Raw genomic sequence first — 71,304 nt, 5'->3', positions numbered from 1 at the left:
TCCTCTGCGCCAGTCCCCACCCCTCCCCTGGCCGGTCCTGTCTGTGCACGGCCGGCCAGGCAGCTCCCGGGGACCCAGGGGCAGAGGCTGGGGACCCAGGCAGGCCCTGGCACCGCGTGTCACGCACTGTGCTTCTCCTCCTCCCGTGTGAATTCATCCAGGAAACCTGCGCCCGCAGCAAGCCTTCCGTTGCACACTGGCCGCCTGCTCCTTGTGAGTTCTATTTCGGAACCGAGATTCCCCGCGCACAAATATTGGCGAACGATCAGCAAACGTCAGAGATCGTGTTTAAGGCCACGGTTTCCTTAGAAATGCTTAAAGACAAAATACGGTCTGAAGCAGGAATCGGTGGGCACTTGGCTGGAGGTGTATCGGGCAGCGATGATCTTTGCCTGTCTGGAGAGCATCTCGCATAATCTTCGCTTCAAAAATATTCTGAGTTTTGCTTTGCAGTTCAGGGTAACACCGACGGGAAGCCCTTGAAAAGAACTACCAAGCTGGCAAAAGAACAACGCGATATAACCGTGTGAACGAGGGTGCAGAATCTGTGTAGTAAAATGTAAAACAGAGTATTTCGCCAGTAGCTAATAATGCATTAACATTTATTCTCTTATTCCTCCCAAGGGACTCAGTATAATCAATTTCAGGTAATATTTATTAGGTTCATGTCCTGTATATCAACCACTCAATTGGGTTTTGTAAACTTTTTACAGAGGGGAAAAATAGAATATTTTATTCGATGGTACTCAAAATAGTAAAATATTGTTTAACTGAATTTCAAAGGCAGAGCGGGTGTTGGGGATAAGAAATACATCTTTACATTCTTACCTTAGGGTACCATGTTCCTGCATTATTGAGATCCAGACCCTTTAATTATAAACACTATATCGAGTCAGGCAGTTAGGGGGGCATAATACTCAGACGAACATGGCTAATGTCAGTGTTATTAACATGGTCACTCGGAAACTAATTGTAGAACGCAGTTAGGGTGTCAGACATATTGTGCACTAATGCTACGCAATGAAAGATTAATAATAGCAAAAAAGAAAGGGGAATCCGGGGCTGCCAAACTTCGCAGCCCGGCTGCCAAGACGGCGGGGGCTCTGGAAGAGGAGGGGCGGCCAGGCAGAGATGGCTTACAAAGAGAAATCCTAATTTGTTTCTCTGTTTTTTCCAGCATTATGGACATGCTTTTCTGTTCAGTTTAAATTGATTTTTCAATTTGATCCCAAGCCAGACTATATGTGACCTGATGAAGTCTCAGGCCTCCCGAGCCCAGATCTTAATCTCTTGTCTGAAATAGTTAGCATAGTCTGTGTCTCCTGCATGGAAGCCGAATGGACTCACTGACTCCTCTGACCACGGCTTTAAACAAACCAATTAGGTGTCCTCTGCGTCTGAACTATGGTGTCAAGGAGCAGAGGAACAACAGCCATGTCCCTCCCAGTGCCCCAGGCAGCGAGCAGGACCTCCTCGGGGCAGGATCCCCTGTCTCTGCCCGCAGCCTGGCCGCTAGTAAGGAGAGCCGAGGGCGCTGGGCAGTCCTCCGGACCCCGTGCCCTGTGCCCCGACCTTTGCGTGTAAACAAGCCAGGGGCTGATCAGTGATCAGTGATCACGGTGGTGGGTGGGGGGGAGCGGGGGTGTGGTTCTGTTCTCTCGAGTTCAGTAGCTTGAAGGTGAACCTGTACGGTAGATGTTGTCTTCTCTTGAGATCACTGTGGATGGAAATGTACGGGACTTGAGGCATTTAATAGGAAAAAATACTGGGTAAACTTGATTCAGTCTTAGGTCAGTGTAGATAATGAGCAAGTCTCATGTAGCCTGGACTGTCGCTTGAACTCGTTCCCTCCCAAGCCCACAACGAGGTGTTCTGGCCTTGGTTTTGCCAGGGGCTTGGTCTGCCCCTCGCACACGCTTCAGGTCCCCTCCTTTACAAAGGTACACTCTCTCGATCTGTTCCAAGGTGTTTTGCTTCAGCTTGTCCTTACCTCTCATCTCCTAGTTTTCTCTCCTTTTTCCCTCTTGACTCTCCTTGGTAGGAGAAATGAGTGAAGAATGGGAACGGGCAGAAAGCCATCTGCAAAGGCTCTCGCTAATCTGTACGGGGCCGGATGAGGCAGAACGCCGGCCCCACGAGTGACTCTCAGGGTTGCCTACAACCATCGAGCATCGAGGGACACGCTGAAGTCTCCGGCATCCTGCAGGACGGCGTGAGGAGAGCTAATTTCTCTTTCCCCCGAGAACATGCGCAGAATGACCGAGATACTGAAAAACAGAAACACAAAGGTCATCTTCTGTGAGGTGGGGAGGCCCCTGTGACCCTGAGCAGTAATAAGCGAGGAAGGGCTGCCGATGCTCGGGGGCTAACACGGGGTCGGTGCGGGCAGCCCTGAGGGGGCACGTACACCCGCAGCCCGCCCCCTCCCCCCCGCCCCAGCCGGAGAAGGGCCGCTCACCTGCAGGGCAATGAGCTCGGAACAAGCAGGAGCGGGTGGAGGGCGGAGCTGGTCTTGACGAAGGTGGGCTCGAAGAGTCAGGGAAGGTGCGGCTGAACACGGCGAAACGCAGGCAGACTCGGCTGGCAGTGAGCGGTCTGTGGATGAGTCAGAGTAGGAGGCGCCCTAGGTCCTGGGCGGCCCATTAGCTTCTGCGAGAAGCAAGAGCTGAAATAACACACTCACACACACACAGCCTTGTGCCACAAGAGCGCAGCCCCAGCCCGTCGCCCACGTACGTTTTCTGCAAATTTCCGGCTTAGAAACAAGGAGGTGGCGGTGGTTCTAGAAAAAAAGGCTCTGAGAAAAAGGCAGAAATAAAAGGAAAACATGGCAAGTGAAGAATATTTATCAGAAAATGCTGTCATAATTGGTCTTGCCAATGGGTTTTTGGGTAGGACACCAAAAGCATGGACAACAAAATGCCAAATGAATAAGTGGTCTTACCTTAAACAAAAATCTCTGCACAGCAAAAGAAATAGTCAACAAAATGAATAGACAACCCACAGAATAGGAGAAAATATTTGCAAACCATGTTTCTGATAAGGAAACGTATAATACATAAGGAAAGGTATAAGGACTCCTATAACTCAAGAAACCGAAACAAAACCCAGAAAACAAAATTGAAAACAAAACCAAATAACCCAATTAAAAATGGACAAAGGATTGGAATAGATGTTCTCCGAAGAAGACATCCAGATGGCCAACAGACACACGAAAAGATGCTCAACCTCACTCATCAGCAGGGAAATGCAAATCAAAACCACGATGAGATATCACCTCACACCTGTCAGAATGGTTATTAGAAAAAAAGATTAGACATAATAGGTGTTGGCAAAGAGGTGGGGCAAAGGGAATCCTTGAGCACTGTTGGTAGAAATGCGAATTTGTGCAGCCACTGTGGAAAACAGTATGGCGATTCCTCAAAAAATGAAAAATAAAGCTACCCAGCAATTCCACTTTTGGGAATTTATCCAAAGGAGTTGAAACAAAGATCTTGAAGAGATACCGGCACTCCTAGTTCATGGCAACATGATCCACCCTAGGCACGACATGGAAACATGTCCACTGACGTAGAACACGAATAAATGGGCAAACGTGGAAGACGCTGTGCTAAGCGAAATAAGCCAGACACAGAAAGACAGAGACTGTATGACCTTACTTCTCTGGGAATCTAAAATGGTCAGATTCATAAAAGCAGAGAGCAGAGCTGTGTGTTCGGGGGGCTGGGGGAAAGGGGTGGGGAGGTAACGGTCAAAGGGTGTAGACTTCCATTTCTGGAGGATGAATACATTCCAGAGATCTAGCATACGTAGTGCCTATAGCTAGCAATACTGTATGATAGACTTAACTTTTGCTGGGAGGGTAGATCTTAAGTGTTCTTAACCACACACACACACACACACACACACACACACACATAATAATAATCAGTGGAAGAAACTTTGGGAATGGATGGGTATGTCTGTGGCCTTGAGTGATGACGGTTTCACGGATGGATACTTAGTCTCACACTCATTGAGTTGCACACATTAAATACCTACAGCTTTTTACATGTCAATCATACCTCAATAAAGTAAAAAAAAAAGTCATAGAGCAGATGGAAATTGTGACAAAGTATATTTTTATGGCTTAAAAACAGATACGTATTTCCTGAAGCAATCACTTTCACAAAACAAGAGGTCGAAGAGGAGACAGTGGGTCTAAGAGCAAGTATAATAAGGCAAAGAAGGAGATAACGCACAATTTGTTAGAGCTCGTGAAGGAGGTGGGAAAGTAAAAACATCACAAAAACCAAGGCCACATTGGAAGGAGCGTAAATTAGGCTGGATACTACTGAGTTCTAGAAAGGACACGCAGAGCAGAAGCAGGAAGGTAAGCGAGAGCAAGTGAAAATGAAGATGATGTTAAAGGGAAGAGACAGAAATTAGAGCTGTAGCAATATGGGAAATAAGGTATAAAATATGCGTAACTAATTTTGATGAAAAAGATAATAAGTTATATTGTAAAATAGAATTATTTTTTCCCCCTAGAATAAAAAGAAACCTTGAAGTTTTAGATTGTCCCAGTATAAAACAGCATAGAGCAATCAAGACAGGAACCTACTCCAATAATGTTATTGGATTTCAAAGACAAAGAAATAGTGCCTGGGCTTCCAGAACAAAAAACCCACAAAATACCCACCTGGAAAAATTGTGTGACTAGTGTCAGACGTCTCTGAGACAACTGTGCACTGGAACAGAGCTGGGCCATCACTATGATGCCCTCAAAAGAAGAAAAATGGGAATCGGTAATTTTGTACACAGGCGAACTATGAGTCGAGTGTGAAGACAATAAAGACAAATACTTTGAATTTGCGATAACTAAATTAATACATTTTCGTAACCCATTTTAAAGTTAGCTGTGATGAACTCCGGCCAAGAGAGAGACAAATGAAGAAACTATCTGCGAAAGACAGACATTGGGTGCAAAGTTCATCTAACTGGAAGATTAAAAGATGGGGCATGGCTGGGTAGGAGACGGAAGGCAAATGTTATAAAATCTAAAAATGCAGACATCACAGAGCAAAATTTGAGAGTAGAGGAGGAAGGGAAGGTGGGAGGTGGTATCGGAACTTTGGTTCCATGGTCTTTTATAAGAACATAAAAGTCATGCAAGCACAGATGTATCTGAGCTGTTGACTGACCTTCCCTGAAGTTGAGCAGTGTCCAACATGAACACGTGTACGTGTAAATTCCATTTCAAGACAACAGGGTAAATACTAGAAAAAAATAATAAAGTACAATCAGCTTTAAGTGGATGGTGACGTGCCGTGAAGGCACCAAAAAGTAAAAATACCCTAATTTCATTCTTGCTTATGGTAGGACCCAATAAAAACTCCCTAAAAGCAACAAGTATATAAGTTTTTTTGTTAAAAATGCTAAAAATGCAAGTCTTTCTGCGTATGGAAACACACAGAAAGCAAAGCAAACACTGAACATATAGTGAGAGGAATAGGCACTAAAAACAGAAAGCACATCCTGAAATGTGATAAGGAAGCTAAGACCATGTATATCTCTTGCATCTATATTTGTAAATGGACTAAATGAAAATATTAAAAGAAAAAGGATTTGTTTTGACATCACAGAGCAGAAGTCAGTTATATGGTGCATACACTGAAACAAAGTAAGTCAGAAAAGTTGAAGTTAAAAAGACAGGCGGGGCGCCTGGGTGGCTCAGTAGGTTAAGCGACTGACTTCGGCTAAGGTCATGATCTCGTGGTCTGTGAGTTCGAGCCCCGCGTCGGGCTCTGTGCTGACATCTCAGAGCCTGGAGCCCGCTTCCGATTCTGTGTCTCCCTCTCTCTCTGCCCCTACCCTGCTTGCACTCTGTCTCTCTCTCAAAATAAATAAATAAATAAACATTGAAAAAAATAAAAGAAAAAAAAGGAGACAGGCAAAGGTCTACCAAGCAAATAGACACAAAGAGAGAACACGAGGAGCATTTTCATAGCAAACAAGGTGAATTTCAACCCAAACGTATTAAAGGAGACAGAGAAAGACACTTTGTAATAATAGCAATTGTGATCAAAGGATCTCATAATTTATGAATATCTAGATATTTTATACCATTCACCAAAATTTAGTAAACACGGGTGCAAGAAACCCCAGGGGGAATATGCAGAAACTTGCTGGTAACAGGTGTTATCTCTGGTCTCTCAACCCCGGACAAATACAGCAGGATCGCAAAGACATAGGTGATGCCTGCCAAGCACATGGTGGCAGATCTGAGTGCTACTCACCTAATGCTACGGTCTGAAAATAGGCTCACAACTTCTTTACGTAGGTAAGGACTAATGCGGCACATGTAAAAACTGACCACGGGGAACAAAATCTCATAAAAACAAAAGCAATAGTTCAGATTATGTTCTCTGATCATAATGCAATAAAGCTAAAAATTAAGCCTAAAATCATAAAACAAACATTAACCACAAGGTCATAAGACAGTAACCAGGCAAAGGAAAGTCTCGCTCCCTGGAAGATTAAGAATAAAACAACCGAGGTAACGGAGGGCCTAAAAGCCAAAATCTCAGAATCTCTCAGAAATCACTGTCATAAAAAAGGGTATGTTGGAAGGGATGGGCCACAGTAGTGCTCAGAGGAAAATTCACAGCCTTAAATAATTATCCCGCCCTCATAAATAAGAAATAAAATCAATGAATCACCCAACGTGAAAAGTTAGAAATTGAATAATCGAATGAACCTTAGGGATCTGCATGGAGTTGTGCAGCTGGTTCCGGGGCCTGCGGGAAATGGCTGAGTTTTCCGGGGGGTGCAAATTACTGACGCTGAGCCCAGAAGATATAGAAAATGTAAATGGACCAATTAATAGAGAAACCAGAGAAATAGGGCAAGTATGCCAAGCCTGGCTTCACAAGCAACTGTGTTGAATCTTTAAGAAAGAGACGTTGGCAAGGACACAGTTGTGTCCATGTGGGAACAGACTTCCGAATTCTTTTGATGGATTAAAAACTGATAGCAAAATCAGACAAAATTAGCAGGAAAAAAGAGAACTGCAGCTCTAAACTCACTTGAAAGAGAACACCTTTCCTGAGCAAAGCACTAGGGAATACAGTGTGTAATGTAGTGAAAGAATCATATAACTTCTGCAAATGGCAATTTATTTTGGGAATCTAAAATGCAATACCCACAACTCACTGTTAATATATTTTTTAAGAGTGTTCACTATATGAACAAAAATTTACATAGATATTGAAAAGAACTAGGTGTGATTAAAAGACACTTTCACGAATCTGTGTCTTTTTTATTATGCGATCAGATACGTATTTCCGTGGTGTCGGAACACGTCCGTTCAACCACGTGACATGGTGTGTGGTGGGAAAACATGGGAGCGTCCCATTCAAGGCAGGAGAAAATCAACCCGACAACCGTTAACATGGCTGCTGTGTGACACCCTACAGGAGATGCGGCTTCAACAGTCAGATGAGAGCCGGACACGTGCCCTAAAAATTAGAAAGAGCGAAAATTATCACTATTTTCAGAAATACGATTATTTACTTAATAAATACAAACGAACAGACTGAAAAGCCCTTACAAATGAGAGGATTTTGTGAGGTGGCTGGCAGTATGTAAATGCATAGAAATTAATACTCCTCACATATACCGAAAATGTCCAGTTACAATTACTGGAGAAAAGAGCCCATCTGCAACCGCGACAGTTAAAAAATCCCAAGAGACACACTTCACAAAGAACGCTCACGTTGGGTCTGTCCGGAAATTTAAAACAAAGTGTGGGATCCAGAGGAAAATCTGAACGATAGAAAAGCATGCCTTCGGCTAGGAACACATGGCCCGATAAGTGAAATCTAGCACCCCTAGACTTCAGGCTGTAGAGTTGCGTGGTACTTGAATAACACTGGGCGATAGACGGTATCGGAAGGAAAGACACTAGCACAGAGAAGAGTCCGGAAATAGTCTCACATGTACATTGCAGTTTATTAATTGATAAAGATAGACTGCCCGAAACAGGACACTGGAACACTGGGTAACACTCTTTTTTAAAATAGAACCCTTATCTCATACCTTCATTAAAAATAAATACCACTTGCATCAAAAATGAACACAAAACTATATAAAAATGTTCCACCTAAAATTAGTGTTTCTCCCCCTGAATCTTGGGATGGGGAAGGTCTTTCTAGGTGTAAAACCAAACCCACAAGGCATAAAATATAGATTAAGTAACTCAACTACATTGAAATCAAACAGTTTTTAATGACAAATATGACACAACAAAATCAAAAGACAAAGGACAAGTCAGGGAAAATATGTATAATGTATATCGTAGACACAAGGCTAATTTTCTTAGTTTGTGAAGATCACCTACAAATAAACTAGAAAGTATTTAGCAGCCCCAAAGAAAAATGTACATGAACAGTTTATAGATAAGGAAATACAAATGGATCTTAGGCATTTTAAAAGATACCCACCCTCACTGGTAACCAGAGAAATGCATGAAAGTCATCCTGAGATTTTCCCCACCTGTCACATACACAAAGACCAAAACTTTGGTCACACAACGGTTTGCCAAGAATACAGGGACACAGGAGGCCTTGTGTGTTGCTAGTCATAGGGTAACTAGTGTCCGTGGCAGCGATTTGGTAATGTCTAATAAAATTACAAATCTGCATCGTCTTTGACCTAGCTTGTCCACGGACAGGAAGTATCACATACGTGCATTTAAACATGTGTGAAATAGTGTACGTGGACATTCATTACACTGTTTTTAATAGCAAAAGATTCAAACAATCTAAAAAATCCACAAAGAAGGGACCAAGTAAATAATTCACGGTATATGTATTTTCTGGAACGCTCTCTGGATGTGTTGAAAATATGAAGCCGTTCTGCATACATTCGTGTGTAAAGATCTCCAAGAAAACAAACGACCCCCCCCCCCCCCCCCCCCCCCCCGCCAAACACATGGCACGGGAGGCTAATGGTTTCAGTAGTAAATCCTGTTCACACATTTTGTTGGTAGTGTTCTCCAGAAGCTGGCAGTGGTGGTTACTTCCAGAGAGGGCTCTGGGGGGCCGGGGACAAGACCTACGTTTTGCCCAGACCTGGTATCATCTGGTGCTGTGCGCTCTATGACCTTGCCGATAAAAAGAAGTAACATTTTTGGTTGCTGTGGAAGGGGAGCAGTGGATTGGAATTGCACAGCCTCCCGCCCCATCTGTGAGCGAGGAGGAACCTGGGGACGATGGAGAGGCTTCCACTCACGTTGGGGGTGCTCGGTGGTGACGAGGTTTGAGACCACCACTCAAATAAGAGCCTTCCTCAAAAGTCCCTTAAGCCTGGCTGAGCAGAAAGTGGACCGATTGTGGGGCGTAATCGTCTCTGACCATCCACATGCCGCTGGCCGCTGATTTGTTGCTGTAGCCACTTCTGCCGAGGTTTGAGTCGGGGCCGGGAGCCCCCCGCCCCCAACGACCCCAACACGATCCACAGATTATTTTCCCGGAGCGGTCTTGGAAATGAGGGACTTCTGGTGCTAGGTGTCCTCACTTCCCTTTTAAAATAAAGGCTGTAGGTCTGGTTAGCTTTGCGGGGTGGCCTGTCACTGGCAACCCTCTTTGCATTCTTTTAGGGGACAGTCAATTCCTGGCCACGGCACATTACTTCTAGTTAACTGAATGTCATTGGGTCGAGATGGTCTCAGGACCTTTCCTGACCGTGGGGAGCATTTTTCCTGCAAAGACACCTTCAAGAGGCCGATCGGGGTGACGCCTTGCAACCTGCTTGGTTGAGAAACACTTCCATTTGGAGTTCTGGGACACCGGTCGTAGACTCTGGCCGTGGGAGGGGGCCAGACGCACTGACACCCACACCGTCAGCGGCGTCGACAACATCTGGTCCTTTAGAGGCAGGCTCAGCCGGGGACATTTGGTGTTGCTGATGTCAAGTGGCATAGCTGTTATGATTGAACAAAAACCAAAGAGAAAGGAAGGACAGTCAATATGTACTAAATTCATGCTATGTTAGACATGCACTATCTGAGCAATCTAGCAGCACGTCGGTTTTAGCTTTCACATAATTCACACGTTACACGTAAAGACACTGGGCACAGAGGGGTGGGCAATGTGGGGTTAGGCCGTGGCAGAGCTGGGACGTGGACCCGCTGCTGCCACGGAGCCCACGGTTTGGGGCCACCTATCGCAGCAGCCCTGGAACAAGAGTGAGCTTCTTGAGGGGAGCGCGGCAGTTCAAGTCCCTCGGTTCTCACCACGTGACCCCCGCCCCGTCTCAGGCACCGGCTCGCCCCCCTCAGCACCAGGCAGGGCTTCCAGTGAGGAGACAGGTCATCGGCAGTAAGTGGCTACCGGCCCTCAGCTCCATCTTGAACGTGGTGCTTGGCAACTTCGGCAAAAAGAGTTTAAAAAGATGCTGCGAGGCTTTCTGCTGATTATCGATGCGCCACAGAGGCGGGCTGGACCTTCCAGGAGCGGTTATGATAACTCGGAGAAAATACTGCCGCGTCCTGACCCATCTGGGCTGAGTCTTCGGAATATGATACAATTCTTTGATTCTGCTGTCCTGTGGTTAGTTGAGAGGGGCGGATGGGGCTTCTGAGCGGATCTCTGGGTGGCGGGCAGTGGCGTTTCCGGAGCCCTGCTGACTGTGTAGATGAGGCGGGGGGCCTGCACTCGGGACAGGGTCTGTGTTTAAACAGACGTCCTTCGGTTCCGAGATGTGTGGTTTGCGGAAGAGGGACGTGGGACCAATGGCTTCTCTGAGGGTCTCCAGCCGCAGTCTACGGGAGGGAACGGAGGTGAGCGTGTCCATTTGTGGAACGTATGCCTTCAGGAAGGATGGGGACGGAGGGGCTGTGATGCAGTGACTCGGGGCAGTATGTGGGTGTCTCACTCGAGGCCTGTGTGTGTGCACTTTGGACACGCATAGACATCTCCGTAGCGCAGGCCCAGACATAAGCGAAGGGACTTCAGTTTCTTCGGTGGGAACAAAGGCCATTTTGGGCACAGAGCGTTATTAGATCCTAGGGAGGTGGTGGATGGTTTCTGAGAGTGGATTTGAGCTTTCCCCGTGGCATCCGATCTGTGTAACTGAAAAATGTATGTTACATCTGACATCTCAGACCTTTGTGGCACTTGCAATGTTATTTTGAACCCACCCTCTCTGATTACAATATTTTTAGTGAACGATCATGAGAACTCAGGCAGCAACAAAATACTAAACTAACATCCCATTTTCTTTTCTTTCTGGCTTTTCAGCCCCTCTTGCCCCTCCTCCTCCCCCAGCATACCTAAATTTGGCTGGAGGCCATCTGGACATCTGAGGGGCTTGTCTGAGGATTTAGATGGAGATCAGGCTGGGGTGGGGTCCATCTGCTGGGTGTCAGCTTGCGTGAGAGAATCAGGACTCCGGACACCCAAGTTTTGTCCAAGAACCTGACTTTTGTCCTGTGGTCTCCTGTCCAAGCCGCCCTGCCTACCAGCCAGCACCGAGGGGCCTGATGGCGCTGCCCTGGCTGAGAATGGCCCATCTGGGCACAGCATAGGCACCCAAGGCTCTCACGAGGAGTTTCTGGAACCAAGCATAGTGGAGATTGGGCAGCAGAGCCAGAGAGGTCTGCCATCTGACCGTCACTGCGGCCCTGCTGTCTCTTCCCTCCCTGGTGTGTGCAAATGTGGATACGGTCTCTCTTGAGCTAAGCGGTGGGGAGCCTGGGGCTCGTGTGAGGCTGCACGGGAAACTGGTGGTGTTGGCTACATTGGCTGCTGGATGCAGAGTGAGTGGGGGCCACGGAACACGGAGGCACCGCGGCTTCTCTCTGTGGTTTGGTCCCGAGTCTGCGGCTCGCCGCGGAGATGCAGACCGAGGTCGGGGCGCCCGCTGAGCCCCCACTGGCACTTGGCACCTGGAGCGTTTTTGCTCCTTCCGGTGGTGCAGGGCCTCGCTTCTAGGAGGAGCCCTGTTCCTCTTCCTTTGTCCCATTCATTGAACGCATTGCCTATTTCTCTTACTCCCCATACTTCACTCTGAATCTCGACGGTCTACCATTTGGGAAAAAATGCCCCGGAGCGAACTGATGCTTGTCGTGTGTTTCTCGTGTGTGTGAGAGGCCGTGGTCCTTTTCCCTGCATCCCCGAGGATGTGCCCCTCACAGGGGTTGCCCAGCACGTGCTTGCCCCTCCTGACTCGCCCTGAAGATGTGTCTGTGAGCAGTAGCTTCAAAATCCTCCTGAGTTTACTGTGAAGATGAAAGCATTCAGCGGCAGGTGCATGGAACCAAGTGATTGACGCTTCTTGTCTCTTTTCATTCTTCCAACAACACTGTCGGGTCGGTTCTGTTGCCCCCATTTTACAGGTGCAGGGATGGACATCAGAGGTAGTGTGCTCATAATCAGCCTTCGGGAGAGGCCAGATTCACGATGCCCGCCTCGGTGCGCAGCTGGCTGGGTCCGCCGTCGCCTGCTTTCCGGGACACTGTTGACCATGTGGGCCCGTAGTGCAGGGCGCTTGTACCGGGGCTTTGAAGCAGGACTGTGAATGTGATGGTGTGGACGGAGCCGGGGTCTGGGAGTGCCCTGCAGGGCGACCACAGTCCGGGACCCTTTCCAGCAGCTCGGGGTTCCCACTCTCTCCAGAGATGACTCATCTAAAGGCAGGCATTTGAAGTCTTTAGAAGTCCTGTTTTCAGAAGTTTCTTTTCACTTGGACGGGAGCGTTGGTTGAGGGTCCCGGTGGGAAGCCCCCAGCCCCTGCCCAGGGATCACGTGTCAGCCGTAGCCCCTGCTTCAGGAGAAGGTCACCGGCATGAGCTGCTTCCTTTACCTTGTTTCTTGCGCTCGTGGAGGGCGGTGGTGCCGGGCCTCCCTTCCGGGGATGGCGGGCCTCGCTTCTGGTGATTCTGGGCCTCACTTCCTGTGGCCGCGGCCTTGCTTCCGGTGGCGCCGGGCCTCGCTTCCTGTGGCCGCAGCCTCGGTTCCGGTGATGTTGGGCCTCGCTTCCGGTGGCGCCGGGCCTCGCTTCTGGAGGTGTGTGTGTGACCCCGGAGCATCAGGCGTGGCGCCGTGCGGCACGCAGGTCATTTTTGCCGAGCCCGCGGGCTCTGGTTCCCGTACAACGGACGGCGCCACGTTGACTTGTGGGACTTTCCCGTACCGGATCCCAGTGGGAGGGCAGCTCTCCTTCCGGGGCCGTGTGTGCCGGAGCCCGAGTCCCCGACCCTTGCCACCTTCGGGGCCGCCCCCCAGGCCGGGGCTGAATGGTGCACGGCGTCGGATCCGCCGTCCTGGTGCTGGAACCGGGGGACGTTCGGGCGGCCTCCCGGGCAGGATCACGCCCTCCTCCGGAGCCGCCGTCCTGGGGAGGCTCCAGTGTCCGGGTTCGCGCCCGCGAAGGCGCCCGCCTTCTCCCCCCGGGCCTACCTGCTCGGTGTCCTCAGTCGGGGCGGCCGGCTTGCGGGAGGAGTGGCCTCTTGTGGGCACCGCCAGCAGGCCGCGCAGGGCCCCCGGGCCTCCCCCGCTCCGGGGACGCACCCGGAACACCCTGAGGGGAGACCCGGGTCCACTGCGTCGGGGAAGTCGAGCCTGCTCCCGTCTGCGTGCCGACGGCACTCACCCTCCGGGGTTCTTAGAACGGGAAGCGAGGCCGCTCTTTGTGGGGCCGCGGGGTGTCCCCGTTCGCGTCGCTGCCGCTGGAAATGTTAGGTCTGGGCCCTCGGGACGGTTACCGTGTGAGCAGCGTCTCGCGGGGCCCCCGTGGGCCTCCGCTCTGGGCTGAGCCCCTCGTCCGACGTGCTGGCAGGATGCAGCCCATCCAGCCCGGTCCCTAGCGGACGCGTGCCTTCCTTTCTGGTAGTTTCTGTGCTGTCACCGGCAGCGCGTGTCCTGACTGCACCGCCTTTCGTATGCTCCCGGCTCCGAGCGTCGGGAAGGTGGGGAGGGTCGCAGACAGAGCGCAGGGCAGAGGGACCCCTGAGGCCAGACCCGCAGCGGCGGCGGGAGCGTCGGAACAGACGAGTCCCAGCGCCCTGCGGGCCCCTGCTGCGTCCTCCGGATGCACAGGTGTCGGGGGCGGGGTGAGTGAGCCGGTGCGGAAGATCAAGTCACGTAAATTTACAGCGGTGGACGTGTGTGTGATTTACACGTGCAGCGAGTTGCAGAACCTGAGCAGGACGCACGGCGCCGTGAGACGGGGCACCGCTTCTCCCCCACCCTGCACGAGCTCCTCCGTGATGCGGCTCGGACGGCTTCGGGGCCCGCCCCCAGCTGCCACCTTCCCCTCATCGCGCCCTCCAGATCCCGGTCACGTGGCGACGCGGAGCCCACCGGCGCCCTGTCCTCGGGTCACACAGTGCGGGGGTAGGCGCTCTCCGTCCAGCCCGTGGTACTGCCGGCAAGGAGGTATAAAGCACTCTCCCCGTCGGCTTGGCGGTACACAGACGAGACCCTGAGGAAGTGCTCTGTGGAAGCGGGCGACCGCCCTGTCCCTAGAGATGCAGGCTTTGCTTCCGCGTGAGTTTGTCTCCAAAAGCTTTTTATGCGTGGGCACATGCAGAGTGGGAGGTCGGAAGGGCCTGAGTGCGTTTGGACGATGGGATCGGCGGGTTTGCGGGACGCGAGGGAGAGAGATGAGATTCGGTCATGCCGAAGACCCCTTGGAGTCACGGGATCACCTCTGCACCCACCGTTACCGTGGGGGTCACACGGCCCCAGTTTGGGGGGGACACAGAGCCCTTCTGATGGGGGTGGGACCTAACTGGGCCCGCTGTGGAGCTGGGAGAAGCGGGCTCCACCAGCCACATTTAGGGCAAGGCCTGGGATCACCCGGCAGGGCCAGCGGGCCGCTGGCTGGACACTGAGGGAGCAGAGCCCCACGGTGTGATGGGGACCGTCTGTGGAGACAACGGCCCAGCTGGGGACGGTAGGGGAAGCTCTTCAAGGACAATGCTGGCTGGTTTGGTCCTCTCCTGTCCCTGGGTGTCCACGCGGGTGGAGGGGCCGGCCCGCAGCGGATGCAGGGGCTGGGGCTTGACAGGCGCTCGGACGGCACCCCGGTCTGCGTCCTGTGAAAGGCACAGGCGGCCCATCTCACTGGTGAGGAGCTGGTCCCTCGCGTTCAGTATGCTTGTCTTACGTTTTGGGGTCACGGTGGGGATTGATTAAGGAAATAAAAGCCCTTATTCAAATAACACCTCATGCAGAGCCCCAGCACGTAAGCCAGGCAACAGTGGATCCGCTTTTGGGGCAGTGGGGTGATCCTAAGCACGTTCTCCCAGGGGCTGCGGCTCTGAGGAGCGCAGTTCGACCCCCGCCCTTAGGATGCGGGCCGCGGTGTGATGGGAGAGTCTGGGAGGGGGCGGGACCATCAGGAGGAGGAACAGCCCTCAAAGTGGGGGTGTCGGGTCGGAGACGAAGCCATCCGCTTCGCGGAACACCGCTTCTGGTGTCTGGTGTCCACACGTGTCAGTGTGTGCCCTGTCTGGGACAGCGTGCCGTGTGACTCCCCTCGCCCAGAGCCTGTGCAGGTGCCCGGTTCTGAGGCCCCGGGCGGAGACCGGGGTGTCAGGGTGCCTCTTCCTCAGCTCCAGCATCGCAGCCCCGGGAGTGGGCTTCGCCCCACACCTTCTCGGTGCTCCTGCCCGCAGAGTCTGGAAGAAAGAGTTAGAACATCTCAGATCTTGAGGCACGTCGACGGCTCCGTCGTTTAAGCGTCTGTCTCTCGGTTTTGGCTCACGTCGTGATCTTGTGGTTCGTGAGTTGGAGCCCCACGTCGGGCTCTGTGCGGACGGCGCGGGGCCTGCCTGGGATTCTCGCTCTCCCTCCGCCCCTCCCCCACCAGCGGTCTCTCTCTTTCTCAAAATGAATCAATAAACTTAAAAAAGCAACATCTCAGGCATTTCTGAGGGGGGTCTTTGCAGGTCATGCTCACACCGCTTCCTGCGATTTGGGGCCTGATGTGCCTGCTGCCCCTGCTGGCTGGCTGACGTGAGCGGTTCCCTGGCCCGGCTCGGCCCTGCCCTTGTACGGTTGTCAGAGAAAGCCGCACCCGGAGGCCTCCCGCGGGCTTCTCGCCGGCACGGACAACTTCAGGAAGGTGTATAAAGCGGGACCACAAGTGCGCTTGCGGGACCCAGGGAAGGCGCCACAGGGGGGGCGGCAGAGCCAGGGAGTCGTTGACCTTGGCCGCCACGGAACCTGCTTCGAGGCTCCGGGGACAATGTCCACGAGCCACACGTCCACTGTGTCGGCTGCAGCCGTCCTTCCCGGGGCTGTGTAACGAGCTGGTGGGTCACACACGAGGCACAGTGGTCTACGTGGCCACTGGAGTCTTGTGGGCACTTTGTGCTTTTCTGTAGGGAAACTTGCGGACTCTAAGCTACAAAGAAAAAAGCTTGTTTCCTGGTGATCTTTAGGGAAACTGTCATTGTGTTACGTTACCCTGATGGAGCCCTCTTCCGGTGCCAGGATCTCACCAGTGACAAAGCAGACTCACTTCCCATGGCTGACTCCTCACGCTGTGGTTTGTAACCGGCAACAACGGGTCAAGCATGTTGATGATGCGCCAGGCACAGCGCCCTTCTCGACACAGTCTGTTTCCTAGGGGCGGGAAGGCCTCGTGTCAAACACAGACTTCCACAGGCCAGTGTAGCGCCAAGTCGCGGGGCCAGGAGGGATCTGGAGGGAGCAAGGTGAGGTCCCCGCGTGGGGCAGCCGCCCTCCACCCGCCTCCTTCTGGCAGAGCGACCGCCTTCGTCATCCGCAAGCCACCTGTACGCACTTGACCTTCTGTCCCCACAACCGCGCGGGCAGGGTGTGATAGTCGAGAGTCCGGGTTGGTTTACAGGGTATTTGGGGAATTATTAGCACTCAAAAGCGATTAGGTAAAAAATCACCAGTGAAACCACAGAAGGTGGTCTCGCTTCCCTGGCATCTGTCATTGTTCCGAAGCCTCCAGGTGTGTCCAGGTGAGCACGGGAGGGGCACCCGTTAAACAAACTCCAGCAAAACCCACATGTTCGCAGCTTGGCTTGTACCAGCCAGGTAGCCCGTGGTTGTGGAACACCGCTTTTCATAAAGTTAAAAATAGAGCAAATATCGTGTTGTCTGAAGTGAATGACGCTTTGCTGGAGTGAGCTTCCCCCGTCCCGTCCCCCACCCCCCACCAGGCTGTGGAGGTCCTGGTGCTGTGTGTGTGGGGGGGAGCTTCACTCACCCACTAGGTCTGGAGGAGGCGTCACCCCCTCCGCGGGCTCTCCCTGCCTCTCCCCCACATCGCTCATTTCAGCAGCTGTGTGGCGGTCCATCTTCAGGTTGACACGGGAGTGAGGGTTCCCCTGCCGATGGGCACTTGGGTCATTTCTGGTTTTTCTGTCTTTGTGACGGTTCTGCACTGACCGTTCTTCACATGGCTTCCTCGTACATGCGAGGCTTTCTCTAGAGTCAGCAATGAAAGTGGAGTCACCGGCCATTACGGGTGCACACTTCGAAGATCGCTAGCTGTCGCCGTAAATTGGCGTGAGAAATACGGAAATGCTGTGTCCTGGAGCACCTCTGTGGACAGGCTCGTTCTTCTTCACCCCCAGAGCTCACTGGGGTGTGCAGAGGGTGGTGTCCGAGCTGCTTCTCCCTCTTGTGAGGACCCCTTTTCTCTTTGCCCAAAAACAGACCCCAGAGAGTTATAGGCAAATAATAGCGTCCATTCCTGTAAATCTGAAACCGCCCAACCAAGAAGTAATCAACAATAAAATAGACACCGCGAGAGTGGCTATTTCCTGGAAGCCGTCCTAGGAAGTAAACCAAACCACTCTCTGGATGTTTTGGGGCTGTAACAAGAAAGATACATTTTCACTAGATCAACATGGGTTTCTGGAAACGGTTCTACGGTTTCCCGTTCAGATCGCGTGCGGAGCCTTCCGCTGCCTGGGCCCTGGGACCAGAGAGGTCACCAAGAGGTGGCCCGAGAGGGGTGAGCCAAGTGGGGCCGCCTCTGGTCGCCCTGGCTGCTTCATTAATGCAGGATTTTCTGACAGCGAGCTGCGTAGGAAGAGGTCCGAACCTTTCATTGAAGCTCCGAGGTGAACGGCAAGGTCGTGCTGTGGGTCCCGATGGTCCCAGCACCTGCAGGATGAGGGTACGAACCTTCACCCCGAGGACAAAGGTGCAGGTGGGAAGAGTGGATGGTGAAGGCTGCCTCTAAACCGGTGGCTGGAGGTGCAAAGGTCTTCTTTGTCCTGTGTCCTCCCGCCTGGAGCTTGTACCCTGGTGCCTGGATGGGTCTGTGGGAGAGGCTACCTCGGGGCTGTGTCTGACAGGGGACCCCACCCTGAGCTGCTTCCGCCTAACCCGGCCCCCCTCTCCATCCCCGTGTGAGCTCGCACCCTGCCTCACATTCGGGCCTAGAAGTGTTATCAGTATAATCTGCCACAAGGCCTCCCGGAACTTTCTGCCGGCTCCCTGTCCTGGCCACGTCCCCTCGCTGGCTCTGAGATGGTAACACGGAAACACACTTATCGTCCTCCCCTCCCTCCTTCCTCTTTTCCCTCCTCCTTCCCTGCCTTCCGCTCACCCATCCACACATCCACCCATCCGACAGATGCTTACCGAACTCCTCATTTGTGCGGGTGCTGCTGTAAGTGTTGAGGCTCTAGCAGTGAACAAAACCTGTCCCTGTCTTCTTGGACCTTCTAGCCGGGAAGACAGACAGTAGGTGATGAGCCCAGGGAACCAACGATGTAGAGGTGCAGACGCAGAAAGCCAGCCTAGGGAGCCGGTGGTGGGTTTGCATGTGCACGTCAGGTTAGGTGAGCGGTCGGCCCTCTGTGCTGTTCCGGGCAGCAGGGCAGGGGCAGGTGTGGAGGACCAGATGTGGACGTGCGGGTGCGGAGACCGGGAGGGGGAGCATGATCGGGCAGTCTTGGGGAGCCAGGGGGGCAGAGGGGAGGGGCCGAGGGCACACAAGTGGAAGTGAGTCCAGAGAGGCCACGGGAGGCAGGGTTGCCGGAGAACCAGGCTAAGGGACGGTGAGGCCCCGTGATCACCGAGACCTTTGGTTTCAGACGCCGCGTGCGGTGAGGTTCATCAGTGTCTGCAGTATCTCAGGACAGGGGATGCTGGCTATGACCAGGTGGTCCTGGAGGGGGTGGTGAGGGGTAGTGATCGTCCAGACGCGTTTTGAAGAAGATGCCACGAGGTGGGACGTGGGGCGTGAGGGAAAAGGAACAGCTGAGGCTCGGGTCTGGGCAGCCCGGAGGCCGGAGTTGCCATTCGTGGGGACGGTGGCACCGGAGGGGAGTGGACCGGACGCGGGTGGGGGTCCCGAGGCCCACCACACGTCCACGTGTGGTTCTGATGAGTCACGCCCCAGACCCTTGGAGGCCCCTTGGGAAACCTGTGTTGGGGAGGCTGGGGCGCCTAGTCCGGGAAACCACAGGTCCACGTTGAGAAGGGGTCTTTTGGTTTTGCAGACGGATTTATAAAGCATAAGCTCGACAGGGCCACCTCCCTATGTGGATCTCCAGGCCTCTGCCAGTGAGAGCCCCCACAATGCCCTGGAGGGCTTTGATTCTATATTATTTTGGTTTTGATGAAATGGGTGCCGGGAACGTGCTATTTGACCACAGCCCATGGGTGCTACCTGCTAATGCCTCTGAGGATGTGGGCCGGCCTTGTGATTTCCCTGTGGGGACTTAGCGCTTCTCAACAGCGGACCAGAACTGCCCATCTCTCTCAGCAGCACGGTGGGGATCTTGAAGCCGTCCACACTGCCTGGAGGAGGGGTGCCCCCCCCCCCCAGGAAGCACGCTAAGGCACGCCCCATGCCGCCCAGACCCTCATACCTTGGACGCTAGATGCGAGTCCCGTGTTCAGAGTGTTGGCCCAAACACCATTTCCTTTTGGCCGGTCCTCAGCAGACGGGGGGCCAGTGGCCGCGGGTCTGGAGAGCATACTGACAGATTTGCTCTGCGTTTTCCACGAAGCTCTGTCCTTGGTAAGACTCCCAGGCAGGCTGCACAAAGCGTGACTTTCTTGTTCCAGTGAGCGGATTGAGCACATTTCTCAGACGGAAAATATTTATTGATGGGCTCTTTATCATAGATGTCACCTGAATAAAAATAATTTCCTAGGACTCCAGCTGGCTAAAATACAGGTGTCAGGACAGAGGCCAATAATTCAACGTAAGATATCGACAGCCACACACAACGCTTTCCGTTTTGAGAAGTGGTATCGTTGTACCAGGCGCCTGACGGCCGTCTGTCACCACAGAGCGTTAGGGAGCCTGGTGGTGTCCCGGGATCCCTCTGTTACTGGCCCTCGGTGACCAGTGGCACTCCCCGTACAGCCCCCCAGAGGAGCAGTTCGGGGGAACCCCCTGTGAACCAGGCGGGAGGTTGGTGTGGTCAGCGCCACCTACAGGACGCTGGTGCGTGGCCCTGGGGCCCCCTGGGCAGTGACGTCACCTGTGTCCTCAGGAAAGGCCCCTGAAGTGTTGCTGGGGTGTGCATGCACGTGTGTTTGCATTTCCTCGTCGTCAGCTGTGTGCCTGGAGCCCGGGGCGCGACAGATATCCTCTCTGTGCTCTCAGCAATGCGTCAAAAGGCCTTTCATACAGGAATTCTGTCCGTGTCCTACATAAGGAGGCCAAACGTGATTTTCTGTTTAAGGATAAGGCACATCTTTGAGAGCTGTCTGCCTGGTGCTCTATCCCTGGGTGGCCCTCAGGTGGCCTCCGGGACTCAGACTCCTGGCGGGTTCCTGAGAACCGGAACCCAGGAGTCCCGGCGCGCACACTGGGAGCCACCTGGGGCTGACTGGGCTGCTTGTGATGCTTCCGCACCGTGTCTGCTGTGTCCCCTGGTTCCTTGTCCCTGAGTTTTCTCGGGCTGCCTGTTGGGAAGGGCTCTCTGGACCGCTCAGCGTGCTGGCGGATGTGCTGATAAATCCAAGGAGAGGTGGCGAGGGTGGCCCGGTGACGACAGCCGCTGAATGCGGTTACACGGCCTGTGGCTGAAACCCTAGTCTGGGGGCACGGTGTACAAGCCCACGTGGCACCTGGGGCTCTGGCCGGCTCTCTTCGGCCTCATCCAGCCTCATGGATTAGCTCGCCAGATGGGCTGCTTGTTACCTCGGGCTGGTGCAGGGGGTGTGACACGGGACCGGAACGGCCCCGAGGGGGTGGGGCTGACCGAGTCCCGTGGACACCGTGAGAAGCTAGGCACGGGGGCTTGAGTGCCAAGGGCAGCTGGCGTGGCGAGGGCCTCGGGTCCAGCCAGGCCCCTAGCGGGCAGAGACCCCAGGCCCGGGCCCCGGATGGAGGAAGGTGTGACTGTCGGCACAACCCCAGCTTGGTCACCTGGCCAAGTGTGACCGGGGCTCCCGGGCCAGAGTGTGTGCTGTGTGACCTCTTGGCTTTGAGGACGTGTGTCGTTAAAGATGATAAGAGATGGTTCTGAGAGAGGCCCCTGGTTTCTTCCTCGAAAAGGACAAATAAACCAGTGATTCTGGATCTCTGCACTTTCAGATTTATATCCTCACTCTTGTCCCACACTCAGGAAAAGTTTTCATTACAAGGCTTGTGGCTGGAAAATTGACTTTCAGCTGATAAGAAACCCCTTGCTTCTGTGTTAGAAATCGTATAAATTAAGTCATAACTGAACGTCTAGTGCGCAGTTCCCAGGAAGAGTCCTGGAATTCCGAGTGCAAACCCGAAGGCAGGGCCAGATTCGCATTCTGCACAGTCCCTATCATCTTGGGCTGATTTGTGCTCTTTTGATCCTTAGAGGATGTGAGAGATGGGGTCAGGGCTTTGAGATGTGAGATGTGGGGTTTGTAACTAGCGTATCGGAAAAGTACAGGGTTTCAGTTTCCTAAGAGCCAGTCTCGAGTCTCGGATTTGAGACAACGAGGACCTTGAATGATTATGAAGTTCCGTGTGTGTCAGGCCCCGAACGGTCAGAAATTAGAGATCGAGGGGGGCAGGTGTTTGAGCCACACGTAATAGGATTTGACGGGCAGGTGAGCTCAACACACGGGGACCAGTCCCCTCTGGAGAGAACCTGCCCACCCACGTGCATGTTCCGGTGGTTCATTCGGGTGGTGATACGGAGGGTGTACCCTCTCCTCGGGGTTCTTGGGAAGGAGGGATCCTGAGCAGGTTCTGTAATTTGGGGGATTTCCTTTAACTGTGCAAACCCCCCCCCCCCCATATTGTTTTCAGCAAAGACTGAATAGTACCACGTCTTAGACACTGAGAAATACATTCCTTGGAAACAACCCCGTATTTGTTGGCTCTGTTAGCTCAGGAGACTCATGCTGGGTTGGACCGGGAGGCACACGATGTGTCCGCACCACATACACGTAACTGGACTGTCTCACGCCTGCCTGATCGTTGGCTCCTTGTCCTGCCTGGTTCTGTCTGCTCCTGAGAGACTAACCCCATAACCAGAAGACTAACCTTCTGGATTTAAGGTTATGTCCCACTTAGCATCTCAAAGACGGTTAATAATGTCTTTGAGCATCCCAAGTGAACAGGACATTTATGTTAGTTGATGAAGATGAAGTTTTGGAATAACAAAGCGGCAGTAAATTTTCACACTGTAGTGCAATTTGGCACAGCCCGACTTAGTCATGGTCTTTAAACAATGAAAGCAAAGGCACAGACTGACTGAATGCCAAAATTAGCCGGTCCCAGGGAGAGAGAGAAGCTGAGTCAATCACTTTCCGGGGGAAAGAAGGAGAAAAGGAAGAGAACCCACAACAGCTTCCACTCTCACGTTCTTAGTCTGAGGGAGGAGAGGCCCCTTCCTACTCTGGGCTTGGGGGCTCGGAGGGAGCAGGCCCCGGACCGCGTGGGTTTGCACCTGCAGAGACCTGAGTTCGAAACCCGGCCCTGCTGCACCGTGGCTGCTGGCCCTGGTGTTCACTTCCTCGTCTCTAACATCGGACTCGCGTGTTGGCCTGGCGGGGCTGTGATGGGAGGTCTGAGCCACGGTTAAATGGAATAAGAAATGAGCTAAAACAGTATGAGAAAGCCGTGCCAGGTGCTCGACCAGTTATAACTGAGCCGAGCTATAGCCGCCCTTACTCAGCGGGAACTCGGGGAGGCTCAGTCCACCCGCCCCGTCTCCTGCACCCTCGCCGGTGCCCCCATCTGCAGTGACGCCACGTGAGGACCAGCCCACAGGTTTGGTGGGACGCCACTGCAAGGGGAGAGGCGAGGGTAAGAGGAACCGAGCGGGCCTCCCTCGCCCTCAGCCTGTGCGCCTGCCGGCCCTCCTCCCTGGCACAGCCCGTCCTGCTGCCCCGACCTGGCTGGTGGGGGCGGGGGGGGGGCCCCGCACACGCGCACTTGCACCCAGGCCTGAGCCCTGCGTGTCTGGCGGTCCCGTGGCCGGGGTAACCGCAGCAGCACGAGGCTCGGGGGCCTTTGCACGAGCTCGGACGCCAGGCCGGCCGTGCCACCTCACTCCTTGTGAGTCCTGTTCAGCCGCCGGTCCTGACCCCCACTTATGCTCAAGTATTTTGCAGCGGAACGTGTGACCCTGTGGGTGAAAACATCTCGTGTGCTGTTTGGGAGGGAGAACTGCTCCTGTGGCCCTGAAGATGCTGCGCTTGGAGTATAAATATTTTGTCACTCAGCTTCCTTCGCGTCCGACCCGGTGTTGTCCCCTGTGCTCCGTGACACCACGCCTGGTGCTTCCGGATGAGCTGGAACAACGCAGACGCGCAGGGACCGTGAGAGGCAGACCGTGACGCAGACACGAGTATATTTACTGAGCTTGCAAACCCCCAAATAGCTTTGAAATGAAGTTTCCTGAAGCCATTAGAAGCTGAAGTAGACAGAATCCCTCTTCCGTGTGTGTCTGCGTTTGAAAAACAAAACAAACAAACAAACAAGATCCCCAAATCTACACAACACCCAAAGTTTGGAGCAGAAAACTTAGCCCTGGGAAAGTCGGGGAAAGCCTCAGATTATACAAGACATTCATCCTCAAGCTGATTTTTTTTTTTTTTTTTTTGGTACAATCCTGTGTTGTGCTCAAAACAAAAATCTGAGCATACTTCTTAGACAGAAAACAAAGCCCGGCCCGGCCACACATCTGTGAGTTTTGAAACAAAGGCTTGTTTGTGTGTCTCCCTCACTCCTACCCATGAAAGCAGACACTTACTTGAAAAACTTTTCAGGGAAGCACTCTAAAACCAACATCCTGGTATAAATTTGCAAAACGCAATACAGGCCTGATTGTTTTTGGAGTGGATGCAGGCCGCATACGAATAGCTCTTTCTGAAACGTAATGTTCTTTGCACGGCTCAGTGGCTAATGTACAATAAATCAACAAAAGAGCGCTTCAGTAAAGCTGGTGGGCGGCCGCAAGGCCACTGTTATTTTATCTTTTTACAGTATTTAATTGGAAGGTTTTTCCCGAAACTTTAGCCAGCCTTCAAATTACTGGACTCCATATAAGACGAGATTGATAAGAGACAATTTTTTTTTCCAGGATTTTTCCCTCACAAGAGAGCAAGTTTTTGCAGAGGGAGAATAAAGTTACAAGTGTCTAGCATTTTGCTGAGGGAGAATGAAATCAGATGCTGAATGGGGCGGATAGGAAACGCTGGGAAAATGCGGAGCTGGCAGCCAGCGCTGCCAGGTCAGCGCAGAGCCCCCACTGTCCCTCGCTGTGCCAGGTGTCCACCGCATTCAAATGATACTATTATTCATAGACGGGAACAGAGTATTAAAACTCCCCCCAAAAATCATTTGCAACTGAATAAAGATATAATCCTGGAAATATAACTCTCCATTAAGGGTCCCCATTAGCAACACAAGGGCCCCATTGTGAAGGGGCTATGTATATTTATCAAGTTAAAAAAAAAAAACTTGTCTTGGTGCTTCCATGTTAATAGAAAACTTTTATAGCCCTGGTCTCAGAACTAGTTATGCATAAAATGTAAAGTATCTATTATTCTTTGGCAAACTCTTTGCCGTTTGACAGTGAATTGCTGATGCGTGAATAGCCTCCTGGCTCTGGATGGGTGAGTCGCCCTGGCCGGGCCCAGGGACTGCGTGCGTGGGCCGGGGCGCGGGGTCCCACGTTCTGAAGGCCGGTCGGTCCCGCCGGGGACCCGGGTTTCCCTTCCGAGGGCCGTGTGGGCGCTGTTCCGGAATACCCGGCGCGCTTCCCTGGTGACGGGCCCGCAGTAAGGGACAGCCGTGTGTCCTCTGCCCCTCTTCTCCTCCGTGTCTGGGGAGGAGTCCCGGCCTTCCCCGCCGAATGCGTCAGGAGCTGTCAGGCAGCTCCTCGCTTGGAGCCCTGGGCTGCACGCGGGGGGACGCCCACGCGCCCGGCAAACACGCCGGTACAGAGGGAATCGGGATGGGGCCGGATCCGGGGGGCAGGTGGGGTAAAGATGGCGAGAAGGGGCAGCTCGTGAAGGAAGGACCCCCTTCCTCCCCGGGTCTGGCCACCTTCCCGCCAGAACGTCATAAACAGCAAGTGGTGTCGCGGTGGGGGTGTCGTCCCTTTGGAGTCTGGACCACTTGGTGGCCGTGCTCGGAGCATCTGACGCGGGGTTGTGGGCCGGTTGTGTTCCCTTTGGATCCGCTGCCCCAGCCGGGCGCTGTTGCAGCGGGGGCCCGCACTGTGAGCCAGCTGGCAAACCGAGTCCTGCAGGATCCTAGGGCTCAGACCTTGAGTGTAGACAGGCGAGTCTTCCCGGGGCGAGGCCCTTCAGCCCCTTCCGGGGATCGCCGGAGCGGAATTCCCTCGCCCGCTTCCCTGTTCCTTCCCGGCTCCCGGCGTCTTGGGGCCACTTCCTGCCCAGGTTGAGTTGAGCCTCTTACGTGGGCCTGTCACAAGTCCGGGCCTCCAGCCCCCAGGCCTGTGATGTGACCTCCTTTGGAAATAGGAGGCCACAGGTGGTTCGGTTCAGATGAGGCCGATGGGGTGGGCCCGAGTCCCGTCCCACTGTGTCCTTGTGGGAAAAGGAAGTCGGACACAGAGTCTGACACGCACACAGGGAGATGCCCTGCGTCCACGAAGGCAGGGACAGGAATGGTGCATCCACCTGCCACGTGACGCCGAGGATGGCCAGAAGCCCGGGAGGGAGGGGAGCCCGGGACAGGTCCTCCGTCAGCCCCCGGGAGGACCCCCGGGGGGAAGCGGTGCCCCCAACAGCTGGGTCTCAGTCTTCTGGCCCCCGGAGCCGTGAGGAAGTCAATTTCGGTGTGTAAGCCGCCCGTCTGTGCTGGTTTGCTAGCGTGGCGCCAGCAGACGCAAACACGGACACAAGTGGTCGGGTCCCAGATCGAGGGATTTACGCGGAAGCCTCTGTGGCAGCTCACGTCCCGATGTGGGCAGAGCACAGGGCTCCTCCCAGGAGCGTCTTTGTGCTGCGCCAGCATCCGTGTTCCAGGCGGAGCACGCTCCCTGTTCGGGGAGCACCCTGCTTCACGTGGAGAGTTCTGGTCCTACACGGAGCACCCTCGCTGCACAGGGAGTACCCTCGCTGCACAGGGAGTACCCTCGCTATACATGGAGCACCCATGCTCTACACGGAGCATCCTTACTGCACACGGAGCACCCTCACGGCACACGGAGTGCCCTTGTGCTACACAGAGCACCCTCGCTCTACACGGAGCACCTTTGCTGCACACAGAGCACCCTCGCTCTATAAGGAGCACCTACGCTGCACACGGAGCACCCTCACTCTACAAGGAGCACGCTTGTATTACAGGAAGTATCCCACCGTGCAGGGTCACGCTCCTAGCAGCAGGCAGAAGTGCTTAACCAAAATTTTCATTACAACCATTTAAATTTCAGGGAGACTGCAAACCATGCCGGACCTGGTATCCGAATTACGGAGGCTGCCGAGGATTGTCGTGTCCGGGCACACGATGGAGGGAGACCCCACCAGTGGGCTTGTGGTCTACCGGTGTTTTCACATACATGTAGATGTGGGCAGCATAGAAGAGAAGCAGCGCTCTGGACTTGGCGTCATGCTGCTTAACTCCGCTCGTGCACCGTGTGCGTGAAGAATGTTCCCTGGCGGGGCTGAAGTTGCACCGGCTGCCTTCACCACGCTTTGGCATGCAGCACGAAGGAGGTGCAAAGCCACCGGAATGTTCCTGCTGCTCGAAAGCCACTGGAGTGATTTGTAGTGTGAGGGCGGCCTTAGCTCCTCCAGACGGCCCTGTGGAGCTTCAGGAGGGCCGGACTGGCCTGTGCGCCCACGGGCCCGTGTTGGCTGTGGGGGCAGCACCCACACGGGAACGCTGTGCCCCTTCAGGACGAGTTCTCTGTTCTGGGAGGTGACACCATCTTGCCCTGTTAACTGGGTCTGTCTGTTACTTACTTCATGGGGGCAGGTGGTGCAGGGAGGCCTGGAGGGACCCCTTTGCTGCAGCGGGTGACAGGGTCTGAGCCTGGAAGGCCGCCATGTGGGGGTGAAGCCAGAATTTGAGTGAGGTGGTCTCACACATCCCGATCGAGGCCTTTTTCGTTTTGACTTGTTGCCAGAGCGTTATTTAGCCATCCAGAGGCTCAGCTCCTTCATTTGCAAGTGCCAATAATAACACATCTGAAAAGTGACGAAAATATCCAACACAGAACAGTGGCCTGGCCCCAGGGTGCGCCCTCATCACCGCCCCTCTCCCTGTTTATTCTTCCTTCCCCCTCCCTCCCTTTCTGCCCAGTGGAGACTTTGGCCAAGGCGATAATGTGAAGGTAAAGACCAGCTTTCGTTTCCTTCTTGTTGCTCAAAATTCTACAAGCTGAGGCCAGGAGATTTCCGTGGAAATAGTAGTAAATACGCGTGTCATTGCCATGTCATACAACACAGCATGCAGCAGCAAAACAGTTCCTCAACCTTCTTACTTCCAAATACGACCCAGAGTAGAGAATAGTGCTAGTTTCCTGGTACAATTATTCTCATCCGTGTGTAACTCTACGCAGAAGGCAGAACCGATAAGGAGCACCTACTATGTGCCAGGCAGTACGTATTTAATCTCCAATTTTCCCCTTAGACCATTGTTCGCTCAAAGTAACTAAACGTTTTTTGGTGGTCATTTAAAAGGGTGCACTCAGGATATCTTCCCTGATTTTACTTTGCTTTAATGAGCAGATCAATTTTATTGAATGCCAGCAGCATTATGGGAAGGCTATCCTTACCTGATTCCGTCTGGGGGGAATCTTGCCCCAGTCTGACCCAGCGGCCCCCCCAGGCGGCCCCCGTGTTCAAGGTGAAAGGAAACGTTCGCTGGCGACACCTCCCCTGAAAACCAGGATTGTTTTGTTAACGTCCCTTATGTCCCCTGCGGCAGCGGGAATGGGGATGTCACAGGGAGAGGAGCCGGGAGAAGCAGGCACGGTGTAGGTGGAGGAGGTGCCACCGTGGCTCCACTGTCCTTACACCCCTCACTCCTCAGGGCCGCGAGTTGCCGGGGGCCCATCTTTCATTTGCACCCCTCATCAACGTACAACTGTGTCGACCGGAGCCCTGTCCCTGAAAGAACAGATTTGCAGACATCCCATTGTTTGATCTTTGCTTATTTTATGATTACTTTGTGATTTTTTTACTGAAGCGACGTTGACACACAATGTTCCGTTAGTTCCAGGTGGCTCTCTAGTCTGTTCTTTTCAATTGTAGCTGGACTGAAAATCTCTTAAACAATTGTCTGTCCTGCTCTTTTGCTGACAAGTAAAACAATTTTTGGCAATGCATACCAGAAATATACTTATTAATTTGAAAAAGGGATCAGCAAATACATTTATTATAGCCTACCTCCTAGTGCTGCGTCAGAGGAGCGTTTCAATGTCGTTATTATTGTCCTGTGCTCTTTAATGCACTAAAAACACAACGAAGAATTTCCCGGTCATTTGACTATGAAGCGCAGGTATTTTTTAATTTAATAATTTTGCAGTAGAACACAGAGATACAAATAGACACATCTAAATATCCTCTTCTGTAAATTTAGGTCTAATACCATACTTTTGAGATAGGAAGATATCAGGTTACCATTTTTTGGAAAAAGTTCCTTTTGATCACGTTGACAATAACATCTCTAAATACAGCGGATTACTTTCTGAAAAGATCCAAATAATTTCAAATAGCTCAAATAAACCATCTAGGTGTGATGAATAAATTTGGTCTGGGTTCTCTGCCATGAGCACCCCTGCTTGGCAAGCGTGTGCCCCGTCGTCCCGGAGAAGGTGTGGGTTCCAGCCTCCCCTCCCTGTATCTGATGGTCTACAAGTGGTCACTGTATTCTCAAACTTTGCAGATAGTCTTTCTGATCTATTTCTCCCTATTTCTGTTCTTTGATTGCTCTCTGCCTTGTGGAAGGAATACTTTTAGGATTTTTCCATTTAAAATGACTGCTTGGAGTAGAATTATTTCTTCCTTTAGGAAATAATACATCTCTACCCAAAGTGGATGTTTTCCACTGGAAGTACATTCGGGGAACATTGGCCACCAGCAGCAGCCAGCCCTTGGGAACCGTGCAGTTTCCCTGTGTCCTCACAGCCCTGATCAAATAAAACAGGCAGGTGCATGTTAGAGGAGTGCCCGATTATTTATGGCTTTTAGATACTTTGTGGGTTTAGCTGGTGAGAAAAGTTTTATTCCACTCACATGGACAAAACCCAACCAACCGTCTGGGCTGATTAAATTCACATTGTTGCATGAGCACATGGCAGGCAGGAGCAAAGTTATGAAATCTCACTGCCTGTGCCATGGCAACTGGGCAAACAGTTCATGGGAAGAATGTGGATAATAGGAAATAGCAATATTTCTCTTTGTGTTTTCACTGCTGACAGCTTTATCCGTACATCTGCCCAATGTCCAGCACACAAGCAGCGGGCCGTCTGGGGGCTCTTGCTGTCTTTTCTGGCTCCCTCTCCTCACTCCTCTGCTCAGCGAGCTGCCCAGGAGGTAACACAGCACACTTAAGTTTCAAGGACACAGACAAGGAAAGTTTACCTTTCGCGTAACTGGAGATGGAGTGAAAAGCAGTAATGCAGGCAAAGTGGCTGCAATCAGCCATTTGAATGAACCTGATGTGGTGTTATTATGGCTTTTTATTTACTAGGACGATCCGTGTCAAAGGCAACGCGTGCTCGAGAGACCAGCACCCGGGAGCTTGGACCTAATGTGAAAAGCTAGGAAATTTGCACAAATGCAGTTCTTAAAGTGCTGTGCGAATTCCTTCTTTTGAGAGTGAAATTGAAGAAGATGGATTCTTTCCATTTCCCCCCCAGAAACAAATAGTATGTGTGGTTATTTGAAAGTAAGCTGTCTCTCTCCTTTGTAATCTGTCAGTGGCCATGACATTCCAGAAGGTTCCTTCTGCTTCCACATTTCCCACCAGTGGCTCTTCCTCCTGCCCGTGTGGTTCCGTGTTCCTGTGGGGGAAGATGGGCAGGACCCCAGTCATCCAGGTCTGGGAGTCATGGCCAATTGCTGCTTTGCGGCAATTCTCCAGGACCATGGACAGCAATGCAATGGGGGTTGGGGGGGCATAGTCCAGAAGTTGTGGTTTTTTTCTTAAATACTTATTTATTTTTTGGGAGAGCACAAGTGGGGGGTGGCAGATGGAGGGGGACAGAGGATCTGAAGCGGGCTCTGCACTGACAGGCTGACAGTAGTGAGCCCAACGCGGGACTCGAACTCAAGGAACCTCAAGATCATGACCTGAGCTGAAGTTGGATGCTCAACCGACTGAGCTGTCCAGGTGCCCAGCTAGGTATCTGTTTTTAATTCCACACACCCTTGGACGCTGCTGGTTTGATTCTCTGTTGTCCTCTTCTCTTGCAAAGTTTTCCCAGTGTGCGTGTACGTTTGTGTGTCTGAGCACGGGTGGGACTGTTGGTATGTTCGGCAAAAGTCCCTGCTGTGCCAGCTAACTGACTTTGTGTGACCTTGGGCAATTACTCAGCATGTTTGTTAGTTTCCTTGTTTGTAAAATGAGAATAATAATATCCTGTGGGTGTATTGTGAGCATTCGATGAGATAATCCACGAAGGCACTTGGACACGCACCTGACACACAGGAAATGCTTAATGAAGTAAGCTGCTGTGGTCACTGCATCCGTGTGGCTGAGGTTCTGGGTTGAGTGACTGTCTATAGAGCGGGTTTTAGGGCCATCCACCTCCGCGGGTGTGCGATGCCCTTGAGCCGCCAGCACACGAGGATGCGCTTGTCCGTTAAGGCAGCCGAACCCTCCAAGTGTTTCATGAACTGACATTTCCCCCTCTAAATGTGTGTGCACCCGCTCAAATTCCGATGCCAAAGTCCTGGGCCTACTCCTCACATGTAGTTTCCTGCCCTGACTCCTGAATTTGCACTGGGATCTGGTGTCCCTGATACCTCAGGTTCAGGCTTCTGAGAACACTAACTTTGCTGCCTCTGGTTTTTGTCACCATGTGTTTTGTCTGGTGAGAACTTGTGTTTCACTTTGCACACCCAACAGCATGGACAACATCTTTTCCGGGCTAGTTCTGGTCCTGTGTTTTTGGGACAGAGAGGATGGGGGAGCTTAGGACTCTGGTTTGTCTTGTTTTGTTTGTTTTTGGGTCCTCATGTCCTGTGACCCTTCATGCTACTTGCTGTTTTTAATCTGGGCTTTTCTGTAGCTGCTGAGACCCTGGCATATGCTCACTCCCTCCTCTCCCTTCTCTCCTCTGCTTCCTACAAACAAGGTTTATCTGTTTATCAGTCAGCCAATCAGTCAATCAGTCAAATTAGTCAGTGGTTCCATATTTATTTAGTGCCTTCTACGTTTACATATTTTATTTGGTTCTCATCTACCCAGATGACCTTTCCCTCTATATTCACCTGCCTACACTCTATTTGTATTTGGAGCCTTGCTTGTTACAGGAAACCTTCCCTGACTCCCTGGGGCTGGGGTATGTCCTCATGCCTGGCACTCCTACAATACTTACCATGCCATCCCGCTCACATGGTGTGCTCACCAGACTGCACTCCTCTACTGCTCTGTAAGCTCCTTGAGGGGAGGGCTGTCTTGATCACTGTCACATGTATCCTCAGCACCCGGACAGTGCTTCATAGAAGTAAATAATAATGCTCAGTGAATACTGGTTCGAGAAAGTAAGTGAGTGGTCATGGACTTCTTGAGACCAGTGGCCGTGACTTATTTATCTTTCTATCTCCAAACCTGGCAATCATCTCGATACAAAGTCTCTCCACCTGAAACATTAAAAGTGTAGTTTGGGTGACATTACTAAGTAGTTAGTTAATTAATGTATGCATCAATGAGTTACAATATAATAATGTGTCTTAGTAATCTATATGCTGCAACTCTAAAGGTATAGGAATTTTGAGAAGGGTGAGACGTAATAACACATTTGAACAACTCTATACGGTTTAGAACATATAAACCTGTTATTCAATTTAAACTTAGCTGTAGTCTGGAAGTATGATTATGCTCATTTACATATGAAGAAAATGGGGCTTGTGGAAGAAGCTGTCATACAGTTAGGGGTAAAGACAAATGCTGGTCTTCTGGTCCCAGATGAAGAGCTCATTCTACCTCATCACCACGGCTCTCACTGGCCTGGAGATGCAGTTCCTTAGGTTCTGGCTCTTATGATGTGAGAGAAGGGACTCTGGTAGCTAATTCGATAATGGGTGACTATGTGTTTTCTTTCCATGAACGTAGCATGTTTACATTCCATGAATGTAGACCAGAGGTCTTCTGGAAACTCACTGCTTTGAATAAATGACAGCGTAGAAATCTCTTCCATGGTGGCAGGCCGGTATGGAAAATGTTTGGAGGCAGGCACACCTCCAGACATCCCACGGGGGATGGTCCCATTTGCAGAGATGCCGTGAGTGGGGGTGAACTTGGACGCAAGGAGACAGAGAGGTGGGGTGGGCAATGGGCTGGGGGCACCAATGGCAAGACTTTTGTTACTGTTTATGCCAAGGGGAAAGTCAAACTCACTGCTTGGATACACAAGGAAACCTATTACCTGCCAGGTGAGCGTCTCACCTAATGTTGTGCATGTTTTAGGGCCCCTGGTGGGTGTCACTACCTTAAGGGCAGCCGGCAGAGAGCTCTTGGGTCATACAACATCTTTCAGATGCATTGTGGACCCATTATGTGCTGGCAAGATATCTGTTTATCACAAACTTTTAGTAATTTTGAGAAATTTTCCATAATTCGATGCATTTCCAGGAGAATAAAATGCCCTGGATATACATAAATCTGGATGTATATAAAGCATTTTCAATGGATCAAGAGCCGGGATTGTCAACAGGAAGTGCTCTCATTCCACGGGTGACACTTGGCGATGTCTGGAGACATGGCTGGTCGTCTCAGCTGGAGGAGAGGCGCTGTCACCATCGAGGGGGTGGGGCCAGGGCAGGCCAACACTGAGATGGGCAGGCCAACACTGAGATGCATCACCCATTAATACACGTGACAAGCATTTGTCATAGGTATTTAACATGTGACAATAATTTTAAAGCAACTGTCATAAAAATGCTTGAACAAAGAATTATAACCTTTTTTTGGATGAAAATAAAAACTAGAAAATCTCAGCAAAGAAGTAGTAGTTATAGGAAAGAACCAAATGGAAAAATAGGACTGGACAATACAATCACCTAAATAATAATAATAATAATAATAATAATAACAATAACAATAACAATAATAATAATAAATCCAGCTGTGTGGGCTCAGCAGATAGAGATGACAGAGTCAGTGGACTTAAAGACAGAGTGATAGACTTTGTCCAAACTGAAAAAAACTTAAAAATCTCAGGCACCTATGGGTAGATAACAAAATTGCCAACATTTCATTGATTCCCGGAGGAGGAGAAGGAGGGGACAGGGTTTAACAAGTATATGAAGAAACAATTGCTGGCAACCTTCCAAATTTGGCAAGACACAAATCTACAGATCCAAGAAGCTAAACAAATCCCAAATTAGATAAATGCAAGAAAACTACACCAAGAGGCATTGTAAGCAATCTTGAAACTAAACAAAAAGAAGAAAATGTTGAAATCATCCAGGGAAATGATATTGCTTGCAGGGGCCCCAGATCCCGCCGAGCCGTTGTCCCGTCTGGACCCGGGACGCTGGAAGGAAGAGGCTTGGTATTTTTCAGATGCTGGGAAAATAGCTGCAGATCCAGAATTCTAGATCCCATGAAAATACCCTTCAACAATGAAGGGGAAATCAAGGTATTCTCAGATGAAGAAAATCTAAAAGAGTTTGTTGCTAGAAGACTGTCCTTGAAGGAGGGCTGAGGGAGGGTCTCCAAAGAGAAGGGAAATGGTGGCAGAAGAAGGTGTGGGGCTTCAGAAAGGGAAGAAATGGAGGTTACTCTGATACGGTGTCTCTTGATGATGAAAGCAAGGATGGTAACAGCATACGACGACGGACACAGAGGAAATGGCACCATCGTGAAGGGACCCAGATGGAACGAAGGCTTCAGTACTCGAGTCTAAGTAGCAAAATGTTGATACTGTGGACTGTGACAAACTCTGTGTTTATGTTGTAATACTAAATAAAAAATAAAACTATATAAATAATTTTCCAAAAGACACTATCAGTAAATCAGGAAGAACTCCTAAAAGATGCGGAGGTAGCTCAGAGGAGAGCAAGAGGAGAGAAACAGAGGGTGAGGAAGAGAAGAAGCAAACAGAAAACAAACTGACTTGTGCCCAAACATGTCAGTAATTGCCTGAAGTGTAAGTGGGCCAATACACCAATTAAAATGAGAGAGTGGAAAAGATTAAAAAAATAAAACATTGTGACCCAACGATAGCCTGTCTATGAGAAACTCACTTCGAACACAACGACGTGGGTCGGGTGAAATAAAAAAGATGATGGTTTCATACCACAGTAAAAGTGGGCTTATCGTGTGCCCCAGCCTCTTGGGCATGCATCCCAGAGAAGGTTTATGCTCGCCCATCCACCCCCACGCGGATATTTACAGCAGCTTTATCTTTAACAGCAAAAACTAGAAACGACCAGTGACCCTCCGCAGATGGATGGCTCTGAGCAAACTCTGGCCTCAGCGGTAAGAAGGCGGATCTCGTGGACCCACGTGGATGGCCTCAACGGTGCCCTCCTGAGTGAAAAAGTCAATCCCAGAAGATTACAAACTATAGGATTCCATCCAGAGAGCATTTTTGAGAAGGCCGAATTATAGAGCTGGAGAACAGATTAGCTGTGGCCGGGGGAGGGGGGGAGGTTGGGGAGGGAGGTGCGGCTGGGAGGAAGAACAGGCAGCTTGGGGACCCTGAAGATAGGGTGGCTCTGTGTCCGGGCTGTGCTGGTGGTCGGAGGAATGTGCTCATATGATACAAGTGCACGCACACGTAAGTTGTGTAAACCCCGGGGAAATCTAGAAAAAGGTTGACGGGTTATATCGGTGTTCATTTCCTGGTTGTGATGTTGTTCTACGGCTTTACAAGGTGTCATCATTGGGAGAAACTGGGTGAAGGGGGTTCAGAATCTCTGCTATTTTTGACAACGGCGTGTGAATGACAGTGGTCTTAACGTAAACATTTGAAAGTTGTAAGAAAAGCAAACTTCCAGTTTCGCAGTTAAACTATCTGGGGGCTTCCGAGTAATGCGCTACGCTTTGGCCGTCCTGCCACCACCCTTTCTTTCCTTCCTCTAACAGGACGCCCCCATGTCTCCCCGGCGGGGGGAGAAGGGTGACTCTCATGCCGCCTGAGCCACGGCCTCACTGACCGGAGCTGCGTGGTGGCATCCGCGTTCAACGAGCTGCTTCTTCCGGAGGCAGAGAGGGGACACCCTTTCTTTGTCTCCGTGCTCACGAGGGCCTCCGCCACGCTGTGCCCGAAGACCACCTCTGGTTTCTACACACATCCCAAGGTGGGACTGCAAAATGCCTGTCTCGCTAAAGCTGTTGGTTCTTTAATCAAAGCTCACCCCCAGCCGACACGCTCCAGCTCTGGTGTGCGTTCTTCAGGTTTGCACCGCCAGCCCTCCTCTTGCTCACAGCCAGAATACAATATGGTCTGCAGTGGCCAGCAATCAATTGTTCTATTCCGACCTTAAATTTTTAAAGTCTTGGCAGAAGACGTGATGAAGCAGCTTTGCAAGGCAAAACCTGTGAAGAAAGTCACCAGCTTCGCAAAGAGGGCAGGCGATCGCAAAGTCCCTGCAGCAACACGAGGCAGGATGTCACCGCTGAACCCCAGGATCTCGGGTCTAGTTTTGCGGGCCGCTCACGGGGTGTCCTTGGGCAAGGCGCGCACCCGTCTGGGTCTTTGTTTCCTCGTCTGTAAGACAAAGCAGTGGGGCTCCAAGGGTCATGCTCTTCCCTTCCTTCCAGCAAAAACGGTCTCGGGTTCTGCAAGTCCTTGAGATGTCTCTCCAGTGATGCGTTGTTCTCATGAGCTCATCCTTGCCATCGGGAGAGAGCAGAATTTCCAGTCACCCCACTTTCCGTGCACGTAAAGTTGCTCGAACATGATGCACTCATTTCTGGCGAGATCTGACCTCAGCATTAGCGTCGTTTTGATTGTGGGGAAGCAGATACGTGATGGCCGTTCACAGAAGTCACTGTAGGTTCCAGGTTTTCGAGCCACGTCCTGGAGGCATAAAGGAAGGTCCCGATCATCGGCCCCGCCGCTCCCTTCTGACTTCCGGGCTGCGAGGTCTTCAGTTTTCCTGGCCCTGGAGCCCGGGGCCGCGTGGCACTCGCCATCCACACGCCTCCCCTGCTTTTCACCCGGCGGGTGCCATGCTGCTGGCCCCTCTCCCCCCTCTCCCCTCCACGCCCTCCTAGCTTCGCTCCTGCTCCGGGCCTCCTGGGCGTCCGAGGCCCCTGGTGGGCCTCCCAGTGCTACCGGCTGCAGCCGACAGCGCTGTGCCACCAGCACGCTCAGCCTGTGGCCGGGGGACGTGGCGCCGCGCCGAGGCCACCCCGTCAGCGGCCGCTCCGGTCAGCTCTTCCTCGAGCTCGAGTTCTCTCTAAAAAGTGCTATTTCTTCTGATACTTTTGTTGGTGGTGTTGTTAGACTTTCATTCTCTGTCTCCAGCTCACCACTCAGTCTGGCAACTTTAAATATCTTTGGAGAACAAAGCAAACCCATTTTCTCTTGATTGAGTTTTAATTTACTGCATTGTTTTAATGTTTTGTTCTGATAACTGATAACTTGAGGTGTCAGGAAGTTGCCTCAAAGTTCATGAATATTTGTCACCGTGGCAAAGAGATGGGTGGCTCGTCAGTGACATTTATGACGGTTTTTGCTATTTGGGAAAGATAATCATCCCGTCTTTCCTGGAGTCTGCTCTGAGGACACTTCTTCCTGTATTACAGAGGAACGACTGCGTTCACACGGCCAGGCTCTGTGTTCATCTCTGTGACGACTGTCAGTCCTGGACCTCGTCTGTACTTGAGATCCACTTGGATTCGTGATGTTAATTCTTCTGGGGACTGAGTTTAGGAGCGAATTGAGTCAAAACTTCTTTTGTAGCAAAGCCACACACACACACACACACACACACACACACACACACACTTGACTTCCTTGAGGAAATCCAGAAATGTAGAGATAGAGGTTCTGAACGGACGTGACCCGATCCCGCCTCTGTCCCGTCGGCAGGGAGCCGTCGCAGACGACTTCAATGTCCAAAATCAAATCTTATTGAGACTCCGCTGTCTCATACTTAAAATTCACGTTAGTTCTCGGTCCCTGAGTACGGAGGTCTGAGGTTAGGGCCCAAGCCCTTCTGTGAACCACGCAGTAAACACGAACGGAGGCAAATGTGCAGGACTCCAGGAGCCAAAAAGGCTGTCGAGAGGGCGGGCTGTTGAGGAGGGAGAGTCCGGGGGTATTTCCTGCAGCTCGGGAAGATTCTAGGCAGCGAATTCTTGAAACAGAAAGGTAGGTCAGCCCGGTGGCCCCTCGGCTCTTTGTTCCAGGTAAGCAGCAGCGGACGTTTGTCTGTGTAAAGGTCATATATCTTGAATCGTGCTTTCTCGACAAAAATTACCCCAGAAGCACACTTTTAAAAGTTCCCACACTAAAAAAAATTCAGGAGAAGCAGTCTACGAAAAAAAAAAATCTCTTTCATGGCTCAAAAGCACTTTTTTTTTTTGGTAATTTACACTAAGCCCTTTAGAATGTCATATTGGTCCTTTATTAGTAACCTGGACAATATGATTAGGCTCCAAAAAATGTCTACTTGTTAGTGACTGCATTCACGCTCTGAACTTTAAAGAGGCTGCTTGGCTGTGGTCAAAGCATGCTTCAGTTTTTAATTTTTTGCAACCAAAAAAAGGCAGATGATAATAAACTATGTGTTGAGATCAGGCATTCGATGGAACATATGTGGTAACTGTTATATGTGCTGCACAAGTATAGATTTATCTTAGCAGACTATTTAGATGCCATCATTTGGAAGGGACTCTAACTTTCATTTTCTGGATTCGAGTTAACTTTAAATTATAATTGCAAAAATGATTTTGTGAAAATGCAGAGAAGTGTGCTTTTTTCGAAACATTCATTTTGCAGTGACAAAAGCATTTTTCCTCTCAAATGCCATTTCCTCCTTATTATGTGTGGAGTCGCATTTGTGTTTTGTTTAGATGTTGCCACAAATAGCGTAAACTAAGTTGCTAAGTTAAAATAAGCGAGAGAAGCCTGCGCTTGTATTCGGGGGGGAAAAAAGACAATGAGAGCATTAGGTACATTAATTGAGAAGCATTTTGACAACACTGATCAGGACCGAGGAGCAAGGAAGAAAAAAAAAAAAAAAAAAAAGGAAAGAAACAGAAAAAAACCCAAAGCCAATCCGCCAGACAACAAGCAGCAGCACACAGAAATCCAAAGCGAGACTTTAACCTTCACGGAGAGATCTTGTTGTGCTGTTAAGAAGTCCCTAATATTTTTCTGTCTCTCCCCCCAAGTCACTTCACTGCCCATATGTTATTTAAATGCTGATAATCTTGTTCATGGTAATTTCAATGAGCCACAGCAGACATATAATGCTTCCTCTTTTAATAGGTGCAAAGTGAGTTATTGTCACCAAGCAGATATGAAAACAGGATGTGAAAAGAGAATCTTGCCTAATCTCTGTGATGCGGGTGTGTGAGGGCGCTAACATGGTCACCTGAATTATGCATGTCTATTGTGCTCGCATATCATAAATCTGTGCATGAATACCCTCCCAATCATTTTCAGTTCGTGAACATTTATATACAGAGCTCTCGAACGCTGCAAAGACAATTAGTCATATTTGTATGCCGGAATTAATTGAGAGTGAGATGCGGGAGGCAGAACAAGAGAACAAAGAATGCTTTTTGTCAGTTCTTCCAACTGACAGGGATAATTAGCTATATGAAATTGAAATTCCTCAGCAGGGGGCTTCTGTTGACAATGAAGTTTCTTTGGATTCCATTCTGTTATTCTTTTACGCTGTCATCTGTGGTAATTTGTTATTCAGCTTGAAGCTTAAAAAAGCAAAGCATTCCGCTTTTATGAGTAGATGATGTCAGTTTGTACACTGCTGGGAAATAGATATTAAATGTAATCTTTAAACTAAAAAAAAAAAAAAAAAAAAAGGAAGAAAGAAAAGAAAAGGAAAAAAAAAAAAAAACCACAACAACTCCGTTAAAGAGACAGTGTGCTGTTTCCCCGGCCCGCGGAGGAGAAACTTCCCGAGACGCTGTCAGAACTTGCTCGGTGGTGTTTGGAGGTGTTCAGCCTCCGTTAATCCGGGGCCTTCACCGAGGCTCCAACTGTTCTTCTGAGCGGATGCGATTTCGTGCAGGGACTCGAGTGCGCGAGGCGCAGGCGGCACCGGGCGCGGGCCGCGCGGGGCTGGGCTGCTCTGTCGCTCCTTCTCGATTCCTTTGCCCCCCCCTTCTGTCCCCACGGCCCGAAAGCATTACTCACAGCTCATCTCCTGTTTTGCTCTCCTCCGCGTCAGGCGTCTTCTTCAGAAGGGAACCCGAAGAAACCCGTACGGCACCCCGTCCCCCGGACTGCGGCCCCGTCTGTGATGCGCCCGGGCTCATGGGTGAACCGAGTCTGGGCCTACTTGCCGCCCCGGGGCTTCAAGAGGACGGCCTTCGGCGGGCGGCGCTTTGGGCCCCTCCGTCTGCAGAGGGATGGCCCCTGGGCGGGGCACGGACCGGGGTCCGCGTCCTGCCCCTCCAAGGCCAGCTACCTCGCGACGTCTTCAGCCGAGTTTGCCTGAGCCCGCCGTCCTCATCTGCAGAGAGGGGTCAGCGCACCTGCCCAGGCCCCGTTTCTGTGGCGAAGGGCTTAGCGCGAAGGCCGGCACCGAGGGGCGCCTCTGGCGGGCCAGGTCCCTGCTCCGCTCTCGACGCCTGCTGAGGGTCTCGGGCCGAGGTGCCGGGCGCCTCCCCGGTGCCGCGTGGGGTACACGGGGGTGGCAGGTGTGCTCCCACGGCGGGGCGCGCTGACCCCAGTGCAGCGTGTTCGCACGGGCTTTGTGAGCCCTTCACCAGATGTCCGAGTGGGACACTTGGCGAGGGGTGTGGGGCTCCGGCCGCTCAGGTGGTTCTTACTCCGAGGACGAGTCTGGAGAGCACCGGGGCCGTGGGGGTGGGGGGGGCCGGGGGGCGTCTCACCACTGGTCACCCGCAACGCAAAGTCTCAGACTCCCGCTCTTCTTGCTTCAGCCTGAGCACGCAGAACGTTCACGCCAGAGGTGACGTCCGCGGGAGCCTTGAGTGTCCTCGGGCACAGGTGCCGCGGGAGGAACGTGCCTTCAGAGCAAGGTGCCTCCAGGACTGCAACTTGGCTGCTGCCCTTGGTGACAAGACCCCCGCCGAGGCGGCTCCCAGGGCTTTACCGGTGCCGAGGACAGAGCGGAGTGTGGAGACAGGAGCTTAGGATACGGGCTGAGGATGCACACAGGGTGCGTGTGCGCGGACACACTGTGCGCCCGACGGGGAATGAAGTCCGGGAAGCCCAACGTAACTTCTGCTAATTCTCCGTCCAAGTCATGATCGTAGAGCAGATGGTCCCTGAGCCAGAACTGTCTGCCCCCCCCTTACGTCCGTGTCCGCTCACACTCCTCGGACTCCGGGGATACAGTGCAGACACTTTCCTCCTCTTTCATTCGGACCGGCTTCCTTTCCTTTCCTTCTTGAAAGTTCCCATCAAGCACTCGTCACTTTCCTCTGCCTGTTTCTCCATTTCCTCCCTCTCCGGTCTCCTCAGGGTTTGGAAGGCTTCTTTCCTCAAACTGCAAGTCCCTTAGTCAAAACAGCATCCTGGTGACTGAATGAAAGGAAACAACAACACAAAAATCGAACCTTGGCGAACCGAAATCTCCTGAGCTGTCGGCCGACACCAGGCTCCAGCTTACCACGGCGCGCGTAAATGCACCACAGAGCCTGGCCCAACGAGACGGTGCTGAGGGCAAAGAGCCGTATTTAACTAAAGAAACATTTTATGCAGATTCAGGGAGGAAATGGCAAGAAGAAGAAAAGGTGGCACATCGATGTAAGAAACGTTGGCGACGGGAAAACGTGGCTGGACACACACCCGTCCGGGAAAGTATTTGAGGGAGCGACTCAATGAACTTAAACCAAAGCACGACCATACGTTTTTCCCAGGGCTGGATCGGAGTAAAGGTCCAGGCCTGTTTCCCCACTGCAAATGTCTGAGGTGTCTAATGAACGTCTTTGACTTCTTTAGAAATGGGTTATTGTAGTTTATAGCCTCACGAGCTGGACCTTCAGAAATCTGGGTCAGCGGAAGGACCCGGAGCCTGCGAATTGCTTGCCGTTTTCTGGGTGGATATAGCCGATCGGGGGGTGGGGGGCAGGCAGCATGCCCGAAGACCACGGAGCACCTGTGTGCTGGGCTGCCGCGGCACCGCCACGTTATGTGCGGGAACTTCCTGTGGACCCGCCATTCGCTCTCAGGCACCTGCTGTGTGCGCGGTGGCCGGGAGACTCAGGACAGGTCGGACTGGTCCGTTGCAGACTGAGCTTGAGAGGCTGTCTGAAGAAAGTCATCGTGAGGCAAGTCTTACCTTTAAACCCCTCCAAGACAGCCAGTGTAGCCTGGGTCTAGAACAGGTAGCATGGGATTCTGAAGTTGTTTCTATCCGCTCAATGATTGCCAGATTTTTGACATCTTGCCCATTTATTTGACCTCTCAGATAGTTGGGATGAAGACAACATTTAGGAGATAAAGGTCTGAGCCATGCATATGTCTGATCGATGGAAGTAAATAATTGGGTTATTCACCCTGGAGAACAGAAAGCTAACTAATGATTAAGTGATACTCATTCATAAGTTATAGAGAACAGTTTTATAGCCATCTCTCTACCATAAAACAGGAAATATTTTACTTAAGTTTCAGCCAGAAAATGTATACTGGGGGATTTCCTGGTGGCAAGGCTCGCTGACGCGAGAATGGTCACCGTGGGTGTGCGGACCCTGTCCCAAGTTGCATTGTCAGGTGCTGCCGACTCACAGACACCCGAGAAGAGCCTTTGTCCTTTGTGCACAGTCTAGCGGGAGCGGAAAAAACAGACAGCGCGTGACCAGCTTTGTGCGGCTGTGTACGTGCCCAGTGGTCTCGGGGAACAGGGTGGGGGCTTCCTGAAGGAACTGGATTTGTTGGAATCAGAGGTTCAGAAGTTTTAACGTAGGGAGAAAGTGATCAGACTGTCCCCAGGGGTCAGCAAAAAGTAACTGGCGCATAGTAGGTCCTCCATAGACGACTACCAAACGGCCCTGGTTCACACCGTCCCCTGTCACGCATCAGACGCTGTGGAGGGCTGCCCGTCGCCAGGCCTGAGGGAGGACCGGGACGGTGCGGAGCTGCGGAGGTCCTCGGCCCGGGTCTGAGGGAGCACTCCCTGAGCACTCCTCCCTTTGCTGACACCCCCTGAAGGGCTTGCTCTTGTCCTTTCGAGATCCCGTCCTTTCTACGTTGAGGCAGGCGGAGTTGAGTGTCAAATGGGCAAAATGGTGAACGGGACCTGGCATGGGAGCCCGTGGCCACAAACCGGCTTCCAGGAGGGTCTGAGGGCACTCTGGGGGCTTTTCTTTGTTAACACTTTTGCTCTCAGGGACTCATCTTGTAATTCTTGCATGAGGCTAAGCGTAGGGAATGATGGTGATGGTGACGGTGGTGACAAGAAGGCGAAAGTGCCAAAATACATCGGCACGTGGCACCGGGCGCTTCGCATGGGTGGTCTGCCGTGATTCCCAGAGCAACCCTATACTGTGGGGTTACGTATATGTACGCACATGCACACACATGGACACGTGCACACACACAGTGCTCACGCACACACTTGCACGTATACACACACATACACACATGCACTTGTATGTATATTCACACACTCATGTATGTATACATATATACTCATGTATACGAATATGCATGCACTCATGTAGATACGCCTATGTACACGCATATACTCGTGCATACACACGTGCTCATATGCATATACACCTGTGTATGCATGTACTCATGTATATATACACACATGCTCATATGTATATACGCCTATGTACACGCATATACTCATGTATATACACACAGATGCTCATATGTACATACATACATACATACACACGCTTACTCATGTATATATACACACACACATATGTATGTACATTATACACAAATACTGTTTTATCGACACACACGATATAGACCACTGACCCTCATTATTTGTGGATTCTCTGTGTGAGAACTCATTTGCTCGCTGTTTGTGACCAAGTCAACACTCACAGGACTCCTGTGGTCATCTGTGGATATGCACAGAGGGGCAAAAGTGTGGTTTGCTGACGTGTTTGTTCCCAGCGGAGGTGGAACAGGTTGATGCTCTGCCTTCTTGTGTCGGCTTTCCTGCTGTAAACACGTGCCCTTTCCACGGTCTGTTTAGTGCACGTTCTTCATACTTTCGTGTGTTTTGCTGGTGATTCATCACGTAAAACCGTCACCAAGGGTGGTGCTGAGGAACCCCATTCAGGCATGCGGTACATTGAGCACATCAGCAGTAGTGTGAGATGCGGTGTCCTTGGGCGGAAACGCACACGAGGTGAGGTGAGGTATCGGCTGACAGATTAAAGCGCTGGGACTAGAGGAGTCTAATCCTGTGTCTCCTTAGAAGCAAAGTGCCGCGTTCACCGACTCAGTGCTGTGCGACTCTGTAGACCTAACGCCGCCAATGTCAGAGAACCCATCCCGGTACGTGGATGCCGGACCCGCCAACGTCAGAGAGCCCCTCCGGGTACGGGGGTGTCAGACCCGCCCAGGGTCTTTGGAACTCCTGTCCTCTCATCCAGGTGAGGAGCTGGTGTCGGAATCGAGGCAAGAAGAGACTCTCAGGAGTCACACACATTTGCTGGCCACTCCCTGGAACGTCTCTGGAAGGGGGCACAGGAGACTGTCCCCACAGGTTTGCTCTGGGGAGGTGGGAGGGGGCTGCTCTCGGCGGGGAGGAAATACCCGGCTTGTTATTTTAAAAACTGAATAAAAGATTAAAAATGATAATAAATGATATCGTTCAGAACAGCTTATTGTAAACAGCGGAGCCCAATGACGTCCTTTGCGGGCGGACACGTTTATAGCCCGGGCAGCTCGGGCAGTTCACGGAGCTCAGGGAACGAGCCGGACTAGTTTTTTTGTTGATTTGGGCTCATCAGACAGTTGTTAACAATCACATCGTCGCTGTGTGACGTTCTTCTAAAAATCGTTCAAATGGTTTTACCTTTTTTCCTTCTCAGTGTTTATTATACTTTTAGTGGTGAAAATTCTACACGAGTAACGAAAATTGTATTAAAGTATACTTTTCTTGGTCTAGAGTTTGTTCATTATGGAAAAGTTAGCTAGTGTTTTCACTCCTAATACTTTTGTCTTATATCCCTGCTCGTAGCGCCTTGGGCCCTCCCGGTGCTCAAGATTGGTCCTGAGTGGCGTCGTAACGCCCTTGCAAAGCACATTTGCTCAGGCAGCTGAACTCGAAATAGAAAGCGAACGGAGGCCTATGGGGCACCTTTCCTGGATCCCTCCTCCGCATTTGCAGTTTTCTCCGGTTTCTCAGTGATGACGAAGCCACACAGACACGGGTCTCAGGCACGCGGCGGGCTCTGTGACGAGGAGCCAGGCCTCCGCGCCCCCCAGACACCCGGCCCGGGCCTCGCACACGAGTCAGGCAAGTGGAGAAATGAGCAGATTCCTCGCTTGGATGTACCTCGGCCGAAGAAGTCTCCAGCGGCTCATGGGCACGTCAGTGTCGAACAAAGACGTTGCCGTCTCCTGGTCTGACATGCACTTCACTTACCGCTAAGCGCCTACTGTGTGCTGGCCCCTGGGGAGTGGACGCCGTCAGCAGACCCAGGTTCGAGTCCAGGCCGCTCAAAGGGCGAGCCGCGGAGCTGGGGCAAGCGGGGCGGCTTGGCCTCCAGCTCCCCCTCACGCTGGGACACCCGTCCGTGCCGTGTCGCGTCTTGCCGTGACGGAGGTCGTGGTGCAGTAGGACAGGGCCCTTGGGAGCCTCCAGGGGAAACCCTACGCAGCATTATCCCTACAGGTTCCCAAGGCCTGTAATCCCAGAAGAGGCCCGCGTGTTCCGAGGTGGGGCATCGGACCATTGGGGTTTCTGGAAGGGAGAGGAAGAACTTTCCCCTTTACGTGTCGTGCCTACAACTACGGGCCGGGTGGCTACAGTGCACGCGCGTGTGCACACGTGTGTGTTCGCACAACAGCGTCACACCAGGCTGTAAGGGGCCTGCAGCCGCCCAGCGTCAGAATCCCGTGTACTGAGGGCTGACGTGCGGAACAGCCACACGGGACGCTCGGGGTCACATCTGCGGTGACAGCCTGGCCGTGTGCGGGCGCTGTTTTAGCTAAATGCGAGCACAGTCTTACCGACCAAGCAGTTAAATTCTGTTTAAACTCTGTCCCAAGACTTCTGTTCAGAGGTTGGGAGTCTTCTTTTGGGAAATTAACAGCTCCTGATAATCAGACTGTTTGTACTCGAGTCCAGCTGGGGGTCTCGCTGCGCCCTGCGTCGTCTCTGGCCGGCCGCTCGGCGGCATCCGGGGACGGCGACAAGGCCTCGCGCCCTACGCTGCAGCTGTCGGCGGCTCCCTTGGTCCCGCGATCTGAGCCCGAGCCTGGGTGCTGCGTCAGAGCCTCTGTTAGCCTTCCGACGGTGGCCACGGCGCTGGGGAAAGAAGCAAGCTGTGCCCAAAATCTGTGTCTGTCACGTCTCGGGTGGAACGCGGCCTTTCCCGGGTGGAGGGGGCCCCTCAGACCTGCGGAGGAGGGGCTGGCTGGCCTCCTCCACGGATGGTCCCTCCCGGGGCTCAGCACCGGCCCCGCGGCTGGCCGGCTGGAGTCCTGCCCCGCTGGCCTGTGGGTGCCCTCGCTGCAGGGCCCACGGAGGGCCGCTCCGCCCACGGCCATTGCCACGCAGGCTGACACTTCCCAGCCCGGTTGTTCCGAGTCTGACCTCTGGACGCACCGGGGTGGGTCTCTTGCTACAGAGCCGAGGGACACAGCTCTGACTCCTACTTTGATTCCGAACCCGTGTCTTTGTCTCTGCAGGGTCAGCAGCTCCGGACTGCCCTCTCCACGCCGAGGCCCTCGTCACAGCAACTTGCTCGTGCTTCTCAGGGGCCGAGAGGCTGCCAGCAGGTGTACCCTGTTTGCCTCCAGCCCCAGCCGTGCCCGCGGGGGCAGGTCCCCCTTGCTGTCCAGCCGCCCTGTCCCGGAGCCTGTTTCCGGCCTTTAGGAAGGAGACAACCCACTTCCGGTGATTTGTGGAGGGTGCGTTCTCAGGTGGAGGGAGGGAGGGAAGCGCTCGGGGCCGGTGGAATGAGCGGGAAGGGGTCCAGCTCCCAAGGGGAGGGGAGCCCGGAGACATGAGACTCAGAGGCACCGGGCCTCTGAGGCGGGGGGCTGCCCTCCTGTGCTGTGACGGAGTCATCGCTGGTGCTGGCTCACGTGGCCGTTTGGGGGTGGAGGCTCCCGGCTGAGCCGGAGAGCCGCTCGGAGGCCCCACATCCCAGCAGCCGGGGAGCCACTCGGTCAGCACCTGCTCCTTCGGGAACACTGGCCGGGACACGCCCGCTTCCCCGGCCGAGTGTTTGACGAAAGGCGGACAGCGTGGCTGGATGCGGAGCGGTTGTGAGCCGGGCACGAAGGCCCAGGAGGGTCTGTGGGTGAGGACAGACTGTGCGGGCACACGGGGTCACCACGGCCATCCCAACACCGACGGCCCTGCCCGTCTCCAGTAGGTCAGGACCCAAGAAGAACTGCAAAGGAATATTTAAGTCGTGGTCACGTTTGTGAAGGTAGTTATGGGAAGCTGTAGGCGATGGGAGTTGCATCTGCAGGAGGCTTTAGCCTGTGGCTCACGCCCTTGTGTCTGACCGGGACTGTGGAGAGTGGGCCTCGGGGTCAGTGGTCCTGCTGGCTGTGGGCCCGGCTCCCTTCTCTGAACGTCATGATCATTGTTGGCACTTGATCCGCGGTCAGCCGAGAGCAGAGAGTCGGGATGGGGTTCCTCGGGGGCGAACCAACAAATATCCCCTCAAAGTTTAAACCCGGTTCTCCAGGATCGAAGGGAGGACGGCGAATGTTTCTGTGCACGTGACGTAGTCTATCTGGAAGACGTACAAAGAGGTCAGAAGCACCTCATTAAAAATATATTGTCAGAAGAAAAGAGCCAATTATGGTGCACATGATATGAGTGATCAATATAATTAAGAAATGAATTCTCAATAAAAAGACTGACGGAGGCTGTATTTGGGCAGAATTGATATCGTACGGACTAATTAAATATTTATCGAGTGTCAGCGGAGTGCAGTCCTGGATGCTACGGGGACACAGAATATAGTTCTGTTTCTAAGGAATGCTCGTGCGACACAGTCATGCATAATGGAAGCAGGACGTGGTCGGTGTCACCGAGTGGGCGGGACGGTGAGGCTTCCCAGCGGGCCGCTTTTTCTGCACCCACTGTTCAAGCTGAAATCGACAACATTCGGTTCATTAAAATCTCAGGGGCGCCTGGGAGGCTCAGTTGCTCAAGCATCGACTCTCGTTTCAGGCCTGGGTTATGATCTTGTGGTTTCGTGAGTTCGAGCCCTCCCTCAGACTCTTCTGACAGCACGGAGCCTGCTGGGGATTCTCTCTGTCTGTCTGTCTGTCTCTCTCTCTCTCCTCCTCCCATGCTCATTCTCCCCACCGCCCCACGTCTCCCCCACTGTCTCTGTTTCTCTCAAAATAAATAAATAAACTTAAAAAATACCAATCATATTATATCACAACTTAACTTCTTTGGTCAAAACTATAGATTCTGTGCTCTTTGGGAGCAATGCTGGCTGGGGTGACCAAATACACATTCGCCGTCTTGGTCTGAAAATGGAAACGGAAAGAAGAAGTGAATTAGATTTTTGGAGAACACACAAAGCTGTTTCAGTAACAGGGAGTGTGATGCAAAGCGTGTGTCCTGGGTTAGTCGGGGCACCTGCTGTCGGCAGCCGTCTCGGCGGCGAGGCCCTGTCGGGTGAGATCCTCACCGTCCTCCCCGGCCGGCGCAGGTGCGGGCACTAGGCCCCTCCATCTGGGGGCCGCATCTCCAATTCGGGGGGGTCAGAGCCCTGCCGGGTCCTTTCCGTGGGGCCCGTGGCGAACACAAGAGTGTGAGGTTCACACAGACTCTTTGCATCAACTCGTCCACCCTCCATGAGCGAAACCCAGTTCACACGGTTCCAGTGAGAGGCTGTGTCCCAGAAGGAGGGAAACGGATTGGTAAGACTGATGCAAATTCATGTTGGTCCTGGTTGTAGAGGCCGCCTAGTGCCGGTGTGAACGTTTTCCTAGAGGGAGGATACGGCACTTGTGAGAATCAGTCATGGGCAGAGCGGCTGTGTGGGCCGTGTTCGCTCTGTAGTATTCCTTCCACGGCCATAGTCCCCCACTCAGCATAACCGGGATCCAGCGGCTGCCTTGGACCAGAACGATGTGATGAGGTGGCCGTAGAGATGGCTGTTAGTGAACCGTGGCCAGGGGCACAGTGTACCGTGGGACAGACCCTTCTGGGAGCAGGAGAGGAGCTCTGCCTTCTGTGAGCAGACGCTCACAGCCCCAAGGTCAGTGCATCACGTGGGTATGGGTAGAGGGAGACCGGCGTCACCAGCAGTGGGCACAGGCTGGGGACCTCGGGCCGGTCACCTGGACGTCGCCTGGGGAGGGCCTCTGTGGGAGGTTTCCCAGCCCGGGGCTCCCTGCTCCCAGTGTGGCCTCTAGGCATCCCCAGGCCAGTGACTCAGAGCCGTCCCCTGACAAGTACGTCGGTGACGGTGATTGGGTGTGAGCAGGTGAGAAACTCAGGCCCAGAGCCAGGCTTTCTGGACCCATGGGGCCGGGGGGTGCGATTCAGGAGCCGGTTTCTGGAGTAAGACAGACAGAGGTTTGCTCACTGAGGGTTTGCACACTGCTCTTTTCCATGGAGACAACGTGGGGAAGGTCTCAGACATGAAAGGGGCAATGTCTCTTTTAACACAGTGAGACATTTGTGTGAGGGGGGCAAACAGTGCCCTAGCCCATGGGCTCCTCCCCAGACGCCAGTCCCCAGAAGCGGCAGCCGGCCACAGGCACCGGCACCCTGGGTTCTCATGCGCTCTCTTCGTTGCTAAGTCACCAGCTCTGTTTTCCCTCTGCAGCCCCCTCGACGGAGGAGACCCGACTTCAGGGTCGTGTGCCTTGTGTATGACACGATCCGCATTGTATTATCCGGGATATCAAGGTTAATACCGAGACGTTTTATGACTGTTGTCCTCCAGGGACGGTTATGGAAATAAGATGTCTCTTTCACGGGGTTCTCTCAGCGAGGGAAGAAAAATGTTAAATAAATAGAAATAAATAAATAAATCTGAAAAAGTAACTCACAAACATTTTTGCAAATATAAAGTGCGTGAGCTATTGTGTCCTGAGGGTATAGAATTAACTCGCATGATGATAATTTATATTTTATGTGAGTTTTATTTTTATACACCTGCTTTTCTTTGCAATTCATGAAAAAACATATTGATATCAAGGCAATTGTGCTGTCACGGAATTCATAATCCTAACTGGGAGACTTCACATCAACATGACACGTCTCTTTTATGCTAACTCTAGCAATTTAGAAAAAAATACAGGTTATAAACAGCTAATAAAACGTGCCCATTTGTTCATCTGATACATTTTCTTTCCGTTCAGCCGAGTCCCAGAGCTCCCGTTGGCTCTGAAGAAGTGTGTGGCTGCAGGAGGGGAAGGTCTCGTGGCTCCGACGGGAGGAGCTGTCTGACGGCCACCTTCTCCGTTAACTGCAGGCGCGTCTTGCCGGATGGCTCAGTGTCTGGGTCTTAGGACCAGAGGCTTTACGGATGCTTAGAACACAACCACAAGAGTCTGATTCCAAATCTGGAACGAGTTTGGGTGGCACAAGGTAGTGGTTTGGAGGAGGGTCGTGGTACCTGACCGTCGTGCAGTCTGTGGGCCAGGGGGTGTCGGTCCCAACAGCTCGGCTCGGTGCCGTGCGGCGGGAGCTGCCGATAAAGCTTGGTGTATGGAAGTGGGTTTTCGATCTCCTATGATTTTCACGTGTTATGAAGTCTGATTCTCTGCGTCCTTTCGACCACTTAGAGATCACTCTCGGTTCACAGGCTGCATGGAGAGGTCGCCAGGCTTCGGCGTGGGGGCCACGGCGGGCCGACCCCCGGGCAGAACGTGGACTCCAGACCCAGGCTGCTGGGGTTCCGGTCGGCCTCTGCGGGTCTGTGCTCACGTGACCCCCTCGCGATGCCGAGGCTTCGTGTGAGGACGTCCGGCGTCGACCCCCAGGGTGGCTCTGACAGTCAGCGGAGGCGTATGTGCAGGTGACCCGCAGGTAGGTGTGCGCTCTCTCCATGGTCGTTACTATGAGCCCAGTGGATTCATTTGTTCCCCGACTCGCTGAGAAATTAACGGGCTCCCCAGATTCACATGACGGGGCTACCAGCAACCCGAGACGAACCAGGAGAGGAGCCAGGCAGGACCGCGGTGAGTCTTTTCTCTTCCGTATCTGCACTGCCGGCCTCCCAGGGCCTGCGTGGGCCTGCCCCGCACGCGGGTCTGGCTGTGCGCACGGGTCTCCCGTGCCCCGTGGCCTCCTGCGGTGGTTTGCTCGTGCCGGGTCTTGATTTCTGAGGCTTGTCTGGGTGTGATGCTTTGCGTTCAGGAGCGTGCGGGTGTGGTGCAATCCTCCCGCCCCCCCCCCCCAAACAGAACGCATGCACACACATACGCACACGCACACACTCAGGCCCACGTACACACAGAACCCCCCACGGACACACACTCCAGAGACACGTGTGCACACACCCGCACCGTCCCTCTCTCTCTCGGGTCATTTTTAGTATTTCTCTCTTAAAGAGAACAGCTCTGCAGTGAAGACGGGACTTGGCTGGCCCCTGCCTTCCACGTGTCCTGCACGCAATTTGCCGTGTGTCTCTCAAGGCCCGTGGCTTGGCTGGCCCTGCGAGCGAGCACGGCTGGTCGTGGGCTCAGGTGGCCCTGCGGGTGGCCGTGGCGGGAGGAGGCGGAGCACCGTGAGGTGTGGGTAGGGGGCAGAGGACGCCGTGTGCAGAGATGCCGGGAGCAGGGCAAAGCCAGAAGCAGTGTCAGAATCGGCGAGGGTTTCGTGCGGGGAGTCACTTGCAGGCCTGAGGACCACCCCCCAGCTCGACTGAGACCCCGTCCCTCTGCGGACGTGGCCCGAGGGAGCCTGGGGTAGATAATCAAACACCCCTATGTTAGCATTCTGCAGAAGACAAGCTCGACCTTCCGGAAGCCGGACGAGGCGCGTCGGGCCGATGGGAGACTGGACAGAGCCCAGTGTCCAGCTGAGCTCTGGAGGAAGACGGACCACGACCAGCTGGTTCAGATCCGGGGTCCCCCACACCCCAGCACCCAGCAGCCGGGGACCCGGGTCGGAGGTCGGCTGCGTGCTCCTGTGCCGGGCCGTGCAGAGGGCTCACGCGGGCCCCGGGCGGACGTGAATTCCCACCCGCCTGCTGCCCCAGGACCCCAACTTTTCCCCTTCCCGAGAAAAAAACAGTGTTATTATTATATTTTTAATTCCCTGATGTGCGACCCAGCAGCCAGTATCGTCTTACAGAGGATGAATAGAAGGGTGGGGGGCAGGCTGTGTGGCCGGGTTTCAATATCCCCCCTGCGAGCCATTACGTCATCCGGCTACTCTCTAAGAGGATTTTCAGCAGGCTTGGCTTCGTTATTAAAATAGTAATTAATTTTTTCCTCTTCACAAAACCCAGGGACCTTCAGACGGAGGCCTCGGGAGCGAGGGCAATCTCCTTTTGAAAGTGGCCTTTCTGGAAACGGTAATCGGCTCTCCAGCCCCACGGTACACATGTTCCCCAGTAAATGTGATTAAAGACCCGCACAAAACCCCCTTGCAGAAAATTAATTCAGTTTCCAGAATAAAAAGTTTGATAAAGTTGTGCAATGCTCCAGTGACAGCACACAATGGAAGGGTGAGTTTTATCCCCTTGAAGGATAAGTGAGCGGCCAGAAAGGTCTGGTAGTTCCCAGAGTAAAAACATCTGCTACGGCGAACTCACTTTAGCTTTTGATTGTGAGATTCATTAGTCATATGGGACAGTGGTGGCTCCCAACGTGCTGCGGGAAGGGCCGCCCCATGGGCTGGGGTGCCCGGTGCTCCCGGCCCTGCGGCAGGGCCCGCCCGCTCCAAGCTGGTGACCCGTGGGCACTGGAGTTGACCCGAATTTCCCTTCCAAGGGGGCTGCGCGGGGCAGGGGCGAGGGCCGGTGAAGCCCCGTCTGCTACTTACTAGCTACTTGATTTCTCTAAATCTCCCTTTTCTGCTCTGCAAAATGAGAGTAATTGTGTCTCCTTTTGGGTTATCATGAGGATTAGATGAAATAGAAATCGAAAACATTTAGCCCTGTTCCCAGAAACCGGTGGAGTCAATAATTGTGGGAAGTCTTTCCTCGTTCAGGTGCTCGGCGCCGGAGGCGGGTGGGGGGGCGGGGGTGGGGGGGGCGCAACGGGAGCTCGGGGGCGGCTCCTTCGGGAACAGACTGTGCCTGGCGGGCTGTGGTGGGTTGAATAGGGTCTCCCGAAATGCACGTCCCCGGGGAACGTCAGAATATGACCTTGTTCGGAAATAAGGTCTTTGCAGATTTAGTTAAGGATCTCGGGAGGAAAGTGTCTATCCTTGGGGTTTGCCCTAATCTGATGGCCGTGTCCCCCCAGGAGAGGGAAGCACGTGGACATGCCGGAGGCTGGCAGAGGCAGGAGGGGGACTCCCGTCGAGGCCCTGGGGTCGGGGGGAGGCTGGCTCTGCCCGAACCAGATTTCCGAGTTCCAGGCTCCAGACCCGAGAGGGGAGATCTCTGCTGCTGTCGGCCTCCACGTCTGTGGTGACGCCATGGAATCTCTCCTTCTTTCTCCTCTTGCAGACAGAGCGGCCACGGGCAGGGCTGGGAGGCTGTGGCCCAGGACCGTCGGCCGCTGTGTGTGTGTGTGTAGACGGGGCTCAGCAAACCCTCCGTCCCGCCCCAGCCGAGTGGGTGCCCCAGGCCGGCTCTTCCCACGGTGCCCACGGGCTGTGCCGGGCCCAGACCTCGGCGTCTACACCGCTTCCCACCCCTTTCTGTGAACTGCCCGGCACATCAGCTACAGGTTCAAGTCGCTGTTGAAAAGGGGACGTGGAGAAATAGTTCATATTCCGCACCCTTTCCCACTAAAAAGACATTTCCCTCTTGTACACGTGTACAAACGTGCACTCACTTCTCAGGCAGAAGGTGTTCTCGGGGAAAGTCAGGACTGCCAGGCCCGACGGCTGTCCGTGCGGCTGTCCCTGCGGCTGTCCGTGAGGCTCGCCGTGTCCCCTGAGCTGGACAGAGGAGCCCTGCACACAGAGTCTCACTGTTCTCTTTCTCCAGAGGCGAGGGGACCACCTGTGTCCTCGAACACGGAAGGCACCGCGATGACTCACCCTGGCGGCTTCTGAGCTGAAACAAGAGTTAACGTCAGTGAGTGACAAGCCTCACGCGTGGACACAAAGTGACCACCTGTCACCGCGTGCGGCCGGTCCCGGAGGCCCTGGCGAGTGTGACGCACGCGGGTGGCAGACAAGGGGCGTGGTGCTTCTAGTGCAGCTCTAGCATCTGAATCGGCCACCGGGGAAGGATGGGCGAGCCTTCCATGCCGGTTTCGCGTGCGGCTTCGTGGACCATCGGTGTGGCGAGCGTCACCGGGCGAGGGCTGTCGGGAGCAGCCGAGACAGTCGACTACGACACAAACGCTAGAAACAGCCGTCTTTCCTCCTTTGCTTTTCCAGAGGGTGCTCACGGGCCCCAACCTTCCGTGGCATGACGGAAGAGTCCTGGGCCCCCCACGGGGGCGCGGTCCCCACTGCCCCTGAGTGATCCTGGTGCCCCCGCCAGGGTGCTTGTCCCCAGGCAGAGGGGCGATGCCATCGCGCGTGACAGTTACGTGGTTAAAGTGCTTCTGGGAGCTTCTTCATTTCTGCCACGCCTGCGTGTCGTGCCTCCGCCCCGCGGGCTTCCCGGTGCGCTTTCCGCAAGCCTCACGCGGGGGTGGAGGGCGGCGCCCGGTACACAGTAAGCACTTAATTAGTGTTACGGTTCTAATTTACTGTCACTGCTTGTGCCACGAGCGCTCCAGTCTTCCAAAGTGGAAAACCCTCGAGCTTCCCTTCCTTAACAGCCTGCCGCGTGCGAAATTAATTTTTATATCTTGCAGTATTTTATTCCTTTTATTAAAATGATGTCAACCCAGTTCAAACTCTCTTTTCCTGCCGTGAGCTCGGAGGCGGGCACAGCGTGTGCCGTTTAAAGCCCGGGTCCTCCCACGAGCAGTGCCTCCGGGGTTCCTACAGGTGCGGGAGGCCAGGGGTCCAATTACTTGTGGGACATTAAAGGACAGGAAATGGCTGTCAGGCCCCAGAGGAAATATCTGTAGAGAAAGGAGCACCACAGCAAATAAAGTGCTAATTAACGTCCAATTCCAGCGCTGAGAAACGGACCACAGTCGGAGGCAGAACCCGCTCTGCTTTCTGGGGCTCTGGGCCTCGTGAGTTAGCGGAGAGCAGAGCTCCCCGTGCGCTGGGACGGAGGCTTCGGAGGGATGGGGCTCACTGCGGTGGCTCACTGTCACCTTTAGGGTTTCTGTCTCAGGTTCACGCTCGCCGGGGACGACCTCTGAACGCCCTCGATCCCTCTGGAAACGTCTGCCCTGCTCCCCGCCGATCTGGAACTGAGGCTGGGAGCCGTGGGGAGCGCTGGTCTGTGGGATCAGGGCTCCTGCCTGCACACTCAGCTTGAAGTCCCTGGGACACCTTGGCACGCACGAGGGAAGTTTGTATTCTAAAGGGGGGTACGACAAGTGTTCGTAACTTGGCTCTCCCGGCTTTGTCACTGTACATGCATGGGCGTGCGGGCTGGGGTGGTGACTGGGTCTGGAGAAGCAGCGAAGGTCGGGCTGGATGGTCTGCTTTTCGACAATACACTGTTTGCTTTGCATTCTGGTGGTCTTTGTTTTTTTAAAATTTTTTCATGTTTATTTATTTTTGAGGGGGGAAGGGGCAGAGACAGAGGGAGACACAGAATCGGAAGCAGGCTCCAGGCTCCGAGCTGTCAGCACAGAGCCCGATGCGGGGCTCGAACTCACGGACCGTGAGATCATGACCTGAGCCCAAGTCGGACGCTTCACCGACTGAGCCCCCAGGCGCCCCTGTGTTCCGGTGGTCTTAAATCACTACACTCAGGCGGGAAAGACGGCATCTGGAAAGACCACGCTCCTGGGAATCAGTCGTTTCTGCAGCACCCCGAGTCCTGCCTCGCACGTGATGTAACCCGGAAGGACGGGGTGCTCGATGCCAGCCAGTGGGGTGTGTCCTTCTTCCCTTCCTTCTGGGAGGGACCAGGTGCAGCCACAGGCAGTGGTTAGGATCTGGGGGACAGTGACAGCACCACTATGTAACAGAGACTAGTGGGTTGAAGGCGCAAGTGGGGTTTCATCTCCTGAAACGCTAAATCCTCCCTACTGTTGACCAAGAATAGTCCTTCCATCTCAGTGGAAACACTCACAGCTTATGTGAGGCACTATTGTGCCCGTATCTGACTAAATGTTGCTGAAAGAACAAAATGAAAACCTCCATTAGCCAGGCGATGTCACGGTGATCAATTATTTCTAGTTGTAGCGTCTGAGAATCACATCCCAAGGCGGATTTTTGGGAGGCGCTGATGAGTGAGTGCCAGAAATAATCATCTGACATTAAGCTTTTGTGAATCTGACCGAATGACTGTGTGAGAGAAAATTTATGAGAAGTCGGATTGTGTGCTAGATCATGAAGGCACTTCTTGGAGAATGTAAATGACAGAACAATTATTCGTTATACCTATAATCAAACTTCGAGTTTAATAGATACTGAGAATGCACACGGAAACTGCAAGGATGACACCAACAATATACCTTCAGTCAAGAGGCAAGGCAGTCAGAGTGAGTCTTGAAAACTAACTAACTGCTTTCACGGCGCCGGATCCGGAGGCTCTTAAACACAGGTGGGGGTGGGGCGGGTGCGGGTGGACGTCTGGAGCTCTGGGGGTGCCGCACGTCCTCTCGAGAGAAAATCGTCCCGTGCGGAAGCGTTTTGAGGCGCTGTGTTCTCATGGCCCGAGTGTGCAGAGACGTGGACATTAACGAGAACGAACAGGTCTCTGGGTTGAGCCGAGAAATCTGGAGCAGAGAGGGGGCAGCCGGGACGGGGGCTCCCGTGGTGCAGGAGGCTGAGTGCGGTCTGAGTGACTGACTGTGTCCCCCTGGCTTCGTCACAGCTCTGCTCCCGCGGAACTCGTTTCTGACCCATCTCCTCCCAGCGCCAAGGCGCCCGAGCGGGTCCTGGTTGAAAGGACCGTTCTCTCCTTTAGCATTTGTTGCCCAGTGACTTTTGAAAGACGTGCAAGGGAGTGAACGGTGTTCCCTGGTCTCCACCACAGGAAACCGGTGAGGAGCTGGCCGCTCGGTGTGACGGTCTCTTCTCCAGGTCCCTCTTGGACGTGCAAGGATCACTTCACAGTGAACGTGGCCACAACAGAAGGTTTGCTGTCCCTTCCCACACCCGACTCTGCTCTTTTGCCCCACCCCCCCAGTCTGTCCACCAGCGTCGCCCCGGCTGCTCACATCAAACTCTTCGAGGCTGTGGTGGATGGGATGGTGGCCCCACAGATATGTTCACGTCCCGATGCTTGGAACCAGTGGCTTGACCTTATCCGGAAGAGGGTCTTTGCGGAGCTGAGCTTTCCCAAGCCCGTGCTCGCTGGCCGCCGCCTCCTTCCTCCGAATGCTTCACTCACTCCCTGATTCCCTTCATGTGAACTCAAATCCTTGTCTCAGGCTCTGCATGTAGGAAACACGCCAAAGACAGGAATTTCTTTTGGATTACTATTACTGATCTCAAAACTCTCTTAGGAAACTAGACGAAGGTTTTACCGAGGTGAGACTAATTTTTTTTGGTAATTAAAAAAAAAATCAGCTTTGGATCTAGGTAAATAACAGACACATTCCCATCTAGATTTTCTGAGAAGCTGTGATGGCGGACCTACATGAAAAGATGCAGATTTGACAGTTATTTAGTGTGCCCACTCATTGTAAAGGAATTCATCAAACAATTCGGGGGGAAAATTTTGAAGTCTGAGTTATTTTAGCTGACTTCTACATTTACATTGTGTATAAATATTCACTACGTCTCCATTTCAGGCTTTAAAAAAATTGATATCTTATTTTATTAAAAAGTGTGCCTGAAATACTATATTTACTTACAAATTTGAGAATAAATACTTGAAGGGTGAGTGGGGATCTAAGTTTGAGTCGTCCAAATTAAAACATATTTATGCTTTATTTTCCCAAACATGATGCATCGATTTTCAGTTGGCTCTATACGTCATAACTTCTTTTTAAAGGAGAAATCTGGTGGTTATTTTATAGTTTCGTCTCTACAGACTGGCTTAAACAGGAGCTACACATTGAAAAATGTATTCTGTGACTTTGTCTTGGACAAACTATACTCCATTTCTCAGTCACCACAACCACCCCCCCCCCCCCGCCCCCGCCTGGTGACAACGCCTGTCCACCGGTCTCTGTCGTGCAAGGAGAACGCATCCAGAGATGACCTGATTTAATGGACTTCCCGACAGGCCTCCTTGCACGGAACCGGTTTGTGGGAAATCTCAAGTGCGAGAGAGGGCAGTCCTGTGCCTGGGGATAATGCTGTGTTTCTCACATGCACGCCCTTCTAACTCTGTCAGTGTGACTGCGGGAACAGAGTTATTTAAATCTCCAGGTGGGAGACTGCCGACCCCAGCAGTCATGGGGCAGAACCCTAGAGCAAATGGAAGCAAACACACCATATGTCTAAATTTTAATGCAAATCGAGCCGAAGTGCCATTGAAACGTCTCCTGGTATTTCCCACCTTGGCCAGTATTCCCTCATAATGACAACATAGGAAAATAAATGTAAAGGTTTTTGCCCCGAACAGAACGGTATCGAGGGTGGCTGAAATGAACTAGAGTGGAGCATGTCTGGATGTTTTGTTGAGGGGTCAGCAGTTTGGGGTAAATAATACCACAAAGACAACAGAGTCCACGAGTCATTTCATGTCTAATGCATGAAAGTTATATTTCAGGACATGATTTTAATATCATCACTTACGATAAGCAAGATTGTTAGTTACATAGTTTCCTTTGTATTGGCTGACGATTAAAGCAGGGGCCAATTCCCCTTCGGCTGGTTGTATCAATAAAGTTTTATTGGAACACAGCTGTGCCTGTTTTGTAACAAGATTATCTGTGGCTTCTTTCCAGCTTGTCAGCACTCGCGGGCACAACCCAGGGGCCTGCGAACCCTACCTATCATTTGTCCTGTTGTAGCAGATGTGGGCCAACCCCTGATGTAGGAGACAAAAAAATAAAAAGTTCCTTTACTTTTTGTTTTTTTATCACTGGATCCAACGTACATGACATTTTAATAGAGATTTTATCAAAAACAAAATAGATACCAAAGATAAAAATTGCTACATTCAAATACATTTCAAAGTCATTTTTCTTTTAATGCATTTCAAAATACAGATTAAAAAGTACAAACGAGTTGCAGGTAGTAGTTAAATACTTAAATATTCTTGAAATAAAGCTAAAATTTTTGGAAATATTTAAACCTGGGGGAAAGCCAATCAAGCATTACTAAGTATTTGACTAAGAAAAAGCTGTAATTCTGGCATTCAGGGCTCCCCGTGTGGCCGGCATGAGCGGCGGCTGCAGGTAACTGGGGACAGTGCGCTAACCGGGGAGCTCACGCATCACGGGTGTGGCTTTCCGCTTCAGCTCCTGTCCTCCTGTCCTGGTTGAAACACGGCCGGGTCCCCCTCGGAGCATCTGCTGAGCTGGTGCCGACCCCCGCCTCTGGGTTGCTGGCTGTGAGACCGCATGCAGCCCGCCGGGCCCTCCTCGCTGCGGTCCGCGAGGACGGGGACGACAGCCTGTGACTGATGGCCCGGATGACTCGGAACAGCCGCCGAGAGGCAACTTCAGTCGCTCTCTTCCCTAGGCGTCACGGCCCGCAGGGCGCCCCGGGAGCAAGCAAGCCAGCACACACACGAGCGCCTGCCTTCCGAGCTTGGAGAGCGCGGGGTCTGTCCCGGGTCTGCAGCGTGGTCAGGACACAGGCGACAAGGACGCTTCTCCAGGCGTGGGGAGAACTGTTGCAGCTGGTTATGACGGTGGCTCTTGGAACGTTTTAATCGTTTCCACAATTGCACGGGAATTAAAAAGTGGAAATGGAGGCGAACACACATGGTGGCTTGTCCACGGCACAGGCGTGGCCACTGTCATTCGGGAGCGATACCGAAACACTGGGCGAAAATAGATTTTGCAGCTCTCGGCCCCAGAAGTCACAGGGTAAACCTAGTTCATACCCTTTTCTTCTGTCATTGACAACTCAGCCCCTCCCAGGAAGAGCGGTGACCAGGTCCCGACAGCTGACGTTTAAACACAAGGGTTTAAGTAAAGTAAAGCACCAGTTTTCCCCGGGATCTTCCTCAGGTATCGGACGCCGCCTGTTAAACAGCCTTCGGCAGGCGGGGCCGATGTTGGTCTCCGTTTGCAGAAACAGAGGCCCGGGAGGGCTGAGGGGTTTGCCCAGGGCCACGGCGTGAGTAGTGGGACAGTAGTGAGACACGGCGAGACAGCACAGCGCCGAGGGCCGGCGTTCCTGCCTCAGTCTCCATCCGGGGAACCGAGCACCTCCCGGACTGGCCGGCGAGTTCAGGGCGAGCTGTGAAGGGGCCCAGCTCTCTGGGGGACGTTAACACAGACTGTCACCAGAGACACCACGCAGACTCGCGGTTCAGTCCAGACCCGTGCGTGTTCACTGTGGTCTGCGTCCTCCAAGGTAAATCCACGTCTAAAGAGTATTTCTCTGTGCCTTCATTTTGGGGTGCTAATTCCTGTAACCGTGCGGACGGTGACAGGAAGGACCCACATGAGTGACCGCAGTCCACGTCGCCCGATGACGAATGACATCACTGAACAGGACGGAAAGGGTTTGCTGTTTTGCTGTCCGATGCCAATGGAAGGAAGCTCGCGGACCCAACGCCGGGGCGGGGACGCGGTGCCCGTGGCCTGCAGGAAGGAGGGAGCCTCCCGGCTCGCGGTGACGGGGCTCCGGGAGAAGGAATGTGCAGCTGCGGGCACCAGGAAGGATGCCGGGGACACTCTGGGCAGGAGGAACCAGACGGGTGACACTCAGGCAGTGTGTCAGCCACACAGTGGGGACGTCGCTGTCCCGCCTGAGCCGGGCGGGCAGGCTTTCCCGGGAAACAGGAGAACAGGCTCCATCCGAGCCGGAGGACCCGGCGACTTTCTGCCGGCCTCAGCTGAGCTCGGCACCATTCTGGCTTTTGAAAACGTTTTTCATGGAAGAATTGGAAAAACCGGACGCACAGGAGGTGCTTTAAGTCAGCACAGAGTTTCCCCACGCCTCGCTAGTGGGTGTGTCCGTCCTGCGGGGGCGGGGGGGGGGCTCAGGGCTGCGGTGTGGCCGGACCTGCCCCCGGGGATGCCACTTCTGCTGTACGGACGGGGGGCCCTGAGGGACCGGGCTCTGCTGATCCCACGGCGCGCTCCGTCCACACCGCGCGTGGGCTCCAGGCAGCAAGGGGCGGCCAGGTGAGCTCCGAGGACCAGCTCCCGGCTGAGCCGCACAGGCCCCGTGCAGGTGGCCGGAGAAGCCTAAAGACAGCAGCGCCACCACCTGGCCCAGGGCGAGCCCAGCACACGTGCCCACGGACCGCTGCCTGAGCTGCCCGGCCCGCTCCTGTGGTGTCGGGTGGCCCGGAGCAGGTGCTGGTCACCCAGGCGACCCAGGTGAGGTGCAGAAGGGCGAGAAGACTGGCAGGTAACAGCCGGTGGGGCGGCGTCTGGAGGGGAGTCCTGGGCGGTCAGCTGAGGGCCGGCCGAGGCAGGAGAACGGCTGAGGGGCTCGCAGAGGTGCGGGTCCACGTAACCGGGCCGAGGGCGCTGGAGAGGCCGGGCCCCAGGACACTCGGGGACAGCTTTCTGTCTTCCCTGTGACTCCCGGGGACCCTTCTGATGCTGCTGCATGTTCAGAGTGCCCAGACGCAGCCCCCAACCCAGGCTCTGTCCTCCAAGGTCCCCGACGTGAGCAGCTTTGTGGCTTCACAGGGGTGACCCCTGCTCGCAGCCCCTGCGTGGTCTCTGTTCCCCGTGCAGGACCCGGTTCTTCACACCCACGCGGTAGAGTCTTGCCGCGCAGGATGGACACGTGCGTGCCTCCGTGAGCTGCAGACAGCCATCTGTGCCCGTTTTGCCTGTGCCGGGGCCTCCCCTGGGCCACCCGGGACGTGTTGTGTGTGTGTCCCTTCCTGGTGGTGCGTGGGCACAGCGGTCCTGGTGCCGTGGGGTTGGCCCCGTGGAGTCAGGCTGTGTCTACACAGAGGCCACCTCACTTTCCCCACCTGCCGGCCGTCTTGTTTCCGTGATGCCAGACGTGGCTTTCTCCCCAAGTGCTGCCATTCCTTGGAGCGCGGGTGGCCACACTTCTCTGGTGGCCCGCTACACTCAGAGTCCACGACTTTCGTGGCAGAAGGTCACGTCCTTTGTCTCTTTCCGTCTCTGGCTTCCTTTTTGTCCCCCCACCCCAGCCCCGGCAAACACATTTTCCATGTGTCCAGCTGCTTAGAAGAGGTTTTATTAATATCAGTTGTTAATTACACTTGTTATCATTGTTTTGTGTTCTGGACGCATCAGCCATTTGAACCTTATTCTTCTTAGCAGCAGAAGGAGACCAAAGGAGTGGACATGGTTCCTCCCATCAATTACCAAAAGGCTCAGGGGGAGGTATAGACGAAGCAGTGTTATGGAAAACACAGTAAGGTGCCCGTCGGTGTTGGCGGGGTAACCGTAAGAGGCAAGAGTCCATGAGGATGTTTTTGTAAGGCGATGAAAGTCTCCCCGAGCGTCGCGGGTCGCACGCAGGCTGTGGGCAGTGGGGACCCCGTCACCATGCCGGCATAGTGGCTCTTGGAGCTGGTGCATAGACCCCTGCCTCATATTTTCTCCTCGTTCCTGTGTGAAGCCCTTTTTCTAACAGATAAGCTCCTTTTAAAAATAGCTTTACTGAGGTATAATTGACATTAAATGACGTATTAAAAGCGTGTGATTTGGTAAATTTTGTCATAAGCATGTCTGTGAAGCTGTCGTCGCAATCAAGACAATGAACGCATCTGGTCATCTGCAAGTTTCCTTCTGGCCCTTTGCAAACCAGACCCCTCTGACCCCTCCATTCCCGACTCTCATCCCCAAGTGACTCTTGATCCAAAGATGTGGACACGTTAGTTTTCACGCCCTTTAATTTTACGCGAATGGAATTAGAAAGTGTGCACTTTGGGGGGGTCTGGTTTTTATTCAGCAAGATTATTTTGTGGCTCATCCATGCGGTGGCACATCCCCACAGCTCGGTGCCACTGCAGGGCAACGTTCTACCGCGTGGATGGGCCCGTCTGCCTCTCCCGTCACCCGCCGATGGCTACCTTGGCTGTTACAAATAAAAATGGAAATGAACATCTGTGTGTGAGCCTTTGTCTGGACATATGTTCTCACTTCTCTTGGGTGGATACCTGCGGTGGAGGAACCAGATCGCATGTAGCTGGATGTTCAGCTTCTTAGGGCACCACCAAAGCGTTTTCCGAAAAGGGTGCACGTTCTACGTTTCCATCGACAATGCAGGAGAACTCCATTTTCTCCTTACCCTCAGCAGCGCTTAGCACAACTGTCTTAATTTTAGCTGTCCCAGAGCTGTGTCATTGTGCCTTATTGTGCACGTTTGCACCCCCTGATGACCAGCGATGCTGAGCATTGTGTGTCACCTGGGGCGAAGTGCCTGTTGAAATATCTTGCCCATTTAAAAAATTGGGTCGCTTCTTTTCTTAATATTGACTTGAGAGGTCTTTATTCAGGGTACAAGTTCTGTACCGGGTACATAATTTGCGAATATTTTCTCCCAGTTTTTATAAAAGCTGTAGCGTCCTAGTTTCTAGTTTTGCATCTTTATGAATATTCAGTAGGTGTTGCATAGTATCTAATAAGGACAGGGCAGCATCCAGTGTGCACTATAACATCCAGTTTGCACACACAGTATCCAGCGTGCCCAGATAGTATCCAGCTGCACAGGGCAGCGTCAGCGTGCTCACACAACATCCAGCCGCACAGGGCCGTACCTGTTTTCTTAATTCTGCTATTAACACAAAGAATTGAAAGGGAACACGTTTGAGTTTTAATTCTCCATTATGTTTAATTCTCTAAAATAAAATACAAACTCAAAACAGTGAGAAAAAGAACATTAATCTCCCTCTTCATAATGGAAAATAAATGAGAGATCGATAGGGAACACTTTAGAAAAATTCTAAATAATCCCGGTTAATCCCGAGCTTAATAATGCTGGTGTCTCCCTGTGTGCATAATGTGGACATCTTAGTCTGGTAGTAAATGTCCACAGAGTCCAAATAATTACCATTTCTAGTTATCGCAAAATTTTTCCCTGAACAGATTTATAACGATTTCTATGATATTTTCCTCTTCTTGAATTTTCCCTTTGTAGTTAAAAGGGCCATAAACATTTTTGTTCTCTTATCAAGCATTCCTGATAAAGCATCTGGAATAGAATTACAGGGAAAAACATATAAGCAGATACAGGACTTTTTTTTTAAGTTTTTTTTTAGTGTTTATTTATTTTTGAGCGAGAGAGAGAGAGAGAGAGAGAGCGAGCGAGCACGAGTGGGGGAGGGGCAGAGAGAGAGGGAGACACAGCATCCAAAGCAGGTTCTGGGCTCTCAGCTGTCAGCACAGAGCCCGACGCGGGGTTCGAACTCACGGACCGTGAGATCGTGACCTGAGCCGAAGTTGGACCCTTAACCGCCTGAGCCACCCAGGCGCCCCTAGATAGGGCTTTTCTGATTTGAAATGAGAGAAGAATAACTTGTAGAAAAATTGCACTTAAACTTAGAGATGCATGTACTAAGTAGCATGAGATACCATTTCATTTTCCCATGGTATTTATTCTGTACCTAGTAGAGGTAAGGACTTCTGCCTTCCACACAGAATAAAGCCCCAGGGCCCACAGGGAGACACAGCCTGGGTGGGGCTGGATCCCTGTGCGAGGGGCCCCTGGTCTGGTCCCCTCCAGGGATGCGTGGCTCACGTGCAGATGTGGGTTTCCTTGGAAGCATCACACCAGCCCGGCCTGCGGGAGGACGGGCTCGAGGGCAGAGCCTCCAGACTTTGCTTTTCGTCCCTGGGAGAAAGATGGTTGCAGAGAGCCAAATTTCTGTTCTAAGAGGACTTTGGGGTCCACCAGGGGCAGCGAGGGGAGCCAAGGATGCAGGGTCGTGAGCCGACCGGACACAGGTGGAAAATGGGGATGAGGCTCTGGGGCAGGAAGAGCCCGTGCAGGGGGGAGGGGACGCGGGTCTCAGCAGCGAAGGGTCGGCGAGGACCAGCGCGGTCACAGCGGGGACGCGGTCTCCCCGAGCTGGGTTGAGGTTGGGCTGGGCCTTGGCCGCGCCCCTCTCGCTGATCCGGCTCTGGGACCAGGGATCATTCTGGGGGCGGGCGTTACCGACCGGGCTGCAGGGCATGGGCCCCGAGGGAGAAAAGCTGTCTACGGGCCGAGGGGGCAAGGATGGGAAAGGGCAGCTGGCGGGCTAGCCACCGATGGGGCCGCCCCCGGATGTCCCCTGGGGCTGCGATGGCGTCCTCTCCCCAGATGGGCCCTGGAGGGCGTCAGAGGCTCACCGAGGCCTCTCCAGTCCCTGGGGCTCCCGGCTGAGATGCGGACTCCACTCATCCTCTGGGTCAACAGCGGTTCCGCGGGCCCAGCGTCTCCCCGGGGCCTCCGAGCCCACTTGGCGGGGCTCGACTGGGCAGCCCGTCAGGCCCTGTGCGTGTCTGCAGTCGAAGACGTTGGCGGGGGGTGGGGGGGGGGTGGGGGGGTCGGCAGGGGCGTTCCAGAAGCGGCGATGAATAAAGAGCGAGCTACCGTGAGCTTGTCGGGCAGGACTGCTCAAGGCCCGACCCCGGGCACCAGGGTCTGTACCCGCCGTTCTCCCTCGAGAGCCACCTTTCCTGGCAGCTTGCCGGGGCCGGGCTTCCCGGGACGTGGGGCTTCGGGCCCAGCCGGGAAAGTCTCCGGCAAAGCGGAGCAGGTGGTCCCGCTCTTCCTCAGCCCCCGCTCTGCGCTCTCACACCTCCCCTCCCAGCTGCGCTCCTACTCCCCGGTCCTGCCCTGGCGCTTGACGTTGGCCAACACACCGTGCACGTGTTGGGGGGGGGGTGTCTGTCTTCCTCCACGGAGTGAAGCTCCCGCAGAGCGGGGGTCTGCGTGCTGTGCTCGGGTCCGCACCCCCAGCCCCCAGGGGCCCCGTGAAACTTGGCACGTGGGTCCCGTCTCCCCAGGCTGCGCTCAGGGCGCCAGGAGCCAGGCGGTGGCCACTCCGGGCCAAACCGAGGCAGCTCTGGGCTTGTCCTTCTTTCCGGCCTCCTCGCGTCCGAGCCTCGGTCTCGAGGCACGGTCCATCCGGGAGCTCGTAAGGAGGGACCAGTCAGGTCCCGGGGTCCCGTGGTCAGCTGCTGACCCCGGGGGTCCCGGTTCTAAGGTGTCCTCAGAGCCTCCCTGGGGGGGATTTGTGGACAGGAGTGTCCAAAAAGAGCCCATTTTGAACAGAAACAGCTGAAACATGCTATTTCCTTATTCCCCGGTCATTCATGAATTGGTATTTGAGAAACTGTCTTTATAGAAGGACGTCTCTGACTCTGCGGACATTTTATTCAGTGGTTGTCGGTCTGTCCCGAGAGCAGCCTGGGGTGTGAGATTCCTTGTGAATCAATAAAAATCAGCCTCGTTCTGGAAGAAGCATCAGGTTCCACCTGGCCTGGTCTCAACCGCCCGGGAAGACGCTCCCGGGCCCACACGCTCTGGCCTGTGAGGGGCCAGTGCAGGGTGACTGCGGTGGGGGTGGCCCTGGGCACCCCTTGTGCTGCAGACGGGCTCCGATGCGGCCCGCACACGCCATCATCCAGCCATCCGTGTGCACAGACGTGTGTGCTTCGAGGAGAAGCGGGAAGGTGGGAGGGTCCTGGGACTCACTCGTCTGTGGGACTCGCCCGGTGAGGTTGGAGTCTACGTCAGGCTTCCCACGCTGCCGCCAGGAGACCCCACTCCTGCGGAGAGAACCAGAGTTCAAACAGGGTTTGAGCCCAGAACTTGCCTCTCTGCTCCCTGGATTGGCAGCCCAGGGCGCTTGTCCCTGCTGTGTCTCCCCGCGGCCGGGGTCCGGGGGCAGGAGGAGTTGTGACATCGTCTGTGTATCTAGAGACAGGAGGCAGCCATTGCGGGGGGGGGGGGGCGGTGACAGGAGCCCCGTCCTCAGGGGTTTCATCAGCTGGCAGACAGGGAGAGCACAGCTGACGGAGCAGAAGCTGCTTCTCTTCTAAATGTGGTCACGTGGCTGGGAGACAACCGGTTCCTTTCCCGGGCCAGCAAACGGCTTCGGGGGCGTGGACACTGTCAGCCTCACGGGACACGGACAGGATCCCGTGACCCCGAGCGTCCAAGGAAGCAGCTCCAGCTCCCCTGAAAGCCAGCCACGGCCACGGTCTTGCGCTCTGGTGGCGAACACGGGGGCGGTGGGTCCTCTGCTGACTGGCGGCTTGGGAGTGGCAGCCTGGTGTCGCACAAATAAGGGGACGGAGCCCCAAACAGCTGCCAACCACTCTAAGCTTCTACGAGCGGCACCGTGCAGACAGAGTGCCAGCCTCACCCCACGGGGTGGACTGTTTTGGCGGCGCTTTTCTGAAGGATAACAACGCGGCCTCTCGCGCGTGCACTTTCAGGAACTGTGTCCCCAAGCTCCGCTCACAGCACCGGAGCCAAGACAGAAAATGCAGGACACGGTCCCGCCTCCAACACCTGCCGTGCGCCCCGACATGTCCCGTTGTGCAGAGCGTGCCTGAGAACGCACCGATGTCAGGGCCGTTTGCGGGCGTGCAAAGCGCCACGTGGCAGATGAGCAAGAGCTGCCCCTGGAAGCCGGCTTGCCACGCTCCGCCAGTGTGGACACGGTCGGGTGGAGCGGATCCGCCGTGGCGCCCAGCGCACAGGCTGGTAGTCGGGCAGGACCCCGGTTGAGTGTGTCTTAAACGCGACGGACCGTGTGGCCCCGTGTGGCCGTGGGCACTTGTGGACTCTCCAACACCCGCGGGATAACACTCGCTGCGGGGGTCGCTGAGAAGATTCCGCCGGATCCTGTGGGCCTGCCACGCAGGACAGCCCCTCGCGCGTGCCAGCCGTTATGACCACGTAACCAGGTTGACTGCCGTTCTGCTCACACGATGATGTGCTGCGTGGTTTCCGGCACGAGAATCGGGCTGTTCCACTCCGCACGGAAGGCCGGGCCCGGGGAGGTGCTGTGGGTGCGGGCGTCACATCTGACCCCGCGGGGCTCCGTGCAGGGGCGCCGGTCTCCCGGGGCTCCGGGCGGGGTCTCTGCTTTGGCGAAGGCGCCGAGCTCGGTGCACCTCCCGGCCGCAGGCGAGGAGCGCACCACTGGTGGAGTTGACAGAGGAGATGTCACGGAGAGGGACGGACGAACAACAGAGAAACGCCCGCAGGAAACGAATGCATACCTAAAACGCCCTGGTGCCCGTGCCCTGCACACACACTAGCTCCCGTGGAGACCCCTCTCATGCAGTGGGCAGAAGCCCCGCGCCCCACGCCTCCCCCTTGCACGCTGCCGGGTGCCCCCTGAGAGGTGGCCGTGCTCAGCGGGCTCGGTGTCTGACGCAAGGGGCGGGGCGCCCAGGGGGCGAGAGTCCCAGCCTCTTGCCACCTCTCTGGCTGTCTTGCGTCGGGTTCAGACAGATGTCCAGGGGAGACAGTCCTCGTGCCTCTGTGGCCACTCAACGTGCCCTTCTAAATGTGTACGGGTACGTGTGGCGGCACACTCAGGGATTCTTTTGGGTCGGCTGTGACTTTCTGGGACAAACTCGTGCAGGTTTCCCACGGTGTTCCTCTTACCGATGAGCACACACTTCTCTAATTCCAGGGAGAAAACGAACAAAAGTCGAGGAGGGGTTAGCACCGGTGAAGGGACACTGGTTCCCGGGGCACGTTGGGCAATGAAGACTGTATCTTTCATGGTCTACCAAGGAATAGGTTTTGATACGCCTGATACTGTCAATTTATCCCAAGAGGGAACCTCTTACCAAGTGGTTTTGACCTACAGGTAGAATTTCTAGAAGATTCTTCACTGACCAGGTGGCATGGGGATAAGAATGAAATGGTGTCTCTTGTTGTCCATCAGCCAACGTGGCCACAAAAACATGAAGGCAGGGGGCAGCACTGAGACCTCTCTGCCGAGTCTAGGACCTCAGTCCCCTTCCCAAGTCCTGTCTTTCAGTTCTTACTGTGCCTTTTAGAGGAGTCTTATGGCTGTGGTCTCAGAACTACGGCCTCAGGGCCATGGTCTCAGGACAGTGGCCTCACAACTGGGCTCTCAGGGCCACAGTCTCAGGACTGTGGTCTCACAGCTGTGGCCTGAGGACCGTGGTCTTAGGATTAGTCTCAGGACTGTGTTCTCAGGACTGTGGTTTCAGGACTGTGGTCTCACAGCTGTGGCCTCAGGACCGTGGTCTTAGGATTAGTCTCAGGGCTGTGGTCTCAGGGCTGTGGTCTCAGGACTGTGGTTTCAGGACTGTGGTCTCACAGCTGTGGCCTCAGGACCGTGGTCTTAGGATTAGTCTCAGGGCTGTGGTCTCAGGACTGTGGTCTCAGGGTTGTGGTCTCAGGACTGTGGTCTCAGGACTGTGGTTTCAGGACTGTGGTCTCACAGCTGTGGCCTCAGGACCGTGGTCTTAGGATTAGTCTCAGGACTGTGTTCTCAGGACTGTGGTTTCAGGACTGTGGTCTCACAGCTGTGGCCTCAGGACCGTGGTCTTAGGATTAGTCTCAGGGCTGTGGTCTCAGGACTGTGGTCTCAGGGTTGTGGTCTCAGGACTGTGGTCTCAGGACTGTGGTTTCAGGACTGTGGTCTCACAGCTGTGGTCTCAGGGCTGTGGTCTCAGGACTGTGGTCTCAGAACTGTGGTCTCAGGGTTGTGGTCTTAGGACTGTGGTCTAATCTACTACTACTAATCTACTACTCATGCCAGCGTTTTTGAAACAAACAGCCACAAAAAAAAATGAAGCAAACAGAAAGTGTCCTCCAATAAAAAGGTTGAAAAAGGAAGCCACCCTGTGTCCTGGCGGCTCCCGCTCGTGCCTGGAGGTTTCTGTGGGGCAAGCTGGTCCTCCGCAGGTGCCCTGTCCTCCACGAGGCAGGGGTGAGGCCGGATCAAGGGTGTCGGCCAAGCAGAGAGGGATTAAGGGAAGAGCCACGGGCCGCAGGCCACGCAGGACCCGGGCGGGGACATCGGGACCCCTGCTCATGGAGGGGCTGAAGTTAGGGAGAGTGGCTCCTACCCCCAAGAACAGGCCTGGGGGGCTGCTGGGTGTTGGGGGTCAGTGAGGACGAAGGCAAAGACACCCTCCAGCGTCTCTTTGGTGGCTGCCACGGCGCAGGCGGGAGGCCGATGTCCCACGTCCCCAGGAGCACCGTTGGGAGAGGGTCCGTGGATGCGGCCCAGATGGAGGTCCTCTCCCTGCTGGGGAACCTGCTTATGGGCCTGGGGGCTGCGGAAGGCACCGAGCTGGGGCGGAGGCCGCCGAGCCCTGGAAGGGGGCCTCCGGACGAGCCACCGGGGGGCACAGACCCGAGAGCCCAGGCCAGTGCGGGGGTATCTGAGGCCCCCACCGCTGCTCCGCGGCCAGTCCTGTGCATGGGGGACGGCTCCCCAGGGCGCCTGCAGGAGGGGATGCCCTTGTGATGCCCTGGGGTCGGGCCCGGAGGAGCGCGTGGGATTCTGGCCAGGCGCTCAGTCCTCAAGGCCCGGATCACAGACACCTGAAGTTCGTGGGGCCGCAGCCGGGGTGATGGCCCGACAGCTGCGTGCACTCCTGGCTTCGTGGTGGCCAGCGGCTTGGGTTCCTCTTTAAACCATGTCTATTATGCAAGGAGATGTCGGGAGCCGGTGAGTGTTACAGCGTGGGGCCATCGGCCATGCTGCAGCTCCCGAACGACGGCAGCCTCTCCTCCCTCCATCCCTCCAGAGAGCGGAAAGCAAGGCCCGTGGATGCTGGTGATGGGACACGGAGGGACAGGCTCTCAGAGATCCCCAGGCCGATGCACCCCTTCCCACATGAGATGGGGCCCGTCCAGAGCCGTGGGTCCCCCCAGCGGGGCTTCATGAGCAGACCCACCGTCCACAGCTGTGGGATCCACGCCAAACTCCACCTGCTACTTGTCCCCAGCATCCCTGGCACGTCCGGGCAGGCTCCGTGTGATGTCACAGGGAAGCAGCAGTCTGGAAAGCCCTGAGAGTGACGGCTCCCGTGCCCGGCGCTCACTGGGCATTCCCACCGGCCGGGAGACACCAGGGGCAGCCTGGCCTGCGTGAGCCGGTGTGGTCAGAGTCCGTGGTCTCGCCACCGGCCCCCTGAGGTATGGCTCTGTGTGCTGTCTCCCAGGTACAGTCACAGGGACCCGGGAGGAGCCCTTGAGGATGTTTGCAGGG

This window comes from Leopardus geoffroyi, chromosome D3, assembly GCF_018350155.1.
Source record: "Leopardus geoffroyi isolate Oge1 chromosome D3, O.geoffroyi_Oge1_pat1.0, whole genome shotgun sequence".
Taxonomy (NCBI): Eukaryota; Metazoa; Chordata; class Mammalia; order Carnivora; family Felidae; genus Leopardus; species Leopardus geoffroyi.
This window is presented reverse-complemented; position numbering follows the sequence as displayed.